Below are 72,089 nucleotides of genomic sequence, written 5' to 3'. Positions count from 1 at the left end.
AACGAAACTTAAGACTCGTCCAAGACAGACTGGAAGCATTAAGCTCGTCCTGAGGACTGGTAGTCAGCTCGCCCGCAGAGGGTTGGAAGCAGTAAAATAAATATTGAGCTCGTCTAAGAATGATTGGTAGCTCCCCGAAAGGGTAAAAATAGACTCGCCTGTAAGACGGAATTGGTAGTCCTGCGTGGACTCATTCCGCAGTTTAAAAGGCTGGAAGCACTACGCTCGCTTTAAGGAAGCTGGTAGCGTGAACGCGCGTTAAAACTGTCTGTCTTTTATTGTTTTTTTGGTGGAATAAGTTGATTTCTACAGCACAATAAGGAGGCTGAACTATTCCACTGATTTGTTTACTGTCGGTTGCTGAAGTACTGGTGAATCGAGAAGAAGGTCGTGTTTTATCACATAAAGTTGACACCGCTTTTGAGAATAGCTCAAAAGTAGAAGGGCGTGTCAGCCACCTCTCTCTGTTCTCGTGCCAGCGAAAGCGCCGCAGGTGTGTGTGTGTATTACTAAGCGCTAAATACATAAAGAACTATCGAATAAAATAAATCAAAATTAAATATGGGAAATAAATCAACAAAACCCGAATTGACTGCAGATGAACAATGGTTAGAGAAAAAATGCCCTGGTGCAGGACAGATAAGCGCAAATAGGTGGAGAAATCCCAAAAAAACAAACTGCACCGCCTGGGAGGAGAACTGTAGCCCTGGCCAAATACAGCAATTAAGTAAATGCCTACACGCAGAGATAGAAAAGACTAGTGGCAAAAAGAAAGTCCTGCGCATGTTCGAATACGTAAGTTTCTTTGTACCATGGCAGGAGGAAAGTAAAAAGCGTGAAGAGAAAAGAAACAAAAAGCAAAATAAACAAAGCGAAAAGCCACCTATCGAAACCACCAATCCTCCTCCTTGTCAACCACCTCCCTCAGCCCCAAGTCCCCCTGATACTGAGCAACCATACCCCCCAAATCCTTATCCCCCTGTTTCAAAAAATCCCTTTGTGAAACCACAAGACCCTTATGTCTCAGCGAGACAACAACTGAACCTAATGACCCGCAAAGACCCACCGCCATGGCCTCCAGGCCCGTTAGGGCAATTTCCGTTAATTCAGGCGCCAAACCCAAATTTCGGGCGAATAACCGGAGAGCCCCCACAAGCGCCAGGTAGGGCACTCCCCAGGGATAGACATCCCTTCACATATACGTTTCAACCGTGGTCGGCCGAAGACAGAAAAAACGTATTAAAAGACGTGCCCCCTTTAAATGAAGGACACCAACAGTGGAGAGATGCAGTAGAATTAATCCGCTCCAGTTGGATGCTAAATGGCCAAGAAATGCTACAGGTCCTACAGGACCTATTAGGCCTCAAATTGGCCCGAGTCCTCGGAAATTACACAGGCCTAAGACAAGATGGCACCATGTTCCCAGCAGGGGACCCAGACCTAGCTACTGCTCTAAATGAGGTATATGAGAGAATTAGAACAACATTAGCGCCTAGGCCAGATTACGGAAAAATAGGAGAAACAAAGCAAAAAGAAAACGAGTCTGCCTCTGACTTCCTAGACAGACTACGACCAGTCTTCAGACAAAACTCAGGGTTAGATTACGAGGAAGGCCCAGAGAGACCTTATCAACAGCAGTTAAAGAACGCATTCCTAAATGGCCTTCTTCCCTCAATCAGAGCTCATGTAGAAAAACACTGGGTAACAATGAACACGGGCAACCTCGCGGATGCTCTGCAATATGCAGAACACGCCACTCGAGTCTTAAAGAAAAAGAAGAAGGGAGGGGTGTTTACTGTAGACCCAGAAACAGGGTTCATAGCCTTTGCAGGTGGATATCAGGGACCCAGGCGTGGACAGGGGCAGAAGAACAACAAAGTAAGGAAGAGAAATGCAGGCTACAAAGGGGATAGGAGAGATAGAGAGGACAGAGATAATCGTTGCTATAACTGTGGGAAAGAAGGGCACTTTGCCAGAGGTTGCAGATACAAAAATGACAATCAGGATAAGTGGCTAGCACGAGAAGAGGGAGAAACTGAAATCTTCAATATAGAACAGTTGCCCCTAGGATCTGAACACAAACCCACAGCAACCATCCATGTAAACGGTCAACCAATGACTATGCTTTGTGATACTGGAGCATGCAAAACAGTATTAAACAAAAAGCCCAAAAACTTAAAGTATTCAAATGATACCCTGATAGTCAAATCTGCATCAGGACACACCAGTGTGAAATCATTAACAGAAAGTTTAACACTGGAGCACAAAGACAGCGGCAGGAGCTGTAAAAACCAATGTATATATGATCCATCCTGCCCAGTCAACCTTTTGGGGAGAGATGCTCTAGGAAAACTTAAAATAGGAGTAGTTCCAGGGCCAGAAGGAATGTATGCAAAAACAATGCTGTGCGAGGGACTAGACCCTCAAGTTAACGAGTTGGTAGTGCATGAAGGAGAAGGTGTACCCAGTTACTACTGGACACTGGACCTACCCCCATTAGAACCTTTGCAAAACATAGCTAACCGCTACCTACCAGGCCACTCTAGAAAGTTAAACTTCTCTGAGTACCACAACACCCTGAGATTCAAACAAAGTCCAGGTCCTGACCGCAGTTATGATCAGCAAGTACACCGTCTAGGTCCACAAAAAACTCACCCTGCAACATCTGTACTGGAAAACAAAGAAATAGTTTTGAGCAACCAACTGCCGCGTGATTCTCTCCCAGTCTCTTCCAGGTCCTGCTCACAACACCCACAGCATGCAAGATTGCTGAACGACCCTCGTGGATTCATCAAAGCCACACAAAGAAGTTTGAACCAATCCAAGACCCACCAACATCTCCTTAAAGTGAGTGATAAGTTTAGACTCTGGTCCTCCCCAACCTCTAGTGTTCGCTCGGTGGGGGGTAGGGTGATCAGTGGCAACACTCGTGATCCCACTCCTCTGGCTGAGGTCTACTCATTAGAGGCTACGGGTGTGTCTGGTGGTCGAGAAGAGGAGAACACTCACAGGAATGGAGATGCTAGACAAAGAACCCAAGATTCCACTGAGGGAGAAAGGAGAGATGGACATAGACGACGTCAATATTGGACAACAGGATGCCAGCTGACAACAGTCACAACCCTGAAGAAGACCGAAGATCTATACCTATGCTACCACAAAACCAGTTTTTCCTCTGCAGTATGGATCCCACTAAACTCATTCCACATTGGAGGCCGTCGAGGTGACAAGTGGAACGAATATGACTGGTACCTGTCAAGCACGGACTGGGACCAAGGCTAGGACACAGTCTTCACCTACACTGGCAACGACTGGACCGTAAGAGCCCTGATCAACAGGCTGATAGCAACTGCCATTACACCAGACCCTGTCAGCCCAAGAGAAACTATGACGTTATTGGAACACACTGACACAGACACTGATGATGATGAAGCTGATTCAAGTGAAGAGAACAGCCTGTAAATAAAAAGAAAATAAAAACCCCTGTTAACAATGATGCAACAGTTAAAAATGCGCTGCAAGAAATCATGCACAGATAATAAACCAATGGTGTTTTAACTAGTGTGAAAGTTAAACAACAGGAGGGAAATGTGAAAAGATTTTGTTTATTATTCAAATATGCTTTGCTTGTAACTGTGTAAACTCTGAATGACGACTCACCCTGATAAAACATGAAACCTTGCCTATGCTTATCAAATGCCTGTGAAGACAAGTTCCTGTGCAAAAAGCAAAGGAAAATGCCACTTAAGCAGACGTTTAGTATAGTACGGACAGAATGTTTAGTAAGATATGCATTTGTCAGTTAAGCATTATATTCTGAGAACAGGCGGAGACTGCCTCCGTCTGCTGTGTAACCTACGTGCCTATATAACCTGCAATAAAGAAGAGTACTGTGTGACTCTCTCTCTCTTTAGAGAGTTCACCCATGTACATATGATTTTTTATATTGTCTCACTGTGTCTCTGTTTTACTTTGGCAGCTTTCTATTTGGGAAATTTTCCCCTGACAATATTTTAGTTCTGCTGAGCCAAATAAGACCGGTCAGGGTGAAGAAGTGACAGCCAAAGAAAAGCTTACCACAAAACGGAAAAGTTATGACAAATCAGACTATAAGGCAAAAAGAAAGTGCAGCTTTATGGTTTCATGGACAAAAGAATTTCTGTGGCTGGAATATGACAAGCTAAATAACCAGGGGTGCACATAAGTGGTCCGCAGGTGCGCATTCACTGTCAAAATAAAAGACGCGCACAAGATAAGAAGCTGCAACGTGTGTTTCATACACTGTAAAATATAACTTGTTGTTTCAACTTAAAAATATGAGGTAAAGGGCTGCCTTAAAATTTTAAGTTAAGTCAAGAAATAGAGTTTGTTCTTATAACACAACCAATTGTTATCTTAATGAAAAATCACATGTTGTCTAAACTTTCATCTTAGTTTAGTTGACTGAGATTTGTTAGTCAGTTCAACTCCTTTAATTGTCATTTTTACTTGGGAAAACCCTTTCAGCTAAATTAAAATAATCTATTGTTTAAACTCTTGTCCTAGTTCAGTTGACTTGGGTTTTTAGTTAATTCAAATACTTTAGTAGTTCTTTTAACTTAGGAATCTATTTTAGCTTAACTAACATAATCTGTTAGCTAAGTTGATTTAAGTTTATTAATTAACTGAGCTCCTTAAGGTAGCTGAGTGAACTTGTAAATCATTTTCATTTTAATTATCAGAGTTGATTGACTGGATGTAAAGAAAATGTGTATTAAAACATCTTAAGTTTTGTTTTGTTTTTTTAGCTTTCTAACATCCATTTCAGCAAAACTACCTGTTAGGTTCATCTTAGAGCTCAGGTTTAAATACCTACATTCCTTTAAATTAATTTTCTGTTGTTTACAGAAAAAAAAAAAAACCCACAGATTCCATTAAAGTCTATCTGATCATTTCATACAGAAAGTTTGTTTTAAGAACATGACAAGACAATTACTCATGAGCACCCAACATTCACCATTTATTGTGCCATCTTAGTCATCTGAGAAACAGAAAAATCAGTGACGTAGCTCATCAGGCTCACAATCCATCAAAACTCAAAGGCTGCTCCTGTGAAACAATAAATTTGAACTTGGTCTTGAGCCCAGTTTGGGTGAAGATTAAATTCTGACCAATACTCTAGGAGCAGTAGTGATTCTTGTGAAGTAACAACATAAAGTCTGCATTAATGTAATGTATCAACGGGACACTTGCTATTTTAGAAAAGTTATTCTTTACATTTACAAAATTTTTAAACTTCATTGTGCTCAGTCACACCTGTTAGCATAAAACTTGAAATATTAAAATAGTACAAAACCTTTGATAAGTGACAGTAAAGATCAGTTTATAACAAGTAAGACATCAAACTCTTGTATTTGTCTTCGTTTACAATTGCAACAAATTCCACAGAACCAATATCTCTGAAAATGAGTGCATGCTTCTGAAACATTTGATAATATGGATATTTCAGAAACATCAGTTTGAGTCTGCTCAATTGCAAAACAAAGGAAAAACTACTGACTTGCATGAGATAAGCATCTGCAAAGTCCAGCATTATATTGTTGTTCACATAAGTTTCTTAAACCATGAACAAATGAGTAATTGTCTAATCTGGAATGTAAAGTGTAGTCATTTAGTGACATACAAAAGTGAGAATGAGAACTTGCAAGAATAAAAAAAAACAAACAGTAAAATAAAACTGTCCTTAACACTAAGGAACATACAATTACAGTTCTGCATGGCTTTCTGCAAGAGTCTGTTTCTTAGACCATGCACTAGTGAGATGCACTGCCTTCCACCAATGTTCATTAGGATGTTCTGAATGACTTCAAAGATGTCCTTAAGTTCCTTTGGATAGTCTATGTTGAGGGCAAAAGAAGGCCCATCAGCATGGAAATGGCACTTGAGACATCCCTCAGATTAGACAGGATTACTGCCGCCTCAAGGACAACCAACACATCGATGATGTCTTCTTCTTTCACCATCGCAATGCCAACTTTCATCCTCTTAGAAAACGTGTCTTCAATACCTGTCGGCTATAAAAGGGTTCAAAGACAAAAAAAAAAAAAAAAATTACACAATTACAATTACACAATATCCCTTGTGCTTAAGAATTCATGTCTTTCCAAAGAAGAGCCATACTGATGCTTTGGATGATGGTGATTGGCTTTGGGTAACACTTATTAGTTGTTAAAGTTTTTTCAGAATGAGATATGCACCCCCATGTTACAAATCCATTTCTTGCTTTAAACAAAGACCATGTTCATAAATAACTGAGCATGTCTTCAATTGCAGAATTCAAACAAAATTTTCAATTTAAATGGTAAATGGCCTGTATTTGTATAGCGCTTTACTAGTCCCCTAAGGACTCCAAAGCGCTTTACACATTCAATCATCCACATATTCACACACTGGTGATGGCAAGCTACAATGTAGCCACAGCTGCCCTGGGGCACACTGACAGAGTTCCTAAAAGCAGATGGCAAAACATAACATTTACTGTCACTTGTCTGAGAAAGAGTGTAACAACACTCAAAAGTATATTAAACACACAAGTTACAACTGAGCAAGATTTCAATTTTAGATAAAGAACCAAAAATACAATTTAATGTTGTAACTTTGATGTTCACCTTCATTCTAACCTCATAAGAGGAAAAGGAAGAGAAAATGTATCATATTTTACATTAACACCATTGTCAAGGGGAAATTGTACTCTAGTAGTCAGTATAATCTTTTAATAATATAAGTTTACTTATGGTAGAATACTGCATGTAATCATTTGTATTTAGAAGTATATAGTTGATGACATATTGAAAGAATGGTCTGTGTGGCATGAAGAGGGGGGTGCGTTCACTCCTCTTCAGAGTGCTCTGGCTTTCACACCCACACCCACATCCTGGGAGTGTGGGAAAGGGACATACCTTCTTTTATTGTTTTATGATAGGATAAACATATCTATGTCTGTTTAACTCTAAGTGCCTTTTGTTTAGATGAACTGCTGGACTTCCAGACCAGCAGGTTTAGGGAAGTCTTCACGGGGTCACACTCTGACCCCCCCCTCCACACACACACACACACACACACACACACACACACACACACACACGCGAATCCACATCCCAATGTAATGAACAAACACACCCACCGATGTATATAAATAAAGACCAGGGCAGTGGCAGGGTGCGAGTCTCAGAGCCCTCACTTCTGTGCGAGTACTAACTAACTGCAGTGTGTGTTTCTCCTCTCTGATTCGAAGCTGAAGAAGTGTCTTAGAATACATCTCTTGACAACCATCCTCCCTCATGGTTTACATATGGCCACTAGAGGGAAATGTTGTGCTTTAAACACTAACATGGATACAAACAGATCATCAGTGTTCTCTCATTTCTCCCACTGTGACCCAAAAATCAGGGTCAGTAGGCCATGTTGTTGTACATGATGTAGGATATATTAGAAACACATGTGCAGGACAGAGGAGAGAAGATGCTGCACAGGTGATCCTTTCCAGAAGCTTCTTTAATGTATCAAAGAGGTGTGACACACAGGTACAGCATACAACCATGGAGGGAGAAAGGAGGGAGGAAGACTCTTTAAACAGCGTTTAAACAGCTGAAAATGACAGATGATGGTAACAGATCTCGCCAACCCCCAAAATGCGCAACACCAAAAAAAGCTGACTAAAGGTGTTTCTATACGCTGCTGTTCTTTAACCAGCTCCATGGAATAAAATCAAGTCCTGATAACTAAATTTATTATTCAGAATATACAAGAGAAAGACTTTATTAGACTCTGAGTGACCCCACCCAGTCTCTGCACACACAGACAAACTGAACCAGTATGAAAGTAGCTCTGCTGCAAACTGTTTGTCTCACAGGTATTGCCCATGGTAAGCAGAAGCTTGTCAAATGTTGCTTATTTAATCAGCCTAGAACTAGACTTGTAGTCAAGACCGCCTAATCCGAGACCAAGACAAGACCAAGACCAGAGGGTATCGAGACCAAGACAAGACCAAGACCAAGTTGAGACGAGACCAAGACCGAGACTGAGACAAAAAGTCTTTAAACTGCAGCCAGATGCTGCTTCGTTTAGGGGTGTCAGGTATATTTATGTGTTTTTGCTTTTGTACAGCCCTCCTCACTGTTGTCTACTGTCTCACTCACTTACTGAGAGGACAGACGGATGCTCCACTTGACTGTCGCGTCTCTCACCCTCTCTGTTTTTCACATACTGATATTATCCTATATCCTCGCATGTGATTGGCCACAATATGGAGGGATTGAAGCATAACTGAGCCACTGTGTGAGAGCTGAGCAGCGAAAGGAAATTGAGGGTAGAAATGACTGAAAGATTATTAGGCTCTGTTTTGAGTTTTGTTCAAAAAAGAATGACTTCATGTAGGAAAAAATAAATATCACCTTAAACTAGTTTTTAATTAGGCAGCAAGGTAGAACAAGGTCGGGCTGTATCAAGACACAGTGACTAAACCCCAATTCAACCAGACCCAGAACTGATCCGGAATTAAAACAGGATTACAACAGTTCAAAATCAGGACTACTTAGGACTTAACCAAGACAGAACCAGAATCAGAACTAGATGATAGTAGCACTAAAAATCATCATAGACCTGCACTACACGTATTTTTTAATTCTACCAAAGTACAATATTTAGATTCAGAAAAGTTTATATAATTATTTAGCCTTCATAAGCCTGCATACCTTAATAAATATAGAATTTGAAAAGTAACAAATGGTATCTAAAAAGAAACACTAGGTACTAGATACATGTTCTGATGAGTTTTGGTAAACAACCATTTGACTAACATGTGTGTCTCACCTGCTCTTGTTCTGTCTCTGTTCTCTCCTCATTCTCTCTCCCTCTCTGTTCCTCTCTCTCTCTCTTTTCCTCTCTCTTCCTCTTTGTGCTGACAGTCAATCCAAACACCAACATCATTAAATATACAGCTGGAACCAGATATTTAAATACTCTTCAGATAAAAACACAAACACTTTTTTAATTGTAACATCAAATGAGACTAAACGGTTTTTTTTGTTTTTTTTTTAGATTGATAAATATAAAAAACATATTTGTTAACTTTTGTATTCAAAATTGAGCATCACTTATGGAGCTCCACAATTCTTTTCCTGGTGTTTTGGTTGATATCTCTTTATTTTTCCCATGTCAACGAAACAGGCTCTGTGTTTTGCCTTATATGCATCCACAGGTGTGCCACCAATTTACTCACATGGACTCTACTAACCTATCAGAAGCTTCTTCAGCTCAGAATGGAATCGTCTGGAGTTTTCTTATTAATTAACAATAAACTTAGTGTATATGTACTCCTAAATTTGATGAAAGTGATTAAAATAGACAGCTCTGTCTCTCTTTATTCTGACATTTAACTAATTCAAAAGATATTTCAACATTTATTTATCTAAAACAAAACAAGTTTACTCTAAGTTGATGTTTAACAGTAAAAAAAGGTTTTTATGTGTATGTAAACATCTGGTTTCAACTGTGAATATGCGAAACAGAGGTAAACCAGTAATGCTGTACTAATGAATTAGACTAACTATTCACTTCAGCTAAAGTTATTAAGTTAGCTAAAGAGTTGGGATGCTGTGTAAGACAAATAAAGCTAAAATACAAAGGTTTGGACACCGTTTTGCATGTTTCCCTACTGTAGGGGTCTCTGCAAGCATACAGGGCTCTGACAGGGTACAAGATGACAACTTTAGAATTCTACTAGAAACAGTCGATCATATTTGTTTGTCAAAGCTGAATCCAGGGCAAACTACACTAAATTAGCGTTTTTAGCTAACAGCTACAATAAGCATAAAAGTTACTGTACGGCTATCATTTGTTAACATGACGCTTGTTCTTATACTTGTAATACATTTATTACCAACCTGAGAGTTTATCCGCTGGTCATTTGACATGACGAATGACTTCTGAAGTCTTAATTCAGCTCAAGACGCTGTAGATTCCCATCAGTAACACTTTCGGTCCACTAGTAAAACGTAGTTCTATTAATCTGCGCTTGAACCGGAACCGGATTTAAGTTCCAAAAAACTGAATTTTGGAACTGAAATTGAATTGTAGAACTGAAACTGAATGGTGAGAGTGAAACTGAAATTATTCGAGAGCTGAATTTTTAAAGGATAAAATGCAGTTTCAAAGTAAATCAATTCATTTTCAAAATATAAAATTCAATTTCAATTTAGTGATGATCATTTTCAAACCATAAATTCAATTTCAAATTAGACTAATTCAAATTCAGTTTTCAAAAGCATTTATTCAAGTTACAATTCAGATTCAGTCTGAGCAATTCAAATTCAAATTTAACTTATTCAAATTCAGTTTGTGATGGCACAGATTTCTGCCCATAAACAGAGCCCTTAATAGGCCATGACCGCAACCCCGGGTTGAGCTCTCCAAGGAAGATGCTCCTGGGGAATCCCCTGACGCCCCAAGCTTGTCTCTACCCCCACACCAATCACAACAGCAAAGGTGGGACCAAACTATGACCCCCCCATACCCACTACGTGATGGGGCTGATCAAAGGAGCCCAAAACAATTGATCTGATGTGGTGGCAAAGGCTGTATCAAGACTAGGATAATTTCTATATTGGTTAGAATTAAGATTATTTTTATTTTTCCAGTTCATGAGGGCTGTTTTCTTGGCTATGCACAGGGCAGTGAAAACCATATGGGCAATATTCTTTTCCCAAGTGACATTATCTAAGCTGCCCAACAAACACACTAAAGGGGAAGTTGTAATGTTACATTTCAGACACTTTGATAAGTCTTCACATATCTCGCGCCAAAACTTCTGAACTGGTGGACAGAACCAAAGAGCGTGGATATGATTGTCCGGTGAATTGGTTTGGCAGTGTGAGCAGTTGTTGGTAGACATAAAGCCCATCTTGAACATCCGATGACCTGTATAGTGTACTCTGTAGTATTTTGTATTGAATTAATTGAAGACTGGGATTTCTAATTAAATGAAAGGTTTTTAAGCAAATCTGAGACCACAAGTTTTGGTCTAAGTTAACTGATAAATCCGCTTCCCATTTTGCAATAGGAATTGATATTGATTCATCTGTTTTAGAAAGCATTCTGTATATTTTGGAAAGTAATTTGGGGGTTTTAAGAGTAAGAAATTGTACCACACTTGGTGGTGTTTGTAGTTCAACTTGACCCGGTTTAAATTTCTATTTTACTATGGATTTAATTTGTTCATATTCTAACAAATTAAACTCCACAGTGGGTTTTAATCTGGGACTCTCCACCATTTGACCTTAGAACTGAAGAAGCTTCTCGGATGAGAGGTGAAACATATTTGTTAAATTTAAGACTAAAGAGAGAAGTCATCTGTATCTCTTAATTGAAATGACACCAAATTGTATTCAAAACTGAGCCACATTTATGGAGGTCCACAATTCTTTTCTTGGTGTTTTGGTTGATATCTCTTGATTTTCCCATGTCAAAGAAACAGGGTCGTGTTTTGCCTTATATGCATCCACAGGTCTGCCACCAATTTACTCACATGGACTCTACCAACCAATCAGAAGCTTCTTCAGCTCAGAATGGAATCATCTAGAGTTTTCTTATTAATTAACAATAAACTTAGTGTACATGTACTCCTAAATTTGATGAAAGTGATAAAAATAGACAGCTCTCTCTCAATTCTGACATTTAACTAATTCAAAATATATTTTAATATTTATTTACCTAAAACAAAACAAGTTTACTCTAAATTCATGTGTAACAGTGAAATTTTATTTCATGTTTTTTCCCTAAAGTGTATGCAAACATCCGATTTCAACTGTGAATATACTGCTGTGTATTGAAATTCCTCTTGTTTTGCATAGAAATACACTGAACAACATACAAAGCATAATATATAAAAAACATCTACCAGAGTTTTTCTTTGAAAAAAGCCCCTTATGTCCATTGTTGTGTTCATCAGTAAATAACTGAAGCCGATTTAGAGTGCTTTGTTTAGCCGTGGAGGGTAACAACTGAAAATATGAAATAAACACACATTTAACCTAAGAATATCTAAAACAACAGCATTGTTGTTCGGCTTTTCTTTTCGCCATTTGTTGATTCACTCGAAGAGCAAGTAATGTAATATGGGTCAAGTGATCCGTTTGATATCAATCTTTTGTGATGCACCGTCATATTTACATTATTTGTATAGTCCGAATGATTTGCTTTGGTACCTTGTCAAACTTAAGCTCTCCTCTGTCTGCAGCAAACTCGCAGGCAGCAGCTTCTCTCCCCTCGCTCACATGCATAAGTGCTGTTCTCAGTTGGCCCAAAATTCAGACTCAGCAGGAAGTGGAAACCCTTCTACCCTCTCCAATCTTAGCAGAGGTCTACAAGTTTGTGGACAAGGCTCAGCGGGCCCAACACTCTAAAGCAGGGGTGTCGAAGTCCAGGCCTCGAGGGCCGGTGTCCTGCAGGTTTTAGATAACACCCTGGGTGAACACACCTGAATCAAATGAGTAGTTCATTACCAGGCCTCTGGAGAACTACAAGACATGTTGAGGAGGTAATTTAGCCATTTGAATCAGCTGTGTTGGATCAAGGTCACATCCAAAACCTGCAGGACACCGGCCCTCGAGGCCTGGACTTCGACACCTGTGCTCTAAAGGAAAAGAAAGACAACGCAGGAAATTTTACACCTTGCTTTTAAAAACACACACTCCTCGTTCTGAACCTACAAAACTCAGAGACGAAAACACACCCGAAGACAGTCAGGAGAAATGGGTAAAGAACTTTTCAGACCGGAATCTCACTGAACCTGAAAAGAGAGTATTAGCCAAAGGACTCAATTTTGCCATTTCTTCGCAACAGTTGCCCATAGTGGACCTCATCACAGCCACAGAAACCGCCATACGGATTAATAAATTATCACAGACAGAAGCAGAGCAAATCAGGATGAAAGTCTCAGCCACCCTCTCCAGTGCCGAAGTCCCTCCATCCAACCTCACAATACAAGAAGGCCGTCACTTCCCTGAGCAAAGACCACAACATCACTATTTTACCAGCTGATGAGGGAAGATGCACTGTGGTCCTAAACACTACAGATTACCACACAAAGATCACTACTCTCCTCAGTGACAACAATACCTACGGAGCCTTAAAGCGAGACCCCACAAGCAGCTACAAAAAAAAAGTTATAGCTTGCCTTCAGGACCTTGAAAAGGACAAAATGATTGACCGCCTTCCATATCACCGCCTTTATCCAGGGGATGCGATACCCTGCATTTACGGACTTCCTAAAATCCAGAAGGAAGGTGTCCCACTCAGGCCCATAGTCAGTGGCATAAACTCAGACACTTCTAACATTGCAAAACACCTTGCTACCATCCTAGCACCTCTTGTGGGAAACACCCCACACCACATCAAGAACTCCACCGACTTCACCGACAAGGTCCAGAAACTTACCCTGGATCCAGATGAAACCATGGTGTCCTTTGATGTAGTCTCTCTCTTCACTTGCATACCCACCACGGAGGCCGTGGATACTGTCAGAAAACGACTACAAGAAGACAACTCCTTGGAAGACAGGACCAACTTCACACCCGATCAGATCTGCACACTGTTAGACATCTGCCTTAGCACAACATACTTCAAATACAACAAAGGCTTCTACAGACAAAAACATGGCTGTGCCATGGGGTCCCCCGTGTCACCTATTGTAGCCAACCTTTAAATGGAGGAAGTGGAAAGGACACATTAACGCTGTGGATAAAAACATCAAGTTCACCAGGCAAGACACAAAGAATAACTGTTTGCCTTTCCTGGACTACACTGTGCACATTGAAGAGAATGGCAACCTCAACATTGAAGTTTACTGGAAGCCCACACACACGGACCAGTACCTCCTCTTCTACTCCCATCACCCTCTGGAACACAAACTTGGAGTAATCAGGACCCTACACCACCGGGCAGAACATGTTCCCTCTAAGGCTGAAGGAAAAAAGAAGGAACACACACATGTAAAGGAAGAACTTAAAACGTGCGGTTATCCTAATTGGGCGTTCATAAAGTCAGCAAAGAGGCACAGAAAGCCGACATGACGAATGAAGTCTTAAAGCTCCACATTACCTGAGAAAAACTCAGGACAGGTCTCCAAGCATGACATCCCGGTGCATTTCAGACCCAGCAACACACTCAGACAGAAACTGGTTCACCCGAAAGACAAAACTCCTAAACACAAGCTTAATAATATGGTGTATGCTGTACAGTACAGCAAGGAATGCCCAGACCTCTACATTGGAGAGACCAAACAGCCACTTCACAAGCGTATGGCACAACACAGAAGAGCCACCTCCACAGGACAAGACTCAGCAGTCCATCTGCATCTTAAGGATAAAGGACACTCTTTCGAGGATGCCAATGTTCACATTTCGGACGGAGAGGACAGATGGTTTGAAAGAGGAGTGAAAGAGGCCATCTATGTCCACTGTGAGCGACCATCTTTGAACAGAGGCGGTGGGTTACGACACCAACTGTCTGCCATCTATAAACCAGTTTTGAGTTCCCTCCCCTGACGCCTTAATGCCCACTCACATCCTGGGCCATCTGACCTCAGGAATTTGCATGATAAGGTGTGGCCAGGTTTCACAATGAGCTCACCCGAAATCCTGGCTGATTGGGACCCACACCCATTTTCACACCTCGGCTCAGGTGATTAGATTAGAGGATCATCAGGGGTCCTTTTGTCCCTCTATGGGGGGATACTCCCACTGGGGTTTAAATCTGGGACTCTCCGCTGTTTGACATTGGAACTGAAGAAGCTTCTCGGATGAGAGGTGAAACGTCTTCAAGCAACTTAAAGAAGTCCAGACGCTTTTCTTTGCAAGCTCCTTTGATCATCCAGGTAAGGAACTGTGGTCGCAAATTTTGAAGCCATTCTGATAACCTTCTTCCACCAACGATGTGGAGATCCAAATCCAATTAAAACCAAGACACTCAAAAAGATGCTCTGTAAAAGAGTAGAATTCTTGGAACAGAGTTTAATACACTGAATCATATGAACAGCAGGAAAAATACAAACATACATTTAGCAAGAAAATTACAAAGCAGAAAGCAAGCAAAGCAAAACCCCGGGGTGTACAGCCTTAAGCACAGACAGCAGAGCAACACAGAGACGGACAGGTAGCAGCAGCAGGAGGAAAAAGAGCTCTGGGGGTGTCCTCTGGTCCCCTAATATAGGGACCAGTATCCCCTCCCCCTGCTGCTGCGTAACTTTCCCACACGCCCAGCACAGCTGCTGGGGTCAGGTAGTGGCCAAGGTCTTGGCCAAAGGCCAGTCAGGACTCTGAGTACCCCTTGCTCTGGCTTATCACAATAGGTCATGACACGGTCAAAGGTCAGACATTAATCCTAATTATTAAATCTTATACAGCAAGTGGCACAATCTTATAATATATAATACATAGGTTACATGCTTTCTCATATATAAAAACACTTCAGTTTGGGTTCAAAGTGTGTGTGTGTGTGTGTGTGTGTGTGTGTGTGTGTGTGTGTGTTTATTTTGTATGGTATTTTATCGTGATGTGTTCAGGATCTCTGTTACAATGTTACTGTTTTGGTTGTGCTGCATTAAAGATGTTAAATTAATTAATTATTAAGTAAATTATTCAAGAGAACTCTCCCCTTACATTAACTGCCCTGTTACAGTACCAACTTAATGAACCTCGGTGAAGCAAAAATGTCTTGTGTTTAAGACTCCACATGAAAGTTAAAATATATATGTTCAGTGCGCATAGATATATAGTGTATATAGTTACATAGTTATACATATCACACAAAAATCCACCACATTCCCCCCTGTGGTACTTGGAGGTACCACCTAAAAAGACCCCATAACTAAAGAAGAACAAAAATTGTGAAAACTAATGCGTGCGCTGTTTTTTTGCTAACATATTTTAAAGCAAGCTGTAAATAGAACATAAGAATTTGTATAAAGAGCCCACACAGTTATTGCGCAAATGAATAAGCCCTTCCTTCCACCGAAAACCTCACAGTTATCAACATAACATTCTCCCAAGATTCCATTTCTCTTAGTCAATTAATTTAAGACAAATTGATTCATCTTCATTTGCAAATCATACTACACAGTATCCTAAACAGAATACTCAAGAAACTTAAAAATCAGCCTAATTACAGGAAAATGAAAGTAAGGCATAAAACACATCAGCAGAGACACATAATACATACATGGATTACATAACACCATTAGTGACATTAAAAATAACACAATTAAACAATTAATTCTAAGTTTTGGGTTTCATCTTGGTCAGGTGCAGCTTCTTTTTCTGAACAGACTTCTCAGTGTGGGCTTTGAAATGTCCTTTGATAACTTCAAGGTTGACATTTCTCTGCAGCAGCTTCAACCTTTACTCAACTTGTGTCCCTTTTTCAGTCCATATTTCAACTAATTTATGAGTCCGAGAAAAGTCTCTTATGGTACTTCTTGACTGCTGGATCTTGCATAGCTTCTAAGAATACTCGAGACAACTTGGTCCTACTCTTGATTAAAGTCAGGGTCGGCGATGGGTAGTAGTTGATCTTGCACATCCATCATTCAGAAGCTGGTTTGGGCACTGTACAACTCCACCTGGGCTGTAGGCTCTGCAGCAGGTTCAACAGCTACCGGATGGGTCATGGCTCAGCTTTCTGGAGCAGCCTGTTTCACTCCGTTGTCCCCTCACACTCGTCATCAGATTGCCAGCACCTGCTCCAGGACCTCTGCATCTCCATCTGCTATCCAGAAGCCATCTCCTGCAGAAAGATAGCTTTGCAGAGTGCATTAGTTGTGTTCACAGTTACCAATACAGGCCCTTTATGAGGACTTATCTATGGACATTTGTGAGTATGCCATGCAATGTTAGTTGTTTTAGTCTTGTTAATTCCAACTACATGCACCTTAGTACTAAAGTTAATATTTGTACCTAGTTAACCTCTTCCTTAACAAATTCCAATTCATTGCTTTATTTTGTGAAGCACCTTGAAATGTTTGTCCCAAATGCTGTTATAAAGAGAAAGCTTTACTTATCTTTACCTAGCTATCAATTTAGGAAGTGCATAGTAAAGCTCTAACATGTTGCTTCATTTAGGTATTAATGTGTCTGTTTTCTGGTGATCAAGACATCTAATCACAGCCAAAGCACCAGGGAGCTTTAGGGCGACTAGTAGCTGAGTTACTGCTTCTTCATACAGTATTGGGGCTCTGTTGGCTTCTCTAAGATCTCCTTTGTTCTTAAACACTATTGAGCACATGTCACATTTATATGCTGAATTTGGATAAACATTAACTCTGTTACCGGCTGCCAGGTCACAATTCATCATTAGCGCTTTTAGCCCTAGACTTGCCGTTGCTAGCTATATGGCTGATCAAACTTCCCACACCTCTATAGCCGCAGAATTGAAATTTTCAAAGCTAAGTTAGACAATGCAATATTAACCACACAGTTCTTCATATTGGCAGTAGTTAAACCATCACTTGACCTAACTGTCCTAGCCAATTATAGGCCTCCAACTTTCCTTTATGTCAAAAATCCCCACAAGAGATCCTGTAAAATAGCCACAGAGGAATGCCTTATTTAAAGAGTTTCAGTCAGGTTTCAGAGCACATCACAGTATAGAGACAGCTTTGATGAAAGTTAAAAATGATCTTCTTAAGGCCTCTGAGAGTGGATTGATCTCTATGTTCGACACTTGTGACCATAACATGTTATTCTAAGAATCCTCCCACATACACAAGACTAACCATTGAGCTTCACAAGGTTTCACACCAGGATCTATTTCTATTTACATAACACATGCCTCCTTCAGGTAACACCACAAAAGACACAACATACCTCTGCCGTGCTGATGACACCCTCTCTCTCATTCATCCATGAAGCCAGACAACACACACCTGTCAGTCAACCTAAAGGAATGCTCTGAATGGCATTACCTTGGTCTCCATTAACACTGTGAGGTTTCTTGGAGTAATTTTTTAAATCCCAATATGCACTAATATGTGCTTTTTCAGGACTGCTTTCTTCAATTTCTGCAAGATCTCTAAAGTCCTGTCCCAGAGTGATGGTGGAAGACAAATTCATGCATTTATTACTTCTAGGCTGTCCCACTGTAATTTGTTTTTATCAGGATGTTGTAGACATTGTAACTCCTTAAAAAGCATCCATCTACATCAAAATGTTGCAACATGAATGCTGAAAGGGACTAGAATGACAGAGTACATTTCTCCTATTGATTTCTCTTCATAGGCTCCTTGTTAAATCTGTTTTTTGTTTTTTTTTTAATTACCATACTGCTCCTATAGTACTATATCTCCCCACTTGGCTCTCGAACTTTAAGCTTACTAGAATATTTAAAAGTAGAATGGGAAGCCAGGCCTCCAGTTTTTAGGTCTCTCTTTTGAGTTATTATTAGTTATTAGTTATTATCAATCTCTGGCTCTCCTACACAGCATATTTTTAGTCCTGTCTCCTTCTCCTTACTCAGCTGGTCACAGCAGATGACCACTCCCCCCTGTGCCCAATTCTACTGGGCATTTAGTCCTGTTAAAAAGGGAGTTCCTCCTCTCCAAATTTCTTGCTAAAAGGGGGTCAGATAAATAATTGTGTTTTAATGTTTTATTTTTGCAGTTTATCCTTAGATAATAAAGTGCCTTTAGATGACTGGCATCATGATTTCATGCCTGTTCAACCTTGAGTTGAATAATATACAGCATGACAGCCTTTGTTCTTATAGAAAAATAGCCATTGAAAAGCTAAAACAGCTGTATTAGACTATTCATACAAATTTTCATGCATGGGTTGTTCATAGACAGTAATCATAAGAAATTCCCTAATTGGACCTTGTTACACATTTTGGTGGTGGACTCTGAGGCAGACAATTACTTCACACCCCATTTTCCTTAACTTGAGTGATAGTAAATTTTGGACCGTAAATAATACATGTAATTGGCATTATATTTACAATACACCTGGATGGCCATGATGAACACTGAGACCTCCTGAAAAACAAACAGTGCTAATTGCAGGGTAAAAGGTCTACTTCAACAGTTTGTAAATTTGGATTTTACTAGGTCAATAGTCGCTCACCTATAGAGGTTTAATCATTCTGACTCAACTCTGCCTTACCTTAATCTTCTCAGTTTGCCCCATACCAATGAAATGTTCTTCTCTTTCCTTTTGGTTGCCAAGTGCCCGGTCAGACTGCATGTCCCTCCTCAGTGCTTCAAACTCTACCTCTGCACACTGTAACCAGAACAGAACTAGAATAGAGTCATTTAGTTCTGCATGTTTTACTAGAGTAAGCATTTGAGTAATTTAAATATGTCAATCCACAGACAACTGGACCCTGCCACACACAGGAAAGATAATTTAGGCCCCATTTTTCTAAATTGAGGTTTGATCATTTTATAGGAGATCAGGCTTTAGCCTCTTTCCCTCCAAAATATCTGATAATTTAGATTTTCTCTTTTTTGGGGGGGTTCATTCTTTGGGAGAGTTAACAATTTAGCTCTGCTAAGCTATATGTGCCCCCCTTTTCCCAATGCAGTTAAGATTATGACAGAATCCTTCGCTGCTTTCTCCTCCACACTGCATTCATTTTTATTTTTCTTCCATTTGAAAGTAACTACAAATTGCTCACACTGAATTATCGCAGTATGGATGGTTTAGTGCTGCACATTTAGAGCTAGCATCTTACTATTAGCTTCAATACATGAACAGAAGTAGCTGCCACTGGTCTGTATGTAGCCGCACTGAAAAAGATAAAAGACAGATTATTTGTCATATCTGCATACAGATTTACACATATCTACACATTTGCACCCATACATGTCAGGAGGATACCCAAGAGCAGTGTACCAGGGTCAGAAACAGCAGATGTTTAAATTTCTCATTTCATGTTACCAGGGATCCTGAGTTTCATCATTACCCCAACTTTTAGTAAATCCCCATGTGTACGTTTCATCCCTTCAATAATGCAATGCTCATAAGGTGATTAATAACTTTTCTAAGTTTACTTATCTATCCCATGCTCTACTGAGGTTCTAATGCTCTGTGTGTATCTGTTCTAGTGTCAATGAGAGTCATGTCTGTGCCCTTTATGTATTAAACTTTTCAATAATATTCTAATGTAAGAGTGTTAGTAATGAATATATTTGTAATAATTTCCTATCTAATGCTTTCATGTGGCCTAGTTCATATTATTTGTGTTCTTTTTCTACTGGGAGAGTAACACAAGGGGTGGAGCCCAGGGCTTTAAACTTATTAGTTTGTTGGGAGCGTTACTGATGCAGCTGCTTGATGTTGTTCACTGCAGATAACATGGATAGTTAGTACTCTGGTATCAGTCACAGTCCATGTACTGAAGATTTCTCTTGGCAGTAAATTCCTTGTTGTTATGGTGCTGCCCACATTCCTCTCGGAGTTCTCCAGGAACATCCACACAGAGAACATCCCAGATGCAGACGATGTTGGCTCTTAGAGGCCATCGATTGTCAGTCCTCAGCAGATTGATGAGTATGTCACCTGACTAAAAGTGTGTTTTAATACACTTTTCCAGCCCTCTGCAGATACAGTCTTTCATTGGACTCGAGGAGACTCGGTTTCATGAATTGAGGATCTTCACTGGGAAGATCCCCTCTGGTTTCCTGGGTTTTCACATGTGCCAGCCATTGGATGTCGTCATACAGCTGACTCCTCCTCTCCACCCTTGTACAGGCCTCATCAGTGACGTAGGCCTTCGCAGTGCCAGTGTTGCTCTACTCCACAGACTCATGGCCTGTTGTCTTTCACTGGTGATCTGTGTTTCTCCCCTTCAGTTGGTGAGCTCCTTCATCTGTAAGGAGGCATTTCTTTTTTTTTTTTTTCATAGCAGGAGAGTCATTGTTTCGAGTATGTGCATACATCAGTTAGTTAGTAACTGTTTTCATTTGCTCCACCTTTTTTTTTTTCTTTTGCCTGTGAGCTCGACCTCATGTTACTCTCCATTATCTTACTCCTGGTCTTTGAATTCTCCTATTTAGCTTCCTTTCCTCTGACTCACAACTGTCTTTGTCCCACCTATCTAATCACTCTTCACTCTTCAGCTCCTTAATCTGACTTCCTACATCTCAAACTTTCTCGTGTTTACTTCTCCTCTTCTAAGCCATAATCACTTTTGTCATGGTTTTTGTTTTTTTTGTTTAGTTTTTTTTAGTACAAAGGCTCAACTTTTGATTTCTCCTTATTGCATTTTAGGTTAATGTGTTTTATTTCTAATTACCAGCTTTTGCTGGAACAAAGGCTATGTCATCCCCTTCAAACCCTGCTCCTGTGTATCTCCACCTGCATGATGCACACTGCTTATTCAGGGAGCTTAGATTTAGCAGAGATTTATCTATATTTGCTTTTATTTTTCTTGTAAAACTAAAACAAAATCATAGGGGCTTTATTATCATATACAACAGTTTTATGTTTTTCTGCCCAACTTTCCTGTAAGTGACAAGATGCAGCTGTGGGATCAACCCTGTCACTATTCAAAACCCTGATTCCTGAAACAATTACCCCCAAATTTTGTCACAATACCTATTAAACTTGACAAATTAAAAACAATATTAATTTTGCATATGTAAGAATTACCATATTGCATTTGCTAAAGACAGCATTTTGCAAGTTATTCCTTAAATGTATAAAGTGCAATTTATTTATTTATTTACTTTCTTGGATGGTAAAAAGCACTCTGATGTTTTGGGACTCTTAAAACTTAAATATTTCCTGATTCAAGCCTCACCCTCGAAGCCTTAAAGGGTTAAGGCCCTCTTATGTCACGCACCTCTGAAGCTCGTCTAAATGTTATTTCTCTCATAGCTATAGAAGAAGGATTACACACAGTCTGACCAGCATCAAGGCGAGTGTTTTAGATACCAATGATCCATTTATTAATCCCTTCCCCCATACAATATCTAATCATGCTTTTTATTTATTGATCAGCATTTCTAATGATCCACAGCTGCAGGTTAACCAGCCATGCACCCCACAACTTTATTTCTGTTGTTTTTTTTCCCAGCCAAATATTCTTTTTCTTTAAATTTTTTATTCTTTTTTCTAAAGTGCTTGACTGTGATCACTTTTCATTCTTACCTACTCTTCCTCTTACTTTACTATTACACTTAATGGCATTATTTATTACATCTTTCTAATTACTGTCTTGTTATTGTTACCATTACACTCTAATCAGTTGTCATTGTATTTAGGCTTTTTGTTTACTCACTGAATTATACCATTCTCAATTCTTTCCACTGCTTCTCTACTGTTATGTCTTATGCCCCTCTCTCATTCAGTTCTGTCTTACTTCCCTGTTCTTATTTTAATAGTTTGTTATATTTATTTTAATTTACCTGAGAACCAGTTTACTGGCCTTATCATTTTCCTCCCAGGTGTTTCTTCTAATATTTTATTCTCAAATTTAGAGCTTCTTTCTTCCTGTTCCTCACTCTAATGGGCACTATTCTTTTATACATTTTTGTTGTTTTTTGTTCATAGTACTCAGCATTTGATCACTTGTTTAAGCATCTTCACTGATGTGGGCCGCAAACTTTACAAACAAGTTACATCTCTTTTCAATTCAATTCAATTCAATTTTATTTAAATAGCGCCAAATCACAACAAAAGTCGCCTCAAGGCGCTTTATATTGTACAATAGATCGCACAATAATAAATACAGAGAAAACCCCAACAATCATATCATATGACCCCCTATGAGCAAGCACTTTGGCGACAGTGGGAAGGAAAAACTCCCTTTAACAGGAAGAAACCTCCGGCAGAACCAGGCTCAGGAGGGCGGGGCCATCTGCTGTGATTGGTTGGGGTGAAAGAAGGAAAACAGGATGAAAGACATGCTGTGGAAGAGAGACAGAAATTAATAACAGATATGATTCGATGCAGAGGGTCTATTAACACATAGTGAGTGGCTGGAAAGGAAAAACTCAATGCATCATGGGAATCCCGGCAGCCTACGTCTATTGCAGCATAACTAAGGGAGGATTCAGGGTCACCTGGTCCAGCCCTAACTATATGCTTTAGCAAAAGGAAAGTTTTAAGCCTAATCTTGAAAGTAGAGATAGTGTCTGTCTCCCGAATCCAAACTGGAAGCTGGTTCCACAGAAGAGGGCCTGAAAACTGAAGGCTCTCCTCCCATTCTACTTTTAAATACTCTAGGAACAACAAGTAGGCCTGCAGAGCGAGAGCGAAGTGCTCTAATAGGGTGATATGGTACTACAAGGTCATTAAGATAAGATGGGGCCTGATTATTTAAGACCTTGTATGTGAGGAGCAGGATTTTGAATTCAATTCTGGATTTAACAGGAAGCCAATGAAGGGAAGCCAAAACAGGAGAAATATGCTCTCTCTTTCTAGTCCCTGTCAGGACTCTTGCTGCAGCATTTTGGATTAGCTGAAGACTTTTCAGGGAGTTTTTAGGACATCCTGATAATAATGAATTACAGTAGTCCAGCCTGGAAGTAATAAATGCATGAACTAGTTTTTCAGCATCACTCTGAGACAGGATATTTCTAATTTTAGAGATGTTACGCAAATGGAAGAAAGCAGTCTTACATATTTGTTTAATATGTGCGTTGAAGGACATGTCCTGGTCAAAAATGACTCCAAGGTTTCTCACAGTGTTACTGGAGGTGTTTTTTTCTCTTTTTCTTTTTTTTAAGCAAACAATTTTGCTTCCTGTCTCAGGTGACTCCTCTGAGCTTCGCACAAGCTCACCATAACAATAACCTCTTTGAGACATGCGGGTCAGTCTTTTACTCTTCTTCTCACACACTCGCATTTGGCTTAGATCGTTTGAAAGCCTGTGCACTGGTCAAGGACACTCTTGGCAGGATGTCAGGGCCCACCCCACACACTCCACAGTCACAGCAACTTGAGCCAGCTACACCCTGTGACGTTGTTTACAGGCCGCCTCCTGCAGCAGTGGCTGAGCTGATGTGAGCTCTCTCAGTACAACACTTTTCCTTTTTTTTACTGTCTCCCTCTGCCACACTCAACAGGCGCTAAACTTTACTTGAAATTGTTAAGTCACAATCTCTGACTTATTAAACCACCCTTTCCAACAAAACTCTTCTATTTCACTTCACTATTTTCCATCCAGTGATTTTAGCTCTTATGCTCTGGGTTTGATATATCAGTTAGTTGCATTTAAACCTGTCTACCTTCTTTTCTCTTCCCAACTACTTATTTGTGATGGCAGCATTTTAAACAGATCTCTAGCAGGTGTCTCTTTTTGTTAATTTGTTCATTATTCGTCCTCATGACCACTTCACCCCACAGCCTGTTTATTCTGAACTCCTCTAAGCTTCACACAATTTATTTCCAACAATCATTCATTTCACATCATATTACTCAGGTGCCTCTTGCACTCTCTGTATGCTTTTGGGTGAGTTTATGACCCCTCGGCAGAACTTTCTACAACATTATTTACTATTTCTTTGGTGAGTGATAACAAACCCTCATATACATTTCACATGCAAACTCTGAGACATTATTAGATTCTTTTACAACTCCTGCATTTTACTGAGATCGATTTATGGAAGCTCTTTTGACTCTCTTATCTCCGTTGTAGCCCAAACATGTTCTTTTTATTTAGTCTCTATCTCTCGTTCCGTACCAAGATGTTCAGATGTTCTTAGATCATCACCACTACCGTCTATATTTCTCCAAACACAACACAAACCTCCCTATTTCATTTATTATTTGTTTGTGTGATTTATTTACTTTCCCTCTAATTATTTTAGGCCTGGGTTTTATCCCAGCTATGTTTTATTATTAGAATTAATTTATAGTTCTCATTCTTACTGTTATTAGTTTGGATATGTTATAATTTAGGTCTAGATTAGGTTATCCTTTTTTATTTTTTTACTTTAGTCAAGCAGCTCTATTTCCAATTTATTTAACTTTTGGTCATACTTTTATTAAGCTAATAATCCAAAAAAAATGCCTGCAATCCCTATTTACTCATTATCCCTATTTTGGCAATTAATATCTTCTTTTACTGAAATTTACCCACAAATTTTCCAACTTACTTCATGTTGCTGCTTGACAAATATTATTTCTACAGATCTTTCTGTTTAAATTCCTTAAACAACAGCATTATTTTTCAGCAGCAGTGTCTATTTTCCTCTTTATATTCAAAAACTCTTAATTTTTGCCGACTTATCTCTTTTCACTGCTCTGATGCTCCTCTCACTCCTCCACATACCGTAGGGATGATTCACAAACTGCCTGCAGACACAGCGCTCTGCAGCACAGAGAGCTCAGTTTTTTAGTCTCTCAAATCAGTCCCTATACAACTTTTTACTTATCTACCTACTAACTTCCCTTTTCCGTATTTATTTATCAAAACCCACCCCTTACGCGTATTCCTGTTATTTACAGCAAGAGTTATTTTAAGCAATATTTACAGCAATACATTGTTATACTCTAGACTACTACTTAGCAATATTTACAGCAGCGATTATACTTAAAGGTTAGTAACAGCTATTTACATATTTACACTTGGGCCGAAGGTGTCGCCTTTCATACAGCGACGCGCGCAGTTCATCTAGCCTGTCCAGACCGGTGGACTCGAAAGCCCTCAGAATCCCACTGCGAGCCCCAAGTCCCCGCGTTACTTGCTAGGAATTTATCTCCAAAAATCCCCCAAAGCCCGAGCAGTCCTGACTACCTAGCAATTCACTTGGGTTAACTAGGTTAACCAATTAAATGGTTAACCTAGTTAACCTGTGTCACCTTATCTACCTAAATGGATAACTAGGTTTCCAGCGGTAACCACCTTGGGGGTGCCGACATATATTTCACTTTTCATCACTTTTCATCACTTCAACTTTTTACTTCTGCGCAACTTACGCCTATTCTTCAGATGCACTAAAGAATAGCGGAAAGATAAACCCAAACTCCCCAACACAGCCCTGGAGTCATACTCCAGCACAGGGCAGAGCAGCCTCTCACACACAAAACCCCAAATACGCACACACACATACAGCGCTCACTCACACTCCCCCCGCGGGTCACACAAGTTACAGGAATAACACACACACATATGATGCAGTATTAAACTCCACTCCTTCAGCATCCGCAACTAGCATTATTTTTACAGTGTAACACTTTATCACTTAGAATAACAGCGACCATTTGATTAAAGTCCTTTTCAAGGTTAGGTGAAATACTTGGAGCCAAGGTGGAACCCCCTTTCTGCACTCAGACAACACCAACATTGAGCAGAAAAAAAAACTCTGCTTACCTTATTGTAGCGGCCACTTGGTGTTCTCTGATGTGCAAGGCTTTGGCATTCCCCAAGGCTCCCAGCAATCACCTTAATTCCTTGTCCCTTCGTGGTCGCAAATTTTGAAGCCATTCTGATAACCTTCTTCCACCAACGATGTGGAGATCCAAATCCAATTAAAACCAAGACACTCAAAAAGATGCTCTGTAAAAGAGTAGAATTCTTGGAACAGAGTTTAATACACTGAATCATATGAACAGCAGGAAAAATACATACAGACATTTAGCAAGAAAATTACAAAGCAGAAAGCAAGCAAAGCAAAACCCCGGGGTGTACAGCCTTAAGCACAGACAGCAGAGCAACACAGAGACGGACAGGTAGCAGCAGCAGGAGGAAAAAGAGCTCTGGGGGTGTCCTCTGGTCCCCTAATATAGGGACCAGTATCCCCGCCCCCTGCTGCTGCGTAACTTTCCCACACGCCCAGCACAGCTGCTGGGGTCAGGTAGTGGCCAAGGTCTTGGCCAAAGGCCAGTCAGGACTCTGAGTACCCCTTTCTCTGGCTTATCACAATAGGTCATGACACGGTCAAAGGTCAGACATTAATCCTAATTATTAAATCTTATACAGCAAGTGGCACAATCTTATAATATATAATACATAGGTTACATGCTTTCTCATATATAAAAACACTTCAGTTTGGGTTCAAAGTGTGTGTGTGTGTGTGTGTGTGTGTGTGTGTGTGTGTGTGTGTGTGTGTGTTTATTTTGTATGGTATTTTATCGTGATGTGTTCAGGATCTCTGTTACAATGTTACTGTTTTGGTTGTGCTGCATTAAAGACATTAAATTAATTAATTATTAAGTAAATTATTCAAGAGAACTCTCCCCTTACATTAACTGCCCTGTTACAGTACCAACTTAATAAACCTCGGTGAAGCAAAAATGTCTTGTGTTTAAGACTCCACATGAAAGTTAAAATATATATGTTCAGTGCGCATAGATATATAGTGTATATATTTACATAGTTATACATATCACACAAAAATCCACCACAGAACAGCATATGCAGTGTGAGGACGCAGCTACCGCTCCATGAGGTGCTGGAAAATGGCCGGGGCTTCAAACAAGCCAAACAGAAGTGTGACGAATTGGTATGAACCATACAGAGGGGAGAAGGACGTTTTTGTCTTTGGATGTGGAACAGGAACATCTGCTTTATTGGAATGTGTGAAATGACAATCACAGTGCATCTTAAACATACCCTCTGAAAATTTAATGCCAAAGCACGTTTTTGAGATGAATGTAATATTTTATGACCATTTTGTCCCTTGAAGATTATTTCAGTTTTTAATGAGCTGCACGAACTGTGTTCAGTGTGAGTGGAGAACAGCCAAGTCTCCTCCTCTGATAAACCTCCACATGTACCACCGAAAAAAGTTTAATTAGTTTGAATCTGAAATCAGGGCTCAAACTACTTGTTGTGAGACCATTTCTTTATTTTTCACACCAAACTGTTTAATAAGACAAACTTTACACAGAGTTCATCAAATAGAACTAACGCTTTAACAGTATCAGGATTTCATAATGCAAACTTCAAATTAACAAGAAAACAGATGCAGAACATGTGGATCAAAATGAATTAATTAAAAAACAACATGTGGACTTCAAGGATACATTTAATACACTAAAGTGAAAGGAGGAGCCAAAAATAGATGTTTAATAGAATTTGAATTAACAAAAGGGTCGTAATGTGTGCTGCCGTTTTTAACGTTTAACATTTCTTTAAAATGAATGCATTTAAAAAAAAGAAGTTAATTTTGGAAAAACTAAGAAAGTTCAAATGAAACAAATTGATATATATCCATATCAGTAATTTTGATACAATATGAGTTTAGGGTTAGGGTTAGGGTTAATAATACAGTAACAAGTACAACTACTAAACACTACTGTGTCCAAAGGGAACAAAGATTAAACTGTAACATTTTAGAGAATTAAAATACCTCAAATGAAAAAACATAAACTTGATATACATGGTAAATGGCCTGTATTTGTATAGCGCTTTATCAGTCCCTAAGGACCCCAAAGCACCTTCCTTCTGTGAGGGCACACACACACACACACTCACACACACACACACACACGCACAGAGGAGAGAGAGAGAGAAAGATCATTAATACAAAGGATTGCAACCGATTTTGGATTTTCACTTGTTGGATTTTATGTGAGCAGTCACATAAAATTCACTCCAATTTTTTGCCTTTTCTTAAATTAAGAAGTTTCTTTAAATCTACAACACCTTCCAAACTTCCAAAGTTTACTGACATAGTGAAGAAGTAGGGAACTCAGTAAGTATGAGCAGCAACAGCTTAAGGACACTTTCTCTAATAAAGAGGATTTCATCATCTGCAGTTTGTCAAAAGTGCCATATTAAAACAATTCAGCAGACCCTTAAAGTGTGGATAAAAACTGTTTTCAGTTATAGAGGTAGAGGTACGCTTCATGGACTTATCAACATACAGTTCAGAGGCTTGCATTAGAGTGCATTGGTGCTTGGGCATCTTGTGAATGTAGCTATATGAATATGCTCATGAGTCTATCATATGTGTGACATGCAACCAAAAATTCAAAGATATATTTTTAAATCAGTAACTTTGCAAATTTAGAGGAAATGTTTTTGGACAACAAATGTGTCACATTTTAAACAGGGTTTGAATAATCAGCGCTGACATACAGAAGTTTAAGTGCTGGGTATAATAGACATGCTTACCGTGTGAAAGGACCGCAGACGTCTTGGAAGAGAGAAACACGCTGTATTGTTGTTTTTCTCTATTGCATAAATGAAGCCCGACTGTCAGAAACGCACCTGCAGGCATCCGTGTAAAAGAAAGGTGTTGCTGCGGCTAGGCTCTCGGGATAGTCAGGCTTTTATTTATATTTATGCATTCTGGTGCGTTAAAACTCGCAGCCTCTGTGTCCCGCTTAGATCACCATTCAGAAAATAAATAAAAATGATGACGAGGAGCCATGTAGATCCGTGAAAATGAGTTTTGATTAAATTAAAAGAGCCACAGCTATGTTACTACTCATCTGCAAACCGCTGTTACAATGCAGGAACACCTGCTTTATTGGAATGTGTGAGATGTTCATCACAATGCATCTTAAACACACTCTCCTAAAACTTCATGCCCACAGCATGTTTTTAAGAAAAGTCAAACATTTTATGACCTTTTTGTCCTTGAAGATCATTTCAGTTTTTAATGAGCTGCAGGATCCTTGTTCAGTGTGAGTGGAGAACAGCCAAGTCTCCTCCTCTGATAAACCTCCACAGGTACCACTGAAAACAGTTAAATTACTTTGAATCTGAAATCAGGGCTCAAACTACTTGTTCTGAGACCATTTCTTTATTTTTCACATCAAACTGTTTAATAAGATAAACTTTACACAGAATTCATCAAACATAACTAATGCTTTAACATTATCAGGATTTCATAATACAGAAGAGCTGCAGAACACATGGATCAAAATGAATTAATTAAAAATAACATGTGGACTTGATGGACACAGTAAATACACTAAAGTGAAAGGAGGAGCCAAAAATAGAGGTTTAATAGAATTTGATCTAACGAAAAGTAGTCACCTGTGATCTTTAAAATGGTCCTGTTGTGTGCTGCTGTTTTTAATGTTCAACATTTCTTTGCTGCTGCTGTGAATAAGAATGTACTACATGGAAGTACAGCCCAAAACCAGTTTTGCTTGAGTTTCTTTTTTCTGGACATAAAGTCACAGCAGGTGTTGTTTCAAAGGTGGGGGACAGATTTAGTACATTTTGGAAGTTTTTAGAGCAACTGCTGTGAAATTATTTGCAGTTTTGGGAGAAAAGGATTTAAGAGAAGATTTTACCACAGCAAAAGATTAAATATGAATGAAGAATTGAAATTTAACAGAGGTGACACATAAACATAAAAAAAGAAGTTAAGTTTGGAAAAGCTAAAAAAGTTCAAATAAAAAAAATGATATACATATCCATATGTGATTTTTGATACAATACCAGTTTAAAATACCAGGTAAAAAACAAAACAAAAAACAAACAAACAAACAAACAAACAAAGACTTTCCTAAAACTTTAATAATACAGTAACAAGTACAACTACTAAACACTACTGTGTCCTAAGGGAACATAGATTAAAATGTAACAGGGATAACATTTTAGAGAATTAAAATCCCTCAAAGAAAAAAACATAAATTTGATATACATATCTATACATGCAGCTTCCTAAATGTAACATTCAGGATTATTCACTGCAGGTCCAGAAATCAGAGCTACCTGATCAGATCCAAGTGTGACATCAGCTGACACTCTTTACAGGAGATTCCATCTGAACTCTGTGGAGCCTGATCTCAAGGTTTTTAAGTCTGACCCTGAAGCCACAAGAGGATCTTTCTCTCTCTTCAGATTCATTGTGATCCAGTGATTTCAGTCCTGCATGATCAGGCTGATGTTTGCACAGAGCAGATAATGAAGTGAATGTTTTTGCACATTGGTAACAGTGAAACAGTTAATTTAGAGTGGGATCGTTTGTGTTCGGAGTATGAACTGAGATTCCTGAAGCTCTTGTCACACTGGTCACAGCTGAAGTTCACTTCCATGTGTGAACTTCACCCATAAAACTGGATAGGAATGAATTTGGCTGGGAGTGTGGGGTGTGTGAACTTGGGTGGCTGTAGCTCAGGAGGTAGAGCAGGTCACCTACTGATCGCAAGGTCGGTGGTTCGATCCCTGGCTCCTCCAGTCTGCATGTCAAGTATCCTTAGGCAAGATACTAACTCCAACTTGCTCTCCGATGCATCCATCGGAGTATGAATGTCGTTAGAAAGCACTAAGTGTAGATGAAGTGCTTGTGAGAATGGGTGTGATTGGGTGAATGAGGCATGTTGTGTAGAGCGCTTTGAGTACTCTGTGAGAGTAGAAAAGCGCTATATAAGAATCAGTCCATTTACCATGTTTGTTACGATGACCTGATTGTGAGAAGCTTTTGTCACAGTGTCTGCACTTGTATGGTGTCTCTCCTGTGTGGATTAGCTAATTCTAGTTCATTAAGCTCACGTGCAGTGGTGAAGGATGACCTACACTGGTCACAGATGTGCTTTTTCACCCCAGTGTGGAAGAGTTCATGTATTTTTAATGTACTTGGTGTGTGGAAGCCTCTCCCACATTCTTTGCAGTAGTTCATTTTGTCTCCAGTGTGTCTACGTTGACATGGTTTAAGGCCCCGTTGATGATTGGAGGTTTTTCCACAAAGGTCACAGAGAAACATTTTTCCCACCACCACAGTGACGACAGGGTTAAGAACTGGATCCATGTGCTTTGCTCCACTTCTAAACAATAACAGCGTAAGTGATCTCTGTAATGTCCAATTACATTTTACTGTTTACATTATAACACTCAGCTTACCGAGCGAAAATGACTTTTCATTTTTCAAACTGTTCATTCAGTATAACTCCATAAGTTTACTAATCAGACTTGTTCCAAACAATCAGGTTAAAATTACAAGATAAAAAATCAATACATACCTCACAGTAACTGCACTTCTAGAGTTACTTTCTGGTGTGGATCTGTTGGTGTTTTTTCAGGTAATGTGGAGCTTTAAAAGTCTTCTCACACAGGTCACATTTATAAGGTCTCTCCTCAGTGTGGGTAAACAAGTGTAGTTGTAATTGTGCATCTGTTGTAAACAGTTTTCCACACTGATCACAATAGGAAACATCATTTCCAGTGTGAATCCGTAGGTGAATATTTCGGTACCTTTTTTCACTGAAAGTTTTTCCACAAAAGTCGCAGCTGTACGCCTTAATTCCAGAGTGGGTAACTAGATGCTTCTGTAAGTTTCGACTTTGAGCAAAAGCTTTACCACACAAGTCACAGCTGTAAGGTTTAACTCCACTGTGGATGAGTTGGTGTTTTTTTAAGTGTCCAGTCCGGGTAAAAGACTTTCCACACAAGTCACAGCTGTAAGGTTTAACTCCACTGTGGATGAGTTGGTGCTTTTTAAAGTCTCCAGCCCAGGCAAAAGACTTTCCACACAAGTCACAGCTGTAAGGTTTAAATCCACTGTGAATGAGTTGGTGTTTTTTTAAGTCTCCAGCCCGGGTAAAAGACTTTCCACACAAGTCACAGCTGTAAGGTTTAACTCCACTGTGGATGAGTTGGTGTGTTTTTAAGCCTTCAGCCCGGACAAAAGACTTTCCACACAAGTCACAGCTGTAAGGTTTAACTTCACTGTGGATGAGTTGGTGTGTTTTTAAGCTTCCAGCCTGGGTAAAAGACTTTCCACACAAGTCACAGTTGTAAGGTTTAACTCCACTGTGGATGAGTTGGTGTTTTTTTAAGCCTTCAGCCCGGGCAAAAGACTTTCCACACAAGTCACAGCTGTAGGATTTAACTCCACTGTGGATGACATGGTGGTTTTTTAAGTCTCCAGCCTGGGTAAAACACTTTCCACACAAGTCACAACTGTAAGGTTTAAATCCACTGTGGCTGAGTTGGTGTTTTTTTAAGTTTTCTGCCCGGGTAAACCACTTTCCACACAAGTCACAGCTGTATGCTTTAACTCCACTGTGGATGAGTTGGTGTGTTTTTAAGTTTCCAGCCTGGGTAAAAGACTTTCCACACAAGTCACAGCTGTAAGGTTTAAATCCACTGTGGATGAGTTGGTGTGTTTTTAAGCCTCCAGCCTCGGTAAAAGACTTTCCACACAAGTCACAGCTGTAAGGTTTAAATCCACTGTGGATGAGTCGGTGTGTTTTTAAGTTTCCAGCCTGGGCAAAAGACTTTCCACACAAGTCACAGCTGTAAAGTTTAACTCCACTGTGGATGAGTCGGTGTTTCTTTAAGCCTCCAGCCCGGGCAAAAGACTTCCCACACAAGTCACAGCTGTAAGGTTTAAATCCACTGTGGATGAGTTGGTGCTTTTTTAAGCTTTGAGCAAGGGTAAAAGACTTTCCACACAACTCACAGCTGTAAGATTTAACTCCACTGTGTATGAGTTGGTGCTTTTTTAAGCTTTGAGCAAGGGCAAAAGACTTTCCACACAACTCACAGTTGTACGCTTTAACTCCACTGTGGATGACTTGGTGTCTTTTTAAGTCTCCAGCCTGGGTAAAAGACTTTTCACAGAACTCACAGCTGTATGCTTTAACTCCACTGTGGATGAGTTGGTGTGTTTTTAAGCCTCCAGGCTGGGTAAATGACTTTCCACACAAATCACAGCTGTAAGGTTTAACTCCACTGTGGATGAATTGGTGTGTTTTTAAGTTTTCTGCCCGGGTAAAACACTTTCCACACTCATCACAGCTGTATGTTTTCTCTCCCTTTCTTCTGTGAGGTTTGTCGGCCTCCTGAGAGCGCTGATTTCTCGCTCCATGTTGGTCCTGCAGTGACAGAGATACAAACAGAGGCAGTGAGTGCAATGCAGTCATGGAACAAAGTGAAACTCCCTCCATCAGTGGAATCAAACATGTCAACAAACACATTGTTGGTGTGTTACCACCACCTTCTGGTGATAGTTTCACATTACAATGATGTGACACAATGAGAGGTATAATTAAAATGACATTAGGAAATATTGATCAGCGGAGAAAATCTTTTATTACATAAAAAGATTTTGAGTTCAACTGATGATATAAGTTTCAATGTGTGTACATAAAATATAATCTTTGTATTTTCTTGTGACTTCTGTGGTTTCTCATTTTGAATGTAGAGTCTGTATATATGGATGAGCTCAGGATGGAAAAGATAAAGCTGCTGTTAACGGGTTTTTAAAAACCAACCAGCTGAACACACAGTTTCAATAACAGTGTAACTGTGACATTTTTCTCACCTTTTGTGTTGAAGACATTGTTTCCTCTATAGTGGCTGAGCTGAGTCTAAATGGCTGAAATTGTTCCTCTGGTGCTCCAACAGACTCTTCTGCTCCTGTTACTCAGCAAAAAAAAATGTATATTTATATATATGCACACACACACACACACACACACACACACACACACACACACATATACATATATATATTAGGGGTGCAACGATACTCGTATCGATATTGAACCGTTCGATACAGTGCTTTCGGTTCGGTACGCATATGTATCGAACAATACAACATTTTTTATTTATTTTATCAACTTTTCTTCTGACGATGCTGTCTGTATTGAGCGCTCAGTGGATCTGCGTTCGACTACTCTGCCTAGGCTGCACTGTCGAGTGCAGATCCACTGAGCGCAGCGCAAGCTAGCAAAACAGAAGCTAAGCTCGTTGCAACATGGCAACTGCCTCAACGCTACCCGAAATTGAACCTCCCCCACCCTCATTCAGATCTGGCGTTTGGAACTATCTTTGTTTTCATGTGAAGCATGACCCTGAAGGTAAGCGCGTCATGGACAAAAGTAAAACAGTATGTCGGATGTGCCACACAATGCTCAATTTGTGGGAACTAGTGTGTTAGCGCAGTTAGCTTGTTAACGTGTTGACGCCGTCCAGCCCCAAGCACAGGGTGATCCGCGGTAAGGTGTTAACAGAGATTTGCCGCGTTATGGCGTTAATGTCATTTTAACGAGATTAACTCTGACAGCACTAGTGGGAACAGAACGAATATGACTGCACATTTGCGCTGACATCATCCTAGTGCAAAGACAAGTGGAAGCAGACAAAAACAACAAGCACGCATGCTACAAACTTTACCCGAGTCATTTAGACAGCTGTTCGCACATGATTCTCCTTATGGGGGCCTGATATGTTTAATATGCTGCTGAGAATATACCCCCAAAGAAGGGTATAGTATAGCTTTTATTTTGTAAAGAGCCATTTCTCTGTAATAAACTCTCTTTTCCAAAGATGAGTGATTTCTCGATCAGATAGATTTATTTTTTTTTATTTTGTTTCAGCAACATTAAATTTAAAAACTGTACTTTTGAATTAAAATATATATTTATAATTTTAATAAATGACAAATTAAAAAGGCATGAACATTTTTTTGTATCGAAAAAATATCGAACCGTAACACCAAAGTATTGAACCGAACCGTGAATTTTGTGTATCGTTGCACCCCTAATATATATATATATATATATATATATATATATATATATATATATATAGCTAACCGAAGGTCGGACGGTCCTGATCCCCAAGGACCCCAAGAAGGGACCGTCCCCATCCAACTACCGACCAATAACCTGCCTCAGTACTACATGGAAGCTCCTGTCAGGCATCATATCGGCTAAGATGAACAGGCACATGGGTCAATACATGAGCGGGGCACAGAAAGGGATTGGCAAGAATACCAGAGGCGCAAAACACCAGCTACTGGTAGACAGAACGGTCAGCCGAGACTGCAAGACCAGACTGACCAACCTGTGCACAGCCTGGATTGATTACAAGAAGGCCTATGACTCAATGCCCCACAGCTGGATACTGGAATGCCTAGAATTGTATAAGATCAACAGGACCCTAAGAGCCTTCATCAGGAACTCAATGGGGATGTGGCGTACAACACTAGAGGCCAACTCCAAGCCCATAGCACAAGTCACCATCAAGTGCGGGATCTACCAAGGAGATGCTCTGTCCCCACTACTGTTCTGCATAGGCCTGAACCCCTCAGTGAGATCATTAACAAGACTGGCTACGGATACCGACTACGGAACGGAGCGGTTGTCAGCCACCTCCTGTACATGGATGACATCAAGCTGTATGCCAAGAGTGAACGAGACATCGATTCACTGATACACACTACCAGGCTATACAGCAATGACATTGGAATGTCATTCGGACTGGAGAAGTGTAGTCGGATGGTAACAAAGAGAGGAAGGTAGTCAGAACTGAGGGGATTGAACTACCAGAAGGCAACATTGCAGACATAGAGGACAGTTACAAGTACCTGGGGATCCCATAGCGCGAATGGGAACCATGAAGAGACCGCTAGGAAAGCTGCAACCACCAAGTACCTGCAGAGGGTCAGGCAAGTCCTGAGGAGTCAGCTGAACGGTAAGAACAAGATCCGGGCCATTAACACCTCGCCCTGCCCGTGATCAGGTACCCTGCTGGGGTAATAGGCTGGCCAAAGGAGGAGATAGAAGCCACTGACATAAAGACAAGAAAGCTCCTTACCATGCATGGAGGGTTTCACCCCAAGTCCAGCACCCTGAGGCTGTACGCTAAGCGGAAGGAAGGGGGCGGGGACTGGTGAGTGTCAGCACCACAGTCCAGGATGAGACAAGAAACATCCACGAATACATCACGAAGATGGCCCCAACTGACAGCGTGCTCAGTGAATACCTCAGGCAGCAGAAACCCAAGAAAGAGGAGGAAGGCGAGGAACCATCATGGAAGGACAGGCCCCTGCATGGTATGTACCACCGGCAGATAGGGAGGTGGCTGATATCCAGAAATCCTACCAGTGGCTGGACAAAGCTGGACTGAAAGACAGCACAGAGGCACTAATCATGGCAGCACAAGAACAAGCTCTGAGCACAAGATCCATAGAGGCTGGGGTCTATCACACCAGGCAAGACCCCAGGTGCAGGCTGTGTAAAGATGCCCCAGAGACAATCCAGCACATAACAGCAGGGTGCAAGATGCTAGCAGGCAAGGCATACATGGAACGCCATAACCAAGTGGCCGGCATAGTGTACAGGAACATCTGTGCCAAGTATAACCTGGAAGTCCCAAGGTCAAAATGGGAGATGCCCCAAGGGTGATGGAGAATGACCGAGCTAAGATCCTGTGGGACTTCCAGATGCAGACGGACAAAATGGTGGTGGCTAACCAACCGGACATAGTGGTGGTAGACAAACAGAAGAAGACGGCTGTAGTGATCGATGTAGCGGTTCCGAATGACAGCAATATCAGGAAGAAGGAACACGAGAAGCTGGAGAAATACCAAGGGCTCAGAGAAGAGCTCGAGAGGATGTGGAGGGTGAAGGTAACGGTGGTCCCCGTGGTAATCGGAGCACTAGGTGCGGTGACTCCCAAGCTAGGCGAGTGGCTCCAGCAGATCCCGGGAACAACATCGGAGATCTCTGTCCAGAAGAGCGCAGTCCCGGGAACAGCTAAGATACTGCGCAGGACCCTCAAGCTCCCAGGCCTCTGGTAGAGGACCCGAGCTTGAAGGATAAACCGCCCGCAGGGGCGTGCTGGGTGTTTTTTTATACATATGTATGTATGTATGTATATATATATATATATATATATATATATATATATATATATTTATTAGGGCTGCCACGATTAGTCGACTAGTCACGATTACGTCGACTATTAAAATCGTCGATGACTAATTTAATGGTCGACGCGTCATTTGAAGCTTTGTAAGATCCCAAAAGACGCAGGAATAAGTAGTAGTATTTAAGTGTAATAACGGACTGAAACAGAAGATGGCAGCACTGCATGTACAAAGATGCCAGCTGCCATTAAACCCCGAAGAAGAAGAAGCTGTGTCCCAGAATTCATAGCGCGGCCCAGCGCAATTGTCAACAATGGCGGCGGCTATTAAGTTTTAATATTACTCTTATTACTCCTTCTGGGTCACAAAATAAACGTTTAACATATTTTCAGGCAAGAATGTAGCTGTGTAAACTTCAAATATCTGCTCCATTTATCAAGACATCACATATTTTCAAAAGCGCTCCGACGTTTTCGGAGACGTCTGTTACCCACCAGCTCACTAGAGTCGGTGAGAACACCCGGGAAATCGTTTTCAAACCCACCGCTGTCTTTCGCTACTCAGGTTAAACATGATATATAAGTTACTTAGATAACTTAAAAGTGTTATTGTTTGGCTTTTTTTAGTATTTTATTTGTTCCTGAGTAAATCGGTTTGGCTGAGACTAAAGTTATAGTTTTTACACAGCGGAATAAACATCAAGCTGACACCTGATTATCAGAAGTGTGAGATGCTCGAGAATATACTCTGGTGTCCTGTTATATTTTAGATAGCAAGGAGCAGACGGCTGCGTTTATTAAACTTCACCGAAACAATCTGCAAATGTCATTAAAATTTAATAAACTATCATCTTGTCTTTATTTTTAGTTTAAACACTTTAAACACTTAAAGCTGTAAGCTAATGATAGTTATATAAGAGCAGATGCATGCTGGTGTAATAAGCTGTAGTTGTACGTCCAATGGATGCATGATCTGATTAGTCGACTAATCGCGAAAATAATCGGTGACTAGTCAACTATCAAAATAATCGTTTGTGGCAGCCCTAATACATATATATATATGTGTAGGGCTGCACGATTAATCGTTAGAAAATCGCGATCTCAATTCATACTTATGTGCGATCTCATTTCCAAATGACAACGATTAAAGGAAAAAAAAAAGAAAAAAAAGAAAGATGACGACGATTGTACCGCATTTTGATCCGGGACGTAACCTGCATGAAAACAAGCGCTCACTCTTCCTGCTCAACAAATGACAAGGGCGGAGCCTTATACCACGTGATACAGAAGCTGTGCCGTGTGATGCTCAAATTGGCAGGGAAAAAACAACGGAGAACACGTCAGGGATGACGAGAAAGTGACAGGAGAAAATCCGTCCCGGTCAACCACCCAAACATCAATAACGGGAACCTTATACAGCGCTTCCCTATACCCGTCGAACGCCCGCAGGCACAATGAAATTACGGAGGCTATTACTTATCACCTGACCAAAGATATGGCTCCCATCAACACTGTGCAGAACGAGGGATTTAGGAAAATGATCAACACCCTAGACAAACGCTACACAGTGCCGTCCCGCAACTATTTTTCTATTGTTGCTATTTTTCTATTGTTGGACTACCTGCTCTATACACGCAGTGTCAAGCAACGGTGGAGACGGAATTTCAAGCAGTATAACATTTTGCGGCAACCACAAAATGTGAGGCATTTATTGTTTTTATGTTTATTTATTGTTTTTATGTTCAGTCTCAACTGTTACGAAGTTGATGTGCAGTTAATAAGTGCAATAAATATTTATATTGGAAAAGAGAATCGTGAGAGAATCGTGATCTCAATTCTAAGCAAAAAAATCGTGATTCTCATTTTATGCAAAATCATGCAGCCCTATATGTATATATATATATATATATATATATACACAAAAAAAAAAAAAACACCCAGCACGCCCCTGCGGGCGGTTTATCCTTCAAGCTCGGGTCCTCTACCAGAGGCCTGGGAGCTTGAGGGTCCTGCGTAGTATCTTAGCTGTTCCCAGGACTGCGCTCTTCTGAACAGAGATCTCCGATGTTGTTCCGGGATCTGCTGGAGCCACTCGCCTAGCTTGGGAGTCACCGCACCTAGTGCTCCGATTACCACGGGACCACCGTTACCTTCACCCTCCACATCCTCTCGAGCTCTTCTCTGAGCCCTTGGTATTTCTCCAGCTTCTCGTGTTCCTTCTTCCTGATATTGCTGTCATTCGAACCGCTACATCGATCACTACAGCCGTCTTCTTCTGTTTGTCTACCACCACTATGTCCGGTTGGTTAGCCACCACCATTTTGTCCATCTGCATCTGGAAGTCCCACAGGATCTTAGCTCGGTCATTCTCCATCATCCTTGGGGGCATCTCCCATTTTGACCTTGGGACTTCCAGGTTATACTTGGCACAGATGTTCCTGTACACTATGCCGGCCACTTGGTTATGGCGTTCCATGTATGCCTTGCCTGCTAGCATCTTGCACCCTGCTGTTATGTGCTGGATTGTCTCTGGGGCATCTTTACACAGCCTGCACCTGGGGTCTTGCCTCTGGTGTGATAGACCCCAGCCTCTATGGATCTTGTACTCAGAGCTTGTTCTTGTGCTGCCATGATTAGTGCCTCTGTGCTGTCTTTCAGTCCAGCTTTGTCCAGCCACTGGTAGGATTTCTGGATATCAGCCACCTCCCCTATCTGCCGGTGGTACATACCGTGCAGGGGCCTGTCCTTCCATGATGGTTCCTCGCCTTCCTCCTCTTTCTTGGGTTTCTGCTGCCTGAGGTATTCACTGAGCACTCGGTCAGTTGGGGCCATCTTCGTGATGTATTCATGGATGTTTCTTGTCTCATCCTGGATTGTGGTGCTGACACTCACCAGTCCCCGGCCCCCTTCCTTCCGCTTAGCGTACAGCCTCAGGGTGCTGGACTTGGGGTGAAACCCTCCATGCATGGTAAGGAGCTTTCTTGTCTTTATGTCAGTGGCTTCTATCTCCTCCTTTGGCCAGCCTATTACCCCAGCAGGGTACCTGATCACGGGCAGGGCGTAGGTGTTGATGGCCCGGATCTTGTTCTTACCGTTCAGCTGACTCCTCAGGACTTGCCTGACTCTCTGCACATTGACCCATGTGCCTGTTCATCTTAGCCGATATGATGCCTGACAGGAGCTTCCATGTAGTACTGAGGCAGGTTATTGGTCGGTAGTTGGATGGGATCGGTCCCTTCTTGGGGTCCTTGGGGATCAGGACCATCCGACCTTCGGTTAGCCATTCCGGGTGTCTCTCGTTAACTAGCAGCTGGTTCATTTGTGCTGCCAGACGCTCGTGGAGTGCAGTCAGCTTCTTCAGCCAGTAGGCGTGAACCATGTCGGGCCCTGGTGCTGTCCAACTCTTCATACTGGAGACCCTTTCTTGGATGTCTGCCACTGTGATGGTTACCGGACCCTGTTCAGGGAGGTCGCTATGGTCTGCCCTCAGATCCACTAGCCACTGAGCATTGCCGTTATGGGTTGCGTCCTTCTCCCATATGCTCTTCCAGTATTGCTCTGTCTCCAGCCTTGGTGGTGCTGTTCTGCTATTGTTCCTCTGCCACTGAGAGTACACCTTTGCTGGTTCTGTGGAGAACAGCTGGTTTATTCTCCTGCCTTCGATCTCTCTGGCGTACCTCCTCAAGCGGCTGGCCAAGGCTGTGAGTCTTTGCTTGGCAGTTTCCAAGGCCTCAGGTATGGACAGCTTGCTGTATTTCTTATGCACCTTCTTTGTCGCACCTTTCTGCAACTCCGTTAGTTGGCTAACCTCCCTCCGTGCTACTTTGATCTTGCCCTCTAGCCTCCTTCTCCATGGAGGGTACTGCCCCTTGTGGCTGTTCAACCACGAAACAAACGATAGCGTAAAATGAAACGATAGACATTTTTATATCGTCAGCCGATATATATCGTTATATCGAACAGCCCTAATATATATATATATATATATATATATATATATATATATATATATATATATATATATATAAATAAATAATAATAATAATAATAAATAAATAAATAAATAATAAATAAATATATATATATATATATATATTTATAGTTGAAGTTTGGTAAGACTTGATGGATGGGTCGGGTGTATCCTTCTCTTGCCAAACCTATCCCAGAGCTCATAGTGGGGCCCAGCCATTTCTAGTTTCCAACCATGGAAGCAGCTACTTAGTTTAATATTGCACATAAAATGTAATAAAAAAATCTTATAATACAAAAACCAACTAGTCACAGTTCAACTTTTAACTATTTAAAATTTCAGCTTTTTCCTTTTAAACAAATTGAAAATAAAACAACAGAAAACACTGACAACACAATTAAATATAAATGAAAATATGAAAAAAACAGAAGCTGCATATTCTCTGTAATATGGGCCTGCATGAATAAACTTTCTAAATCCTTTATCATCTGCAACTGAAAATAGTTCATAGTTACACCTGGTAAAGCAGCAATGCTGATCATTTTATTAAAGATGAAAGAATTTAGACAGTTTTTAACTCAGTGACGCTGCAGTGTTCGTTTGACTTTAGGACCTGAAGAGACGGAGTTTAGGACCCAGATTACACCCAGATTTACGAGCGCGTTAGTCCAACAAATATGGCAATAGTGACGGCCCGCTTGCTTTTTTACAAAAAAAATGTGCTTTGTTGTGTATCTGATGGACAAACACCAAACCAGCTCCACATTACTGAAGTGGAACCAGTTTTACAAACTAATTCTGGTTCATCCGTTTCACTCAACGATCTCCCTTCTCATTCTCTTTTGCCGCCATGCTTTTTCGGCCATGTGCGTATGAAAACAAAGGCACTGTGCATGTGCGTTTTACCCATATTCTATCGCGATATTCCATTTTCTTATCGTTGCCTAACATTGTACCGGTATTACCGTGAACGGTATAATATGGCCCATCCCTAGTGGCAAGCGGTACTACGGCATGCAGGCTTTCACATGAAAGCAGTCACACAGCGATAAAAAGACACACAAAAAATGGCAAGAAGCTGTTGTATTATTAACTGCAATAGCCGGTCGCATGACAGCCACAGGAAGCCGACGGGTAAAGAGATCGGTTTATATCGGATTATGTCATGGAAGAGAAATTTTTCAAGCCATGTTTCCGAAGTAACAAAGAGCCGACTGATGGTCTGGATTGCAGCCCTCGAAGACCAAATATAACGTCCAAGAACACTCATGCACACATGTTAGTCTGCTCCAAGCATTTCCACAAAGGTAAGTGTTTTGTAGTAGTTAATACGTCATTTTTCATAACATAATTGTCCACTATAGAGATTGACAGACCACGTGACTTTCGCGCATTGCATGCCGGGCACTAGTGGCAAAACAATCAAAGTAATGCATCAAACGTAAGCATTTGCAGCACCGCAAAACGTTCATTCTCCGGTTCCAATACCTTCTTGCTTTTTCTTTGCCCCCCAAAAAAGGTATGTACAAAAACGAAGGAGAACAATGCCGGTCCATACAAAGACAGACTTGATGACGTTAGCGTGCTGCCCAAGATTATAACAGTGATGGCAATATAATTGTTTGTTGTTCAGCAGAACAGTGTCCAGTATGCTGGCTGTTATACTTTGTTGTGTTTGAAAATAAAAGTTGGGCTGATTTTAACATCATTACAAGTGTTGTTAATTATTTTAATCATATTCAGGTTACCACAAATTGTTTTTTCATTTAGTTGAACTTCAAATGTTTGTCAGTAGGTAAACAATTAGTATTGTACAGTCAGAAATATCAAGTTATTCTTAATACTGCAGACTTGCAATGTATAAGTTGTCCTAACAGTCATCTTTAGTAAGCTCTACTGAGTTTTTTTGAGGCAACGAGTTTACGTATTTTCTTTGAGTTCTGGGAACTAACAAGCCTGTCCAGCACACTCAAAATGAGTAAGTTGCCCTAACTTGGTCATCTTAAGTAAACCTGATCCAATTTTTTGAGTTCTGGGAACTAATTAGATTTTACAGTGCACGCTCATATTTATAATCATATGGTTCTTGGAGTGAGTGCATACACTCATGAAGTTTTTAGTAACTTCGGGTCACTGCAACAAGCCCGGGTACAGTTTACCGACGGATGGGTACAGGACCTTGAAATGCACCATGTCGAACGAAAGACCATCGTACGAACAAAGGTAAGTTTACCTCACAAATCGTCTTCATAAATACACATTCGTTAACCGTTTATTAATAGGACCTTTAACCTCAACGGTAATTAATTAGTAGTGGAAATAATTTCTGGTACGCATTACAGAAATGTAGCAGTGACAATAAAATTGTATGCTGTAATCGTACTGGGCAATTAGTGATACAAAAAAACCTTTTTATCCTGTGAATAAAAGTATATGTTTTTGTCAATGTACCATGGTAATAACAGAAGCGAAACACAATATTGTGTCAGGACAATTCACTATTTATGCACAATAAACAAAGGAGCATAGCGCGACAATTTCTGTTCAGCGCCAGACTTGCTTGTAACCTATATCACCAATTATGTTATGAAAAATGACGTATTAACTACTACAAAACACTGACCTTTGTGGGAATGCTTGGAGCAGACTAACATGTGAACTGCAGTGTTCTGGGACGTTATATTTGGTCTTTGAATGGCTGCAATCCAGGCCATCCGTCGCCTGTTTGTTACTTCGGACATGGCTTGAACAATTTCTCTTCAACGACGTCATTCGATAACAACCGATCTCTTTACCCGTGGGCTTCCCGTGGATGTCATGCGACCGGCTATTGCAGTTAATAATACAACAGCTTCTTGCCATTTTTTGTTTTTCTTTTTATTGCTGTGTAACTGATTTCAATTGAAAGCCTGCGTGCGCTAGTACCGCTTGCCACGCGTTCTCAGAATCCTTTGTGATTTTACCCCTGAATGACGTGACATTTTAGCAACCGCCATATTATAATATTGCAAGCAATCACAAACTCTACAGTCTCTCTAACTTCAATGTATACTAAGCAATCTATTATTCTCACCAGAGAAAAACTCAGCATAAACTAAAACCACGTTGAAGTTAGCTCCGTGCTTACCTTTAGATGAGCCCACGAACGAGAGAACTCTGTGATTAAGCTAGAAGCCTTTCCAAACACAGTTAACAGATCAGGAAGCTGAGACACACGTGGTTCGCGCTGATCTCAGCTGCAATCCAAGAGACAACGGTGGGTAGATCGATGCAGATATCGATTGAAAAGTAGGTAGTTGTATATGATCCTGTAAGTTTACTACTTTACTCCCGTTTCACGAAAAAGCAGCTCTCTCTGCTCGACTCCTCTCCTGCACACACACTTTACTCCGCCCCCTTTACCCAGCTCTGCAGCGATTTGTTGCTGTGCGCTCACGTGACTCAGTGAGCGCAACTGTGTCCCAATTCATGGGCTGCATCCTCCTGAGGACCCGGTGTTGTGCCCATTGACAGTCAATGAGCGTGAACCACGTGGGTCTCTGCTCCCTGATCTGTTTCCTGTGTTTCTTAAGACTTCCAGCTTCGTCACGGAGTTTCTCTCGGTTTGTGGGCTCATCTAAAGGTAAGCACCGAGCTAACTTTAATGTGGGTTTAGTTTATGTTGAGTTTAGCTCTGTTGAGAATAATAGATTGCTTGGTATACTCTGGCGGTATGCAGCCAACCCCCCAGGACAGGAATCCACAGGTACAAGCCTGTAGTGATGTGTCGGTCGCGAAGGAAACTGCCCTTAGAGCCGATTCTTTGAAGTGAACGATGCGAGCTACATTGTAAGGTTTTTAAAAACTGAGCTTAAATACATGATTTGTGGTAATAAAAGCAGAGGGAGGTCAACAGTGATCACTGACTGTTTTAAGAGCTTTTGGAGATTAAATAGAAGAAAGTACAAAACATTAAACATGTTAACAACACAAAAGCCATATTAAACGCAGACTATTTTAGGCCCTGAAGCAGGACTCGTCACGTCATCACTTAAAGACCAGATTGGGAGCCGTGTTTTTTTTTTTTTTCTCTCTCACCCTCTCTCTTGCACTTTTTTCCAACTTCACAAGCCTTGTGCTTTGCACTAGTGATGGGTCGGTCGCGAACGAAATGGCTCTTAGAGCCGGATCTTTGACGTGAACGACGCGAACCGGCTCCTTATCGCGAGCAGTGGGTTTTTTTTCCTTTCTCTCACCCTCTTTCTCTCGCACTTTTTTCCGCTTCACTCTGCATGCAAGCCTTGTGCTTTGCACTGGGCAGAGGGGGGAGGGGCGGTAGTTACAGTCGCAGTAGCAGAGGAACAGCAGGAGGGAGAGAAAGAGAGCCAGGGACAACAACGTCACATTAGAAAGGTATAGTAATCATCCACAGCTATTTTCAGTTGTGGATGATAAAGGATTCAGAAAGTTTATTCATGCAGGTCCATATGACAGAGAATATGCATCTTCTTTTTCATATTTTAATTTATATTTAATTGTGTTGTGGTTTGCAGTGTTTTGTGTTGTTTCATTTTAAATTCGTTTAAAAGAAAAAAGCTGAAAATTTAAATAGTTAAAAGTTGAACAGTGACTAGTTGGTTTTTGTATTATATGATTTATTTATTACATTTTATGTGGAGTGAATAAATAAAAGTATATTTACGGTGGCCCCTAGAGACAAAGCAGCACGTACATACTCTAAAACACGTAAAAACTCAGGCTACATCCACACGTACCCGGGTATTTTTGAAAACTGAGATTTTTCTATGCGTTTGCACCTTTCATCCACACGTAAACTGCGTTTTCGGTCACTGAAAACGGAGATTTCTAAAAATGCCTGTCAGGGTGGATATTTTTGAAAACTCAGTTTTTGCATTTAAGCGTGGATGAGGAAAATGGAGAAAAGCATCAAAGATGTGCGCCTTTTTTGACGTCACACTGTGCGCCACGTTTTGTTTCGGTGAAATGAATTTCTACAATACTGTTACTGTTAATTGTACTCTCTGCAGTGTTTAAAGGCTTACATATACACACACAGTTACTGTCCCTCCACACATACGACTCGGTTCTGCTTCTACGCCCCATCTTTGTTTACTATTTCCCACCGAGGCTTCTAGACTTCCGATTGGCCAACATTTCTACACATTTAGGAATATATATCGGCACCTGTTGCTTTGGCATGCTTCTAGCAGCGTTTTCCTTCATTTCTGCATTTAGATGTGGACAGGATTATTTTTTAAAACGAAAACGGAAAATCTCTGTTTTCAAAAATACGTGTGGACGTAGCCTCAGAAGCACATAAAAATTCCAAAACATGTACAAAAGACAACAGAAGTGCTCCAGAATGCTAGGCGCAGTGTTGAGCTTTTGTTACCTAGAGGCTACACAAGCCAGCAAGTACCAACGACCGGATCTGGTGTGTGGTAGTAAGAGGTAAATGAACTTTTTTTTTAAATTATTTGAGTATATATCAGTGCTTGTGTATAAATACACAAAACAATACACATATGCTTTCAATTGTGTAATTTAAGTGATCTAGGTAGCTCTGTTTTGGAAGTTCACTTAACGCTAGAAATGTGTTTTAGAGTTTGTACGTGCTTTTTGGAGTTTGTATGTGTCTCTAGGGGCCACTGTATATATTTATATATGAACATATATAAATAAAACCACTTTTTTTTACATTAGTAATTCCTTTTGTGCATAATTTTATATTATTGTAATAATAAATTAATTAAAGCAACAAAACAACCTGAAGAGCCGGTTCGGAGCCAAAAGAGCCGGCTCTTTTTAGTGAGCCGAGCCGAAAGAGCTGGTTCTCTAAAAAGAGACGGAAATCCCATCACTACTTTGCACTGGGAAGAGGGGGGAGGGGCGGTAGTTACACTCTCAGTAGCACAGGAACAGAGCAGGAGGGTGAGAGAGAGAGAAAGAGAGCCAGGGACAACAACGTCACATTAGAAAGGTATAGTAATCATTCACAACTATTTTCAGTTGCGGATGATAAAGGATTCAGAAAGTTTATTCATGCAGGTCCATATGACAGAGAATATGCATCTTCTTTTTGTTTTCATATTTTAATTTAATTGTGTTGTGGTTTGCAGTGTTTTGTGTGGTTTTACTTTAAATTTGTGTAAAAGGAAAAATCTGAAAATTTAAATAGATAAAATAATAAAAGTTGAAATGTAAATAGTTGTTTTTTGTATTATATGATTTATTTATTATATTTTATGTGGAATAAATTAATAAAAGTATTTCTACGGTGGCTACTAGAGACAAAGCACATAAAAACTCCATAGCGCGTACAAACTCCAAAGCAAATAAAAACTCTAAAACACGTAAAAATTCCATACCATGTACAAGCTTCAAAGCACGTACAAACTCCAAAACAATGAAAAACTCCAAAGCACGTTCAAACTTAAAACACGTATAAAACACAACGAAAGTGCTCCAGGATGCTAGGTACAGTGTTAAGCTTTTGTTACCTAGTGGCTACACAAGCCAGCAAGTACCAACAACCGGATTTGGTGTGTGGTAGTAACAGGTAAATAAACATTTTTTATTATTTTAATATATATGAGTGCTTGTGTATAAATACACAAACGATACACATATGCTTTCAATTGTGTAATTCAAGTGATCTAGATAGCTCTGTTTTGGAAGTTCAGTTAACGGTAGTGTAGTGGCGGCACTCCGTCTCTATTTCACTCTTCTGTACCACCTTTAGGAGTCAGTCCGGCAACCCACCAGCGTGTTAGTCAGATCCGGTCACTGCAGTAACTCCTTGTTTAGAGACATATCCTGGTATGAAGCCGTACAGTCGAACACAACTCGCAACTTTCTCTTCTTTGGATGATACACCCCATGGTGTGGTATATAGAACACTCTGTTGTCATCATGGCTCAACTGGTGGTCTGGCACTGGAACTGCATAGCCCTTGGTGATGATGTTTTCCATGAAGCATTTATAATCTTCAAAAAACTGAGGATTCTTCTTAAACTTCCTGAACAAACATACTATTCGCTGCTCCGCAACACAACGGTTGTTTGGCATTTGAAGATTCTCATTCTTAAGTGGCAATCCAATGTTATAGTGTCCATTTTCGAAGGTCGTTGTCTTTTCTACTGTTCGTAGAAACTGCTTGTCTTCTTGTGACATTTCCTCTTTGTCATCGTAATTACATTCTGAAAACTTGATGTTATACTGTTGGACCAGTAGCTTCTCAACTTCCACTAAGGCGATTCGGCTTACTGAGAAATGTGGTTCTTTGTTTTCTGAGTCATTTAGTTCTTTTCTTATGGGTCCATTCAAAACCCAACCAATGGTGGTCTTCACTGCATAAGGACCTCCATTTTGTCCATTAATGACACACCATGGCTCCATTGCTTTTGCACAGTTGGCTCCTATAAGCAGATCTACATTAGCCTCTATCTCTGGTAGCCTCACTTCATGTAGATAAGGCCACTTCCGAATGTCTGACTGCTTGGGTATGTTTCGACTACTCACAGGTATACTAGTGTGAGTGAACACCTTGGGTAAGTCAACGAACTTGGAATCTTCCAACCCACACACTTCCAGGTCTGATATAACAAAACTGTTCATGAGTTTCTGTTCTCCTGGCTTTTCTTGACTCATGGTACTTAGAAGTATCCGTGTAGGCTTTCCTTTAACATTCAGTTTCCTTTGTAGATCTTCCATGCAGAATATTGCCGTACTTCCCGGGTCCAAAAAGGCATATGTCTCTATATATTTATCACTCATTTTAGATTTGATCTTGACTGGTACTATAGAGAGCACGCATTCCTCTTCTCCGGCCCCTGTAAGCCCACAAGTCTGTTGACTGACAGGAACTTGAGCACAAGGTGCCTCATTACCATCAGTAACATCCTTCTTTTCTGTTTCCACAGAACTTTCTTTTTTCCCGATGTGCAGAATGTCTGGGTGCTTTAGTGAACACTCTTTACATTCCATTCTGCGCTTGCAGAACTTGCTGAGATGCCCATAAACCAAACATCCAAAACAGAGTCCCTTTGACTTCAAGAAATCTACATGTTCTTTGTGAGGTTGATTCTTAATCTTGCCACAAGAAGCAAGAGTGTGAGGCTGCTGACAATACAAACATGGCTTCTCAAAGGCACTCACTGTCTTGATTGAATTTTCAGTTTTAACGTTTGTTTCCTGTAGTCTTTTGTTCTCGGCGGAAATGTTGGTGGCAAAACTGCTTCCTCGAAACTCCATCTTTGCTGGATATCTTTCCTTTTGGTCAGTCTATCCACTTGTCGCTGCACGGTTGTCTGGGATATTACCAAAGAGTGGATCCATAGCTATTTTAGCCTGGCGGTCTATAAAGTTCACCAAATCTGCAACTTTTGCTCTTTTCTTGGAGTTCATATGCTTCTACACACCAACATTCTCTGGTTTTATAGGGCAGCTTGGATATTACTGTGCGTAGATTGGTTGGATTATCCATCTCTTCCAAAAATTCAACATCCTCCATGGTGTTGCGACATCCAGTCAGGAACATAGCATAAGCATTTAATGCTTTTGCATCGTCATTTTTCACTTGCGGCCATTTGAGTGCTTTCTCAATGAATGCGCTTGCGATCCTTAGCTCATCTCCATAGTGCTTATGTAGCAACCGTCTGGCCTCACGGTAACCTTTGCTAGGAGTCATGTGTACACAACTGCGAATTAGCTCCTGTGGTTCGCCAGCAGTGAACTGTTCCAACAAATACAGCTTATCTTGATCGTTATCATTCTTTTGCTCTACTGCATGTTCGAAGGCTCTTATGAAGGCCTTATACTCTAGTGCATCACCTTTAAAAACAGGAATGTCCTTTGTTGGCAACTGAGCCAGCTGCTGCTGTTTCACAAGTAACTCAGTGATTACATTCTGTTTCTGCATGACTGATAACAGATCATCATTTCTGTTAACTTGAGCATTAAGCCCATGAGTGGAGACTGGATGAGACAGTTGTGGTACCTGTGAGTTTTGCACTTGTGAATTAGCGTGACTACTCACATCAGCTTGTTGTGGGAGCATTATGCCAACTCTTTCCTTTTTAACTCCTCGACCTTGCGATCTTTGTATTGACACATAACTGCTCAGCCCATCTTCAGATCTTTCATATTCTTTGAGCACCTTTAATTTTGCTTGACTTTCCGGCAATGCGGTCTCCAACTCTAACTCTTCCTTTTCTGCTTTGACTCTTGCCGTTTCAAGCTCAAGATGTTGCCTAATCCTGGCCAACTCTAACTCAGGTTCTTGCTTTTTCTTCAATGCTGCGGCTCGTTCCAGCAAGGCTGTGTGTTCTGCCTCCTGTTTAGCATGAGTGGAGGAAACTCTAGATGTTGTAGATGCTCGGCTGACTTGAGACCCATGTGAGCTATGAACTGCATCCTTTCTAACTCCAACCTGTGATGCGCTGTCATCTGGGTTCACAGCCTTCTCCAAGTCATTTGTAACATGCTCCTGCTGCTCAGCTTCATTTGGAATCATATGCTTATGATCCTCTGCTATCCATTTCTTTGTTGTTTTCATAAACTCTCTTATTGATGCCATTTTGGGCTCAAACCAATTGTCCTGGTCAAATATTTTTTCTTCTTCAGACAAAAGGCTCATAACCTGGTTATTGTGACTGTGAAACTCATTCAGAGCCAATGCAAAGTCACTTTCCATCCTTTCTTTCACATTTTGAAGGTTCTGAGCATCACTCATCATTATCTTTATCTCCTTTATTTTGCCTGTGATTGTTCCTAATGTTCATCTTCTTAAGGCAATACATCTTTGTAATTTTTCTTCCAAAGCCTTCTCTGTTAACTTACATGTTCTTCCCACCTCTCTTTCATCTGCCATCTTACAAGTTGCAGGGGTTTATTGGCTCAAGTTGCATGTACTATTTGTCTTCTCCTTAGAATTTTTAATAGACATAGTGTAAACCAGCTTCATAACATGCCAAAAACTCCACATTGACTGCATCAAATCCTGTTTTACAACATGCAGTCCCACAGGCAGAGAGAGAAAAAAGAGAGCAGGGTTGACGACGAGCAAAACATCATGGGAATCCCCGGCAGCCTACGTCTATTGCAGCATAACTAAGGGAGGATTCAGGATCACCTGGTCCAGCCCTAACTATATGCTTTAGCAAAAAGGAAAGTTTTAAGCCTAATCTTGAAAGTAGAGATAGTGTCTGTCTCCCAAATCCAAACTGGAAGCTGGTTCCACAGAAGAGGGGCCTGAAAACTGAAGGCTCTCCCTCCCATTCTACTTTTAAATACTCTAGGAACAGCAAGTAGGCCTGCAGAGCGAGATCGAAGTGCTCTAATAGAGTGATATGGCACTACAAGGTGTTACGGGTCCGAAATTGAGGACGAGAGTAAAACAATGATGGTCCAGAAGAGGTCAATCAAACAATTGATTTTAATGAATACACGCAGCGTGGGGAGATGTACACTGGAAACCATCAGTTGTAAATCCCCACCCAAAAATACACTTCAGATTGCTTTTATAACATCAGGGTATTATGACGCCCCCTCATGCGTTTACAAGCACATAATTTGCATCTTAAGAACATTATTTGCCTCTTCTACAGACACTGATCTATTCTAAGAGATAAATGCAGACACAGAAGTTCCCCTTTCTGGCATCCATCCAAATATGGTGATGATCTCAGGCCTTGGGGTCCCCATGGACTTGTCCTCCTTCTGTCACCTGTTGCTAGGCAGACTCAAATGCAATAAGAAGCTGAATACATTCAGGCCTTTGCTCAGCTACTATTTCACTGTAGCAATATACTCAGCATATAAGCTTTTAAGATTATAGATTTAACTCAACGATTTAAAGTGGTTCTAACTGCACCTGTAATAAACATGTTAATATTTGATTATGATAACCCCTGTAATACAAATTATAACATAATGCCAGCAGCTTCAATAAATGCTTGGATGAAATGATAATTAATGCAATGATAAAGATGATGGTTATGTAAAATAATCCCTGTAATTCCACAATTCCCTCTCTTGACGTCTTCCAGAGACGTCACTACACTATTCCCAGGTCCACTACCTTCGCTCTGACCCTCTCTAGCCGCCCCCTGACTCAGCAAATCAGACAACAACCTCATGTCCTCTAGGTGGTCCAGTAATAAAACACCAGCTCCCACTTGAAAACACTTCATGCTTAAGTGGTCTCTGCTCCTTTTCTGGGTCCCTCTCTAGTGGAAATCTTCTCCTGTAAGGGATAGAAAACAAACAACCTTTCTCTGCTACACCTTACTAACTTACTGTGTTCATCTCAGGTTCCTGTCATTATTCAAAGTTGGTTCACAATATCATGTTCTAGGCTCTATCCATTATATTAACTTGACTTAATCTCAATACTCTTTATGTGTGTGAGCAACGCTTTCAGTTTTCTTAAACACACCCCGAGTAAAATACACACCATCCCCCTGTCAGCCTAAATCTCCGCTAGAAACAAACAAGCTATTAACAAAGGTCATTAAGATAAGATGGGGCCTGGTTATTTAAGACCTTGTATGTGAGGAGCAGGATTTTGAATTCAATTCTGGATTTAACAGGAAGCCAATGAAGGGAAGCCAAAACAGGAGAAATAGGCTCTCTCTTTCTAGTCCCTGTCAGTACTCTTGCTGCAGCATTTTGGATTAGCTGAAGACTTTTCAGGGAGTTTTTAGGACATTCTAATAATAGTGAATTACAGTAGTCCAGCCTGGAAGTAATAAATGCATGAACTAGTTTTTCAGTGTAACTAAGAGACAGGATTTTTCTAACTTTAGAGATGTTGCGCAAATGGAAGAAAGCAGTCTTACATATTTAGGGCCTGAGCACTGACAGTGCGAAGGGCCTATTGTATCTGCTCCGTTTATCATTATTGTGTGGATGCCCTAAAAGGGCTTCCACACTATTGAGATCCTGTTTCTCTTTATACTTTATTGTGTGGATGCCCTAAAAGGGCTTCCACACTATTGAGTTCCTGTTTCTCTTTATTGTGTGGATGCCCTAAAAGGGCTTCCACACTATTGAGATCCTGTTTCTCTTTATACTTTATTGTGTGGATGCCCTAAAAGGGCTTCCACACTATTGAGTTCCTGTTTCTCTTTATTGTGTGGATGCCCTAAAGGGCTTCCACACTATTGAGTTCCTGTTTCTCTTTATTCTTTATTATTCCTCTAGTTGCTTCCGTACGTTTTTTGCCAATTAACTACTCCCTCAGTTTTCAGCCGATTTTCTCAGTTCAAACTCTTTACTGTTCTGCCGTTTCTGCTATTGCCAGCTATGACTTTTGGTGTTTATTACTATTATACTTTTTAAAATATTACACTTTTTTCCTTTAATTTGTCCCATTGAAATGAATGGGAAACTTCCACAATTCTGCTAAAACTTGCTTGTCTTTCAAACTTAACTACTTCCTCATGCTTTCACCTAGAAACTCCATTCAAACTTTAAAATGTTCTCAACTTATTGGGCTATTCCTGTCTGATTCAGCTTTTTCAGATCTTCTACCGTTTTAATCTTATCTCTCTTTAAGTTTTCAGTTGCAAAATTGTGATTTTTCAGAAAATACATGCGTTGCTATGGTTGCTATGCAATTAAGTCAGAGTGAGTGCTGGTCCGTTCTGAATTTTCTCTTCATGTCTAAACAACTTCTTGCTACTCGCTCAATTTCCACTCAACCCCCACAAATTATACATCAAAACGTAGGTATTTTTGCTGGCTTTCAGACAATGTCACTATCTTTATTGTGAGATTTATCGTTTTTTCGCAATTTGCCTCGGAGTGACACAAGGTCTGACAAGTCCCCATTCAAAGTCTATGGGGAGGTTTTGAAATTCAGAGCTGAAATTCTGTAACGGGAGGCATTTTCAAATTGCCATATCTCTTTAACAAAGCAAAGTTAGGACATGAGGCTTGTGCCAATATATCTTCAGACACTGCTGACACTCACAGTGGAAGCAGTTTTTACAATTATCTTACCGTTGAGCAATGAATTACGTTTGTTTGAGGGGCTGAAATCTGTCCTTCTCTCAGTCTTCAAACTCTGGAAATTAAGCCGTTTCTTCTCTCATCATATCTCCGCGACGGAGGTAGAAAGAGCTATGAAAATCGCAGTGAAAGTTCATCAAAGTCCACTGATTCACCCAGTACAAGAATTATGCTTCTATCCCACCTAGTTTTTGAGTTACACGACGTTTTGTAACACCAAAAAACGGCGTTTTTCGCCTCTTTCCGCGATCTAATTCTGACTGCTCAAGTCTCTGTCTTTCAGACGCCCACCGCCTTTCCAGGTGGCGCAATCAGTAATGACACGGGTCTGCAGCTCAAAGGTCGTGGGTTCAATCCCACCTTGGTCCACGTTTTTTTTTTTTTTCACTACAAATTTATACACTATCACAGACCTGTAATTTATATTGCTAATTTTTTACAATTCTGCAAAGTTTTATGATTTTAGCAGCTTTTCTAATATGGACCTCAGATTCTTGTTAACGCTCCATGGCAGAAACAAGTACACAGCCTGATGAAGCAGACAGAGGCAGTACCTCTGATTGGTGAATTTGAGCAGAACCAGGTTGTTCTTTCATTTCATTTCTTTATTTATTTTACACATGATTCAACAGTGTTTCTTTTTCTACATACGGAACCTTCTGCCTCTTTTCAGCAGAAATTCTGCTCATTCACCTCTTTTCAGCGCAACGTTCTGCTTCTTTCCCTCTTTTCTGCAGAAATTCTGCTGAGTCACCTCTTTTCTGCAAAATTTTCAGCCTTTTCACCTCTTATCAGCACAATTGTCAGCAGCTTCTGCTCATTTCAGCAAAAGTGTCAGTCTCTCAGCCTCTTCATTGGGAGAATGAGTTTGGCTCAGTGAGATAAGTAGCCGCCTTGAGACTAAGAGTGCCAGGTTCGAATCCTGTTCAGGGCAACATTTTTTTTCACTACCATACAACTTTTTGCAACTTTTCGTCTTTTTCAGCTTTTCAGCAGACAGCTTCAGCGTTAAGGCATCCACACAGCATTTTCGCAGGAAATGCAAATTTTTCTAGTTGTGTGGATGCCCTAAAGGGCTTCCACACAATTGTTTTCCTGTTTCTCTTTATTGTGTGGATGCCCTAAAAGGGCTTCCACACTATTGAGTTCCTGTTTCTCTTTATTCTTTATTATTCCTCTAGTTGCTTCCGTACACTTTTTGGCACTTAACTACTTTCTCAGTTTTCAGCCGATTTTCTCAGTTCAAACTCTTTACTGTTCTGCTCTTTCTGCTAATGATGGCTATGACTTTTGGTGTTTATTACTATTATACTTTTTAAAATATTACACTTTTTTCCTTTAATTTGTCCCATTGAAATGAATGGAAAACTTCCACAATTCTGCTAAAACTTGCTTGTTTTTGAAACTTAACTACTTCTTCATGCTTTCACCTAGAAACTCCATTCAAACTTTAAAACGTTCTCAACTTATTGGGCTATTCCTGTCTGATTCAGCTTTTTCAGATCTTCTACCGTTTTAATCTTATCTCTCTTTAAGTTTTCAGTTGCAAAATAGTGATTTTTCAGAAAATACATGCGTTGCTATGGTTGCTATGCAATTAAGTCAGAGTGAGTGCTGGTCCGTTCTGAATTTTCTCTTCATGTCTAAACAACTTCTTGCTACTCACTCAATTTCCACTCAACCCCCACAAATTATACATCAAAACGTAGGTATTTTTGCTGGCTTTCAGACAATGTCACTATCTTTATTGTGAGATTTACCGTTTTTTCGCAATTTGCCTCGGAGTGACACAAGGTCTGGCAAGTCCCCATTCAAAGTCTATGGGGAGGTTTTGAAATTCAGAGCTGAAATTCTGTAACGGGAGGCATTTTCAAATTGCCATATCTCTTTAACAAAGCAAAGTTAGGACATGAGGCTTGTGCCAATATATCTTCAGACACTGCTGACACTCACAGTGGAAGCAGTTTTTACAATTATCTTACCGTTGAGCAATGAATTACGTTTGTTTGAGGGGTGGAAATCTGTCCTCCTCTCAGTTTTCAAACGCCGAAAATGAAGCCGTTACTTCTCTCGTCATATCTCCGCAACGGAGGTAGAAAGAGCTATGAAAATCGCAGTCAAAATACACCAAAGTCCGCTGATTCACCCAGTACAAGAATTATGCTGCTAGCCCTCCTAGTTTTTGAGTTACACGATGTTTTGTAACTCCAAAAAACGGCGTTTTTGGCCTCTCACCGCGATCTATTTTCTGACTGCCCAAGTATCTCTTTCAGACCACCGCCCCCTTTCCAGGTGGCGCAATCAGTAATGACACGGGTCTGCAGCTCAAAGGTCGTGGGTTCAATCCCACCTTGGTCCACGTTTTTTTTTTTCACTACAAATTTAGACACTATCACAGACCTGTAATTTATATTGCTAATTTATTACAATTCTGCAAAGTTTTATGATTTTAGCAGCTTTTCTAATATGGACCTCAGATTCTTGTTAACGCTCCATGGCAGAAACAAGTACACAGCCTGATGAAGCAGACTGAGGCAGTACTTCTGACTGGTGAATTTGAGCAGAACCAGGTTGTTCTTTCATTTCATTTCTTTATTTATTTCACACATGGTTCAACTGTTTCTTTTTCTACATACAGAACCTTCTGCCTCTTTTCAGCAGAAATTCTGCTCATTCACCTCATCTCTTGTGTTGGAGTGCCCTCTTGTGGCGCCTTTTGGGTAGTGCCTTAGTAAACGTGAACACTGCAAAGAAGTGGTATCAGACTGGTTTGTAGTGGAGGAATTTGTTGCCAGTTTCTTTCATCTTTAATCCGTATTCATGTTGTAATATAGTAACTTTTGTGGCACAAATACCACAATATGGCAGAAACACTATGTTTTGGCACAAATACTTTGATTTGGTATACTTTAGCTTCTTCACCCCTTTTCAGCAAAATTTTCATTTTTTTCACCCCTTTTCAGCACAAATTCCGGCTTTTTTGGCTGTATTCAGAAAAAAGACAAGTCTTTTGAGCAGAAACTCTGCTGATTCATCTCTTTTCAGCGCAAGTTTCTGCTTCTTTGCCTCTTCTGCAGAAATTCTGCTGATTCACCTCTTTTCTGCAAAATTTTCAGGCTTTTCACCTCTTATTAGCACAATTGTCAGCAGCTTCTGCTCATTTCAGCAGAATTGTCCGTCTCTCCACCTCTTCTTTGTAAGAATGACTTTGGCTCAGGGAAATGAATAGCCGCCTTTGAGCAGAAATTTCAGAAATTTCAAAGTATTTCATGTAAATCATAGTATTTCTACCAAGTCCCAGTGTGTCTGCTAAATAATAAATCATACATAATGTTTCAGCACAAATTGTATGATTTGGCTCAAATACTATGATTTGGCAGAATTTTCTATGTTTCAGCACAAATGTTATGATTTGTAAGAAAAAATATTATTTAGTATAAATACTACGTTTTAGCAGAAATGCTATGTTTTAGCACAGATTCAGTAACAACTATGATTTGTCACAAGTGCCATGATTTGGTACAAATACTGTGATTTGGCACAAACACTGATTTACCAGAAATACTGTGATTTGGCAGAAATACTATCATTTGGTTCAAATATTATGATTTAGAAGAAAGACTATGTTATATTATGAATACTATGTTCAAACTTTAAAAAAATTCTGTTATTTCTGCTAATGTGTGCTATAAAATATGGACCTCAGATTCTTGTTAACGCTCCATGGCAGAAATACATACAAGTACACAGCCTGATGAAGCAGACAGAAGCAGTACCTCTGATTGGTGAATTTGAGCAGAACCAGGTTGTTCTGCCTCTTTTCAGCAGAAATTCTGCTGATACACCTCTTTTCTGCAAAATTTTCAGCCTTTTCACCTCTTATCGGCACAATTCTCAGCAGCTTCTGCTCATTTCAGCAGAATTGTCAGTCTCTCCACCTCTTTGTTGGGAGAATGAGTTTGGCTCAGTGAGATGAGTGACTATCTTGAGACCAGGAGGGCCGGGTTCGAATCCTGCTCATGGCAACATTGTTTGGTTTTTTTTCACCACTTTTTTAGCAAAATTTCGCTGTCTTTACCCCTTTGCAGTAGAATTTTTTGCTTTTCACCACTTTTAAGCAAAAATCTCTCCTTCTTCACTTGTTTTCAGCAGAATTTTCAGTTTCCTCACCACCATACAACTTTTTGCAACTTTTCAGCTTTTTCAGCTTTTCAGCAGACAGCTTCAGCGTTAAGGCATCCACACAACATTTTCGCAGGAAATGCAAATTTTTTTCTAGTTATTTTCCTTTTTCCGCCTAAAATTTCGCCGCGTAACTCGCCCCACAGTTTTGAGACAAGCTTCATATATGTTACCTCATTTTGTGCGGCTGGATCTGGAATGGTGTGCTATGACTTTTGGTGTTTATGACTTTTATAGTTTTTTAGATATTAATATTTTAGTGAAAATTTTCCCACGCATATCTGCCGCACAGTTTTGACACAATTGTTACATATGTTAGATCATTTTGTGCGGCTGGAGCTGGACTAGTATGGTATGACTTTTGGTGTTTATGACTTTTATAGTTTTTGAAATATTAAGATTTTAGTGCAAATTTAGGCCAATTTCTACGCTCCTGAGATATTCTGCTTTTGGCACCATAGAAACAGACTTGATTTGTGGTGTGTTGGCTCTCTCTAGTGGTATACCGGGAGTAGTACGGCCTAAAGGGTGTATGCTTGGTGGAAGACTCCATATCCCACAATTCATAGCACCCCTCTACAGAGTAAACAATGGCGGCCACCACTTCGTTTTATATGTCTTTTATTCGTGTTTCTAGGTCACAAAATAAACTTTTAAGATATTTTCAGGCGAGAATGTAGGTGTGTAAACTTCAAATATCTGCTCGTTTTATCAAGACATCCCATATTAGCGACAGTTCTCTTACGTGTTGCTGATAGCCGGCTAGCTAGCTAGCGCCGCTAGCGACCCTTCGTGAAAAAGCACCCAGGCTTGGCTTATAGTGACGCGGCTGAAACTCGTTTCAACACCCGATCGCTCGCCAACAGTCTATGTTTTAGCTGGACTTATTTTTCGTTTATATGGGCCGATGATGCTGGAAACCGAAGGCAGGAGCGTGAGGTGAACTGAATTTCAGGTAAGAAGTTATGAACTGCACTCTATTTGGGTCAGATATAAACCGAGTTTAGGTGTAATTTATTTTCGTTGACCTTTTACAATCGTACTGCCACGGGAGTTTCTATATAGCTGTGTGCACGCTAAGTTACTGACATTGAACTTTATTTTATTCATAAGGGTTAGTTCATAGAGTTGCCGTACAAATGGAATCGTCCCACATTCAGAGAAAATATTATGATTTATTCTGTCGTTACAAAGCCTCCCCTGTCATTCTCTCGCTTGTTGAAACGTCAATCATGAAACTGATCAATGATCGGCTGTTCGCTCTTGTTTATCGCACTAAGCAACAGCAGCACGTTTAAGCTTGATCAGCTGTTGTTAGAATTCATTTGATTTTAATTTCTAGTATCAGCTGATGTTTGCTGGAGCATGAAGATGAAACCAGGAGATGTCCTTACTGAGTCATCAGAGCTGAACTGGTGATGGAGAAACAGGTTTACCCTTTAGGTGACATGAATGAGTTGAAGGGAAGTTATGAACTGTTTCTGAGAGACAAATATACACCAAGCTGACAGCTGGTAACTGTGCAGGGGCGGATCTAGCAGAGCTTTTGCCAGGGGGCCAGGTAGGGCATTAACGGGGAAAGGGGGACACAAAGATATACTTTTCTTTCTTACTCTCATATAAAATATTTAGCTTTTTATTAAATAGTTATCTGCATCTTACAACAAAAGTTTGTATAATAATACACAAGATGTGTATTATTACACAACACTGTGTAAAAATAACAAAAAACAAAAAGTCAATGTGAAAGTGCATAAATATTTATTTTACATGTTTGATGTGTGTGGCGTGGTCTGCAGTGCCGCTGCAGGGGAGGTGGACGCACCTGAGCGGCATCTGCAATCACGCCTCTCGGGCGTAGTCTGTGCTCTTTCGGCTGTTTTTAGGGTGTGTGTCGGGCTGTGAGTTGAAAAGCTCCAGCCGGCTGTGTGGGTACACCAACCATGTGTGAAAAGTGGTCCATAACGTAATGCTTCAAAGCGTGTTCGTGCAAACATTGTCGGGTCTGCCGTGGTACAATGGGACTTCTGCTCATGAACCTGTGTGCACAGTGTCTGCAAATCGGAGCTGTACAAAGTCACTTCATCTTTACCCAAAACTGTAAGCTGTCATCTGTGGAGCGTGAGCGGTGTTTGTTTTTACCATAGTTCATGGTGGAGAATGGCTGCTCTTCTGAGTTTTGCTCTTTGTAGCCGTACGAATGGCAAACTACACTGATTAGCAGCGGCATAGGCACACTTAAAATTTCTTCTGAAATTTTCCCTTTCTAGTTATTATTATTATTTTTCATTGAAATGAATTGCCTTTTTTAGGGCTTTAACATGCTCAAAAACTCATGAAATTTTGCACACACATCAGGTCTGGTGAAAAATTTCGTATTTTAATCGTTTTATATATGAGCACAGGGAAATGGCTCTAGAGCGCCACCTATGCGTTGTTAAATGCAGGCCTACGACCACATTGTTTGAGCTACATGTACGAAATCTGGAACACATGTGTGCCATGTCAAGACGAACAAAAAAGTCTGTGGGACCATTGACGCAAACCCAACAGGAAGTCCGCAATTTAGAAGTGAAGGTGACATTTTGGCTCTAAGTTTGCCATTTCCATGCCTCGAACGTTTTCGAACTCCTCCTTGGGATTTGGTCGTATAAGCTTCATATTTGGTCAGTGTCAACTACACACCTGTGCCATGTTAAATTGCGGAGCTTTTTACGTTCAGGGAAACGGGGTGGTCATGGCAGCACGTGGAGTTTCAATTACTCGCCAAGAAGCAGTAATCTGCTGTCACTCAAAACACAATGTCCAATCTCTCCGAGGGGTCACAGGCATGATGAGACTCAAGCTCAGAAATGTTTGTTATGCCATTTGACAGTAATGGTTAGAGCGCCACCTAGTGGGACGACTATAATCATGATTGAATGAGATGAAATGTTAGCTGGTGGTTAAATGCATGAATTCCATCAATGTGACATCAGATAGGACGTACTGGTTGTTGGTGTTGGGCGTGGAGCGATGTGCGGATCTGTGTGCATAAGAAGATCATTTGTAACCTTCACTAAAGCTCTTTCTGTGCTGTGATGAGCTCTGAAACCTGACTGAAACTCTTCAAATAAGCCATTCCTCTGCAGATGATCTGTTAGCTGTTTGACAACTACTCTTTTAAGGATTTTTGATATGAAAGGAAGGTTGGAGATTGGCCTATAATTAGCTAAGACTGCTGGGTCTAGAGATGGCTTTTTGAGTAAAGGTTTAACTACAGCCACCTTGAAGGCCTGTGGTACATAGCCGATTATTAGAGATAGGTTGATCATATTTAAGATCGAAGAATTAATTAATGGCAGGACTTCTTTGAGCAGTTTTGTAGGAATGGGGTCTAAAAGACACGTTGATGGTTTGGAGGAATTAATTATTGAAGTTAACTCTGAAAGATCACTTGGAGAAAAAGAGTCTAACTTAACATTGATGGTACTAAAAGTAGCTGTAGATAATATTACATCTGTGGGATGATTAATGGTAATTTTTTCTCTAATGATAAAAATTTTATTTGTGAAGAAGTTCATGAAGTCATTGCTAGTTAACGTTAAAGGGATTGTTGGCTCAAAAGTGCTCTGACTTTTTGTCAGCCTGGCTACAGTGCTGAAGAGAAACCTGGGGTTGTTCTTATTTTCTTCAATCAGTGACGAATAGTAAGATGTTCTGGTTTTGCGGAGGGCTTTCTTATAAAGCAGCAAACTATTTCTCCAGGCTAAATGATGATCCTCTAAATTTGTGACACGCCATTTCCTCTCCAACTTACGAGTTTTCTGCTTTAGGCTACGTGTTTGAGAATTATACCACGGAGTCAGGTACTTATGATTTGAGACCTTAGTTTTCACAGGAGCTACAGTATCCAGAGTCATACGTAGCGAGGAGGTAAAATTTTTAACAAGATAATCGACCTCTGTTGGAGTAGCGTTCAGATTGCTGCTCTGCTCTGTGTTGGTACAGGGCATTGAAGATGATAACAGTGGGTGGATTATAGTCTTAAACTTAGTTACAGCACTTTCAGAAAGACATCTACTCTCCACTGCTGTGTAATCAATTATTGTAAATGTAAATGTTATCAGGAAATGATCAGACAGCAGAGGGTTTTCAGGAAACACTGTTAAATGTTCAGTTTCTATGCCATATGTTAAAACAAGATCTAGAGTGTGATTAAAGTGGTGGGTGGGTTATTTTACATTTTGAGAGAAGCCAATTGAGTCTAATAACAGATTAAATGCCATGTTGAGGCTGTCATTTTTAGCATCTACATGGATGTTAAAATCACCCACAATAATTATTTTATCTGAGCTGAGCACTAAATCAGATAAAAAGTCTGAGAAATCAGAGAGAAACTCTGTGTAAGGCCCAGGTGGACAATAGATGATAACAAGTAAGACTGGTTTCTGAGTTTTACAGCTGGGGTGGACGAGGCTAAGCATTAGACTTTCAAATGAATTAAAAGTCTGTCTTGATCTTTCTTTAATTAATAGGCTGGTGTGAAGAATTGCTGCCACACCGCCCCCTCTGCCTGTGCTTCGAGGTTTCTGGTAGTTAGAATGACTCGGGGGTGTTGATTCATTTAAACTAACATAATCATCCGGCTGCAACCAGGTTTCTGTAAGGCAGAGTAAATTGATTTGTTGATCAATTATTAAGTCATGTACTAACAAAGACTTGGAGGAGAGAGACCTAATATTTAATAATCCACATTTCATTGTTTTACTCTTTGGTTCAGATGTGGATACTGTATTGTTCTTTCTTTTTGATTTTTTATGTTTAAATAGTTTATTGCTGGTTTTTAGTTTGTTTTTTGTCTGTTTGGGAGCTGACACAGTGTCATGTTTTGGCTGTGTGCAGGCAGGAGAAGGACCCAAATGCAAAACTCACCATACAGGAATTAAACTCAAAAAGTTGCTTTATTGCAGAATGGCACTAAAAAATATAACAAAACTAAACTGGGACATGGATCACTAACACACACGGAAATACAGCCATGAGGGAGACTACGACACTGACAAAGAGAAAACACGGGGCTTAAATACACAGAGGGATAACGAGGGAATTAGACACAGAAGGAGAGCACAGCTGGGAGTAATCAGGCTGGACGAGACAAGGGAAGCAAAACTAGAATCACTCACATGAGACACGGACCATCAAAGTAAAACAGGAAACACTGACTGAACTCTAGACATGCAAACTTAACAGCAACCGAGGAGACAGAACCTACGGACTTGAAACATGGGACAGAAAGGCACAGTAGACACAACATGGACATAACAACGCCACAGGGAAAGAGTAAAACAAAACACAGAACCTCTTAGAAAATAAAATAGGAAACATAATGAAACGCAGACATGACTACATGAACTTGACAACAAAACAAACATGAAACACATGAAGGCCAAGGGAGACTAAACAGGGGTTGGAAGACACAAGGGGAATCTAATAACAAAGAACTATAACAACCTAGGCATGATGAAAAATGAACTGAAAACCTAGAGGGCTTAAACATAAACATGAACATAACCTAAAACTCCAAGACGCTTGGTCAAAAGACCCAGGATAGTGACACACGGTCTCAGTGGAGATGGGTTTTTGGGGGGGTGGCAGGAGGAGAGAAGCTGCAGAGAGGCGTGTAAGACTGCAACTCTGCTTCCTGGTCCCAACTCTGGATAGTCATATTTTGGGGGGTTTAATAAATTGGTCCATATTTTTAGAAATGAGAGCTGCTCCATCCAAAGTGGGATGGATGCCGTCTCTCCTAACAAGACCAGGTTTCCTCCAGAAGGTTTGCCAATTATCTATGAAGCCCACATCGTTTCTGGGAAACACTCAGACAGCCAGCAATTTAAGGAGAACATGCGGCTAAACATGTCACTCCTGGTCTGATTGGGGAGGGGACCAGAGAAAACTACAGAGTCCGACATTGTTTTGGCAAAGTTACACACCGATTCAATATTGATTTTAGTGACCTCCGATTGGCGTAACCGGGTGTCATTACTGCCGACGTGAATTATGATCTTACTGTATTTACGTTTACCCTTAGCCAGCAGTTTTAAATTTCCTTCAATGTCGCCTGCTCTGGCCCCTGGAAGACAATTGACTATGGTTGCCGGTGTCTCTAGCTTCACGTGTCTGAGAACAGAATCGCCAATTACCAGAGTTTGACCCCCGGCGGGTGTGTCGCCGAGTGGGGAAAAGCGGTTAGACACATGAACAGGTTGGTGGTGTACCTGGGGCTTCTGTTTAAGACTATGCTTCCTCCTCACTGTCACCCAGCTGCCCTCTCATCCAGTGCGCATGCGCCAACCAGCGTGCAGCCTGTTGCAGTCGCTCCTGCTTTTTCTCTTAGTTTAGCTTTGTTTTCTTACTATTCTTTTTTTTTCTGACTTGTATTTTCATCCGTTTATTATCTTTCACCCAATCATGTGGATTGAGAGAGTTTTTCTTCTTCTGGTGGCCGTGGAACTATTACTTTTATCAAGGAACGGGACCGCGGCACATCTCCTACACTCACGGACTGTTTACTCCAGAGATCAGCTGATCGCCCTGATGCCGGACGGCTCGCTGGCCAGGCCCGCAGAAGTACCAGCTGAAATTTGGAGAAAAACACATCGGGGATGCAGAGGTCAAGGACAGAAGAGAAAAAAGGAGACGGTGAGACAGCGGAGGCTCGAAGTGAGGAGGAGGTATAAACCGTGTCTGCCGTCTATCGTGATGGGAAACGTGAGGTCCTTAGCGAATAAAATCGACGAGCTCTCAGCACTGGTACGGAGTCAGAGGGAATACCGAGAGTGTAGCCTGATGTGTTTCACCGAATCATGGATGCACCAGGACATTCCCAACGAGAATGCCTCCGTGGAAGGCTTCCACACTGTTCGGGCAGACAGGGACAGCATCGCTAGCGGTAAGCGGAAAGGAGGTGGGCTTGCTGTTTTAGTTAACAACCGGTGGTGTAACCCTGCCAACATAACAATCAAAGAAAGGATTTGTTGCCCGGACATTGAACTGTGTGCTGTAGGACTCAGGCCGTATTATTTACCCAGGGAATTCTCTCACGTCATCTTGGTGGCTGTTTTTGTTCCTCCCTCTGCTAACCCCACAGCTGCATGTGACACTATTCACTCTGCCATAGCCCGGTTACAGACTCAGCACCCGAGTGCCCTTATTGTGATCTCGGGTGACTTCAACCATGTATCACTGGACAATACACTTCCAACATTCAGACAATATGTGGACTGTCCGACCAGGGGAGAGAAAATTCTAGATCTGCTGTATGCTAATGTAAAGGATGCATACAGCTCCTCCTCCCTCCCCCCACTTGGTAGGTCAGATCACAACCTGATTCACCTCACCCCCCGCTATGTGCCAATTGTGAGGAGGGAACCTGTGACCACGAGGAGCATTAGGAGGTGGTCAGAGGAGGCCTTAGCGGAGCTACAGGACTGTTTCGAGGTGACTGACTGGGAAACACTCTGTGAGCCTCATGCTGAGGACATCAATGGGCTAACTGAGTGTATCACAGACTACATAACTTTCTGCACCGACTCCATTGTTCCAACTCAGACTGTTCATTGTTACCCAAATAACAAGCCGTGGGTGACTAAGGACATCAAAGCCCTCCTCAACGACAAGAAGAGGGCTTTCAGAGGGGGCAATAAAGAGGAGGTGAGAAGGGTCCAGGTGTTACTAAAGGACAAGATCAGAGAGGCTAAGGACAATTACAGGAGGAAGCTGGAGTGGAAACTCCAGCAGAACAGCATGAGAGAGGTGTGGAGGGGCATGAAGACCATCACTGGATTCAGGCCAACGAACAGCAGGGGAGCTGAGGGAGGTGAGGATAGAGCTAACGAGTTGAATCTGTTTTTCAATAGATTCGACACCACAGTGTCTGCTCACACCCCCTCAACCTCACCTGTAGTCAGCCTGGAACCCAGAGCCACACCACTGTGCCAGCCTCTCTCTTCCCATAGCACTGTTGCCTCCTGTGGGATTCCTGACACCCCTCCCACCCATCACCTTCACTCAATACCAGGTTGAGAGGCAAATGAGGAGACTTCACTCAGGCAAGTCTGCTGGACCAGACGGAGTGAGTCCCAGCGTCCTCAAGGCTTGTGCCCCCAGTTGTGTGGAATCTTTCATAAACTGTTTATGCTGAGTTTGAGCCTGCAAAGGGTCCCAGTGATGTGGAAAACATCATGCCTCGTCCCTATTCCAAAGGCGCCACGTCCCAGTGGCCCCCAGGATTACAGGCCCGTGGCACTGACCTCCCACATCATGAAGACTTTGGAAAGGCTCATCCTGGACCAGCTGCGACCCATTGTAAGACCACATCTGGATCCCCTGCAATTTGCCTATCAGCCTCGTCTCGGAACAGAGGACGCCATCATCTACCTGCTCAACCATGTCTACACCCATCTGGACCAGCCAGCGAGCACTGTGAGGATCATGTTTTTTGACTTTTCCAGTGCTTTCAATACCATCAGGCCGACCCTCCTGGGTGATAAGTTAACAGCAATGCAGGTGGATGCTTCACTGGTGTCCTGGATTGTTGATTACCTGACAGGAAGACCACAATATGTACGTCTTCCACAGTGTGTGTCTGACAAGGTGATCAGCAACACAGGGGCACCACAGGGGACTGTCCTCTCCCCCTTCCTCTTCACCCTCTACACCACAGACTTCAGCCACTGCACAGAGACCTGCCATCTTCAGAAGTTTTCTGATGACTCAGCGGTGGTTGGATGCATCAGCAGGGATGATGAGACGGAGTACCGGGCTGTGGTCAACTCCTTTGTCACGTGGTGTGAGCAGAATCATCTGCAGCTCAACGTGGCAAAGACCAAGGAATTAATAGTGGACTTCAGGAAGACCAGGAAACACTTGACCCCTGTTTCAATCCAGGGGTCAGTGTTGACATTGTGGAGGACTATAAATACCTTGGAGTACACACTGACAATAAACTGAACTGGACAAAAAACACCACAGCACTTTACAGAAAGGGCCAGAGTCGTCTCTATTTTTTGAGGCGACTGAGGTCCTTCAACATCTGCCAGAAAATGCTGAGGATTTTCTATGAGTCTGTTGTGGCCAGTGCGATCCTCTATGCTGTTGCATGCTGGGGGAGCAGGCTGAGGGTCGCTGATGCCAACAGACTCGATAAACTGATCCGTAAGGCCAGTAGTGTTGTGGGGATGGAGCTGGACTCCCTCAAGGTGGTGTTGGAGAGGCGGATGTTGTCCAAAATAAAGACAATGTTGGATAACACCTCCCACCCACTCCATGACATGCTGGTCAGTCACAGGAGCGCGTTCAGTGAGAGACTGAGAGTACCAAAAAGCACCACTGAACGACACAGGAAATCATTCCTGCCTGTGGCCATCTCACTGTACAACGCATCCACTTAACATACACATGTTTCTTTTTCTTTCTTTTTCTTTTTTAGCTATTTATTAATAAACGACTTATGTATATATATACCTGTATATATTGTACTATTCTTAGTTAGTGTATTGTCTGTCTTGTTAATGTCTGTTTACTATGGAGCACTGTAACAAAAAAATAATTTCCCCTAGGGATAAATAAAGTATTCTGATTCTGATTCTGATTCTGATTCTTTCCCCAGCTGCTTGGGATCTGCCGGGGAACAGCTAGCAGGGCCTACGCTATCTTCGGCTGCACCAGCTACAGAGGCCTGGCTAGCTATGGGTGAATGAAGGGTGCGAAACCGAGTCTCCAATTCAGTAATCCTGGCCTCCAGAGCTGCAAATATGCTACATTTGTTACAGGTATCATTACTGCTAAAGGAGGCCGAGGAGTAGCTAAACATCTGACACAATGAGCAGGAAAGTGCAGGAGGGACAGGTGAAGTAGCCATGGTGCTAACGAGTCAGCTATGAGCTAAGCTAAGCTAGCGAAACAGTACAGAGACAGTGAGTGAATACTTTGGCTATAAATTAGGTAGTGAGTACACAGAAAGGGTGATTCAGATGAAGCACGTGAAGATTATACTATGAAGAGGGAATGTATCTAAAAGTTTTTTAATTAAATTGCTAAGCAGAAAAGCTACTCAGAAACACCACTGTGTTTGAGCAGGAACAGGAAGTGATACTCTACCACAAAGTGAGCGAACACCACGTGACAGCGCCACCAAGAGTCAGGAGTGCAAGGCACTACAGGGGAAACAATGTCTTCAACACAAAAGGTGAGAAAAATATCACAGTTACACTGTTATTAAAACTGTGTGCACAGCTTGTTGATTTTACAAACCCGTTAACAGCAGCTTTATCTTTTCCATTCTGGGCTCCTCCATGCATACACAATCTACATTCACAAACAAAAAACTCAGAGGTTACAAGAAGATACGAAGATAATTTTTTATCAGCACACATTAAAAAAACACAATATCATTAGTAGGAATGGGTACCGGTATCCGGTTCTGACACAAACGGTAGTAACCAGACTGAAAAGCAGCGTACATTTTGGTGCTTTTTTTTTTTCTTGTACCTGAGATGTCATACATTTTGGATTCTAGCCAATCATTTTACCTTTGCAAGGATAGTAGGCGGGCCCAGGTACGTACGTTCTTTTAGAGCAGAGCGACAGATTACAAATGGCCAAGGTGAAGCGGTCAAAAGTCTGTTTTTACTTGACAGTAAAAGATGCAAACTCCGCAGCCTGCAACAAGTGCTTTAAGGTGATACTGTGATACTGTGCAAAGGAGGTAACACCTCGGCTCTGACGACGAAACTGGCGACACATATCATTTTTTTAAAAGTCGAGAAATGCACCAAGTTAGCAACATCCCCCAGAAACCGAAGAGGAGAGTCCTGGCCCCTAGCGCTGTCAGTGTAGCAGAAATGATGACGGATGATGATGGCATCAGCAGCCATTCTTCTCTGGGCGAGTAGTTTACTGTTGTTCGTGTGTAATTTACGTTGAGTAGGCTAACCACGTTATTAAATTAATGCATGTAAGGTGACCTAGCAAACACCGTCGTAGTTACATGCGGTGGTCTTCTTGTTTGATGGCAGATACTCCCTTCACCCTGCCCAAAAGGCTAAAATGACCAAAGAAAAGTGGAAAACAGCTAAACATGAATTCAATTAAATTTTATTTATATAGCGCCAAATCACAACAAAAGTCGCCCCAAGGCACTTCATAGGTACAGAGAAAAACCCAACACTCATATGACCCCCTATGAGCGAGCACTTCGGCAACAGTGGGAAGGAAAAACTCCCTTTTAAGAGGAAGAAACCTCCGGCAGAACCAGGCTCAGGGAGGGGCGGCCATCTGCTGCGACCAGTTGGGATGAGAGAAGGAAAACAGGATGAAGACATGCTGTGGAAGAGAGACAGAGATTAATTACAGATATGATTCGATGCAGAGAGGTCTATTAACACATAGTGAGTGAGAAAGGTGACTGGAAAGGAAAAACTCAATGCATCATGGGAATCCCCGGCAGCCTACGTCTATTGCAACATAACTAAGGGAGGATTCAGGGTCACCAAGTCCAGCTCTAACTATATGCTTTAGCAAAAAGGAAAGTTTTAAGCCTAATCTTGAAAGTCGAGATAGTGTCTGTCTCTCGAATCCAAACTGGAAGCTGGTTCCACAGGAGAGGGGCCTGAAAACTGAAGGCTCTCCCTCCCATTCTGCTTTTAGATACTCTAGGAACAACAAGTAGGCCTGTAGTGCGAGAGCGAAGTGCTCTAATAGGGTGATATGGTACTACAAGGTCATTAAGATAAGGTGGGGCCTGATTATTTAAGACCTTGTATGTGAGGAGCAGGATTTTGAATTCAATTCTGGATTTAACAGGATGCCAATGAAGGGAAGCCAAAACAGGAGAAATATGCTCTCTCTTTCTAGTCCCTGTCAGTACTCTTGCTGCAGCATTTTGGATTAGCTGAAGGATTTTCAGCGAGTTTTAGGACATCCTGATAATAATGAATTACAGTAGTCCAGCCTGGAAGTAATAAATGCATGAACTAGTTTTTCAGCGTCACTAAGAGACAGGATATTTCTAACTTTAGAGATGTTGCGCAAATGGAAGAAAGCAGTCTAACATATTTGTTTAATATGTGCGTTGAAGGACATATCCTGGTCAAAAATAACTGCAAGGTTCCTCACAGCATTACTGGAGGCCAAGGTAATGCCATCCAGAGTAAGAATCTGGTTAGATACCATATTTCTAAGATTTTCAGGGCCGAGTACAATAACCTCAGTTTTATCTGAATTAAGAAGCAGAAAGTTAGCGGCCATCCAGGTCTTTATGTCTTTAAGACATTTCTGCAGTTTAACTAATTGGTGTGTGTTACCTGGCTTCATGGATAGATAGAGCTGGGTGTCATCTGCATAGCAGTGAAAATTTATGCTATGTCTTCTAATGATACTGCCTAAGGGAAGCATGTATAATGTAAACAGAATTGGTCCTAGCACTGAACCCTGTGGAACACCATAATTGACCTTAGTGTGTGGAGAGGACTCTCCATTTACATGTACAAATTGGAGTCTATTAGATAGATATGATACAAACCACTGCAGTGCAGTACCTGTAATACCTACAGCATGTTCTAATCGCGCTAATAGGATATTATGGTCAACAGTATCAAACGCTGCACTAAGGTCTAGCAGCACAAGCACAGAGATAAGTCCACTGTCAGAGGCCATAAGAAGATCATTTGTAACCTTCACTAAAGCTGTTTCTGTGCTGTGATGAGCTCTGAAACCTGACTGAAACTCTTCAAATAAGCCATTCCTCTGCAGATGATCTGTTAGCTGTTTGACAACTACTCTTTCAAGGATTTTTGATATGAAAGGAAGGTTGGAGATTGGCCTATAATTAGCTAAGACAGCTGGGTCTAGAGATGGCTTTTTGAGTAAAGGTTTAGCTACGGCCACCTTGAAGGCCTGTGGTACATAGCCGATTATTAGAGATAGGTTGATCATATTTTAGATCGAAGCATTAATTAATGGCAGTACTTCTTTGAGCAGTTTTGTAGGAATGGGGTCTAAAAGACACGTTGATGGTTTCGAGGAAGTAATTACTGAAGTTAACTCAGAAGGATCAATTGGAGAAAAAGAGTCTAACTTAATATCAATGGTACTAAGAGTAGCTGTAGACGACATTACATCTGTGGGATGGTTATTGGTAATTTTTTCTTTAATGATAAGAATTTTATTTGTGAAGAAGTTCATGAAGTCATTACTAGTTAACGTTAAAGGGATGGTTGGCTCAAAAGAGCTCTGACTTTTTGTCAGCCTGGCTACAGTGCTGAAGAGAAACCTGGGGTTGTTCTTATTTTCTTCAATCAGTGACAAATAGTAAGATGTTCTGGCTTTGCAGAGGGCTTTCTTA

The 72,089-nt window shown here is 41.0% G+C and overlaps 2 long non-coding RNA genes and 1 pseudogene across 2 annotated transcripts; all 3 read right to left on the bottom strand.

Moving 5' to 3' along the window:
* Positions 1–15,650: 15,650 nt before the first annotated feature.
* On the bottom strand, positions 15,651–26,563 carry LOC120438297. Its single transcript, XR_005611786.1, has 2 exons — positions 26,347–26,563; positions 15,651–19,304 (listed from the first exon to the last, which is right to left on the bottom strand). It is a non-coding gene; the product is annotated as an uncharacterized LOC120438297 (long non-coding RNA).
* A 6,519-nt stretch (positions 26,564–33,082) lies between these two features.
* On the bottom strand, positions 33,083–44,937 carry LOC120438268. The gene is made up of 3 exons (XR_005611752.1): positions 44,634–44,937; positions 34,205–34,299; positions 33,083–33,755 (listed from the first exon to the last, which is right to left on the bottom strand). It is a non-coding gene; the product is annotated as an uncharacterized LOC120438268 (long non-coding RNA).
* A 19,489-nt stretch (positions 44,938–64,426) lies between these two features.
* LOC120438257 lies at positions 64,427–68,579 on the bottom strand (annotated as a pseudogene).
* Between the last annotated feature and the right edge of the window lie 3,510 nt (positions 68,580–72,089).

The sequence above is a fragment of the Oreochromis aureus genome, linkage group 3, assembly GCF_013358895.1.
Source record: "Oreochromis aureus strain Israel breed Guangdong linkage group 3, ZZ_aureus, whole genome shotgun sequence".
Taxonomy (NCBI): Eukaryota; Metazoa; Chordata; class Actinopteri; order Cichliformes; family Cichlidae; genus Oreochromis; species Oreochromis aureus.
This window is presented reverse-complemented; position numbering and strand designations above follow the sequence as displayed.